The 72,089-nt window shown below is 41.3% G+C and overlaps 1 protein-coding gene and 1 long non-coding RNA gene across 2 annotated transcripts; both read right to left on the reverse strand.

Moving 5' to 3' along the window:
- Positions 1-13,292: 13,292 nt before the first annotated feature.
- LOC137028421 (uncharacterized) lies at positions 13,293-39,594 on the reverse strand. Its single transcript, XM_067397181.1, has 3 exons — positions 39,561-39,594; positions 14,572-15,193; positions 13,293-14,517 (listed from the first exon to the last, which is right to left on the reverse strand). The coding sequence occupies exons 1-3, from the start codon at positions 39,592-39,594 to the stop codon at positions 13,293-13,295; spliced, it is 1,881 nt and encodes a 626-aa protein (XP_067253282.1).
- A 6,885-nt stretch (positions 39,595-46,479) lies between these two features.
- On the reverse strand, positions 46,480-49,246 carry LOC137028979 (uncharacterized). The gene is made up of 4 exons (XR_010896239.1): positions 48,670-49,246; positions 47,975-48,033; positions 47,783-47,845; positions 46,480-47,699 (listed from the first exon to the last, which is right to left on the reverse strand). It is a non-coding gene; the product is annotated as an uncharacterized lncRNA (long non-coding RNA).
- Positions 49,247-72,089: the final 22,843 nt, after the last annotated feature.

The raw sequence follows: 72,089 nt of genomic DNA on the forward strand, positions 1-72,089 counted from the left end.
GTACACGCATTTGCCATAAATGCAATGGATACGTAAAATCTCTGGTGTACTTTTGGTCCGCTACATTGCATGCATTTGAAAATTAAATTGTTAAGGTATTTGTACCAAAGTAAAAACAAATGGAAATTGGTTACCTTCGTGGCAGTCCTGCAGTAAATCCGAGTCTCCCACAGCAGCAGATACTACTCCAGAGAGTAAAGTGTCACCTATAATAGAAGCAACTCTCTGCTCAAAGGGTGTAAGTTCATCGACCCCTTTACCACCGCCTGTTCTGCCCACACTTTGTCGGTGCGCAGCAGTTCTCCGTTTAACGTCCACCTTTATATCAGACCATTTCTTTTTAAGATCATTTACAGTGCGACTTTCAGATCCCACCGCATTGACGGCATCAGCCAAACTCTCCCACTCATATTTTTTCCCTTTGTTAGTAATTCCGGAGGACAAAGTTCCAAATAAAATATTTTTTCTCGTTTCTACCTCTGATAGTAGCACCTCCAATTCACTTTCTGTAAAGTTTCGTTTCTTGCCGCTTGCTTTAGCCATTTCTTACTACTTTCTTTTGCCCAAGTGGACTCATTAACATATTTAAATAGATTTAATTAAGGGAGGAGACTGGGTGGGGTGTTGTGCTCGTGCATGTGCGCTCAATTTTACGTTAATTGGGATGTACAAAGAGAATATGTGTGGGATTTTTCGTACGCAGAGATTCATACATCTGGGTTTTTTTGTGCGTACGCACATTTTCAGCTTTGTCCGTACGCAATGTTTTAGAATGAATTCAACGCAAGTCTTTGTACATGAGGCCCCTGGTCTTTGTCTAGATGCTCTCGCTGGCTCTCAGGGTTCACTGAGGATGAAGAAATCACAGCAACATCAGGTCAGATGAGGCAGTAAGGGCAGGAGGAGTGATGGAGAGTCTCATCCATGACACTGAACCATTCCCAGGATCTGCTGTGTCTCTCCATCCTCAGTGCTCACACCAGTCTGAGGACATTCACATCCTACAAAAATACACAAACATAATACAAAAGCAGTAATTTTAGCAGCACAATGTCATCTGATTTCTGTATTAGAAGTAACAAAATGATCTTACTTTATGTTTTTTTTAAGGTTTTCCTTTTTTTTTTTTTTTTTTTTTTTCACAAACGCAGGTCCTGCTCCACAAAAGCTCTGCAGAAAACATACAGACATCAAGAATCAGAAAAGTGCTGTAATAACTCTGTTTGAAATTACAATAATTAAAATAAACTACAACTTAAGATTTAAATAGACTTTGTATTCATTTCTGTCCCTGTAAAATCAGACAAGATTCAAGTTTCCTCTGAGATTTATGTAGTCAAATCTATATTTAAATGTTGAGGTAACTGTTGATGTGTTAAGTAACATTTTATCCAACACAAATGTTCCTCAATTTTTCAACAGAACTAATGGACAAATAATATAGATTACTTATATTCAGTTACTTTATGGAAATTTATTTACATTACTTTCATTCATCTATTGCAAACTGTGCTGACAACAGTGAATTGTACTAAGTTACACAATAGCATGTACATCATTCAGATGTCTACTTCATATCTAGGGCCTAACAGACATATGAAATTCATATGGACGATTTTCCTACAAGATATTAAATAGTCATTTAGTAATCGTATTTAGATTTACATACTGGAGCTCCCCTGTTAGCTATACATAATAAAACATGTTTAACAGCAAAATCACAATCACAATAATACTATACCATACTATACCATACTATACTATACCTTTAGTTTCAACAATTTGCTCTACTGTAATTCAACAAATGTGAATTTAAAACAAGGAACCGTGTTTTTGGTTTGTAATACTCACATTTGAAAACACCCGCGTCTACCTTTTCAGCCCTCCTCCTCCTCCTCCCCCTCCTCCTCCTCCTCCTCCTCCTCCTCCTCCTTCTTCTTTCGGGTTTAATGGCGGTTGGCAACTTCCTCCTCCTTCTTCTTCTTCTTCTTGCTTTATGGCGGATTGCAGACATTTAAGTGCATTACCGCCACCTATCGCACAAAACGTATCCTCTTCTTCTTCTTTATGATCCTCTCCCGTGGCCTCCTGGGATAGGAAAGTATCTATCGGATGAGCTCTCAAAAATCTAGGCGGAAGTAGTAGGCCATCCGGGAACTTCTCGACTACTTATTTATGATTACTTTGGTTTCTGGCATACTTATTCGCTCGCCTACTGCTTTTCCCCTATTATAGCGTTGGTAAGTAGGCGGTTTCGGACGCACTTTAAGTAGGCGCACGGCCGAATCTCACGAGAATTATTACGTCACCCAGGTAATTTTCGCCTACTCTTTTTGCTTCTGGCATACTTATTCGCTCGCCTACTGCTTTTCCCCTACTAAATAGTAGAGAAGTAGGCGGTTTCGGACGCAGCCACTGATATCTTACGAGTTTCAAATCAATCAGAGACAACCCTCTCTTTACTAAAAATTGTATTCTCATGTGTTTAGTTGTTCATCAACTACCAATTCTATACTCGTAATTAGACAAAGGCTTCAGAGCCATTTGTGGATCTGGTCTCCTCCCCTTTCCTTTCTTCTCATTTCCTTTTCCTCACGTCTTTCCTGTGCTCTCCTGCTTTCTTCCATCCTATTCTTCACTTTTGTAGGGATCAAGCTTGGACGAACCATCAATCAATTCTAAAGAAAGAGAAACACAATCTTTCCAAAGAAACAATTCATTAGGTTTTTGATTTTAATCAAACCCTTTTGTGTTCTCCATACTCCCTGCATTTGTAAACGCAATTTAAATTTTGACATTTCCTCCAAGAACATTTAACAGAGACAAGTGTTGAGCAACCGTTGCCTTCACAGCATCCCTGGTAAGCGGTTCAACTGAAGGTGTGTGGTGTCAATCCTGTCAAACTAAGAAAAGAGTTATCAGCATTATTATTGTATTATTGTCCTTGCGAACATAAACAATAATATGTATTTTCTTTTCTTTTAATTTTAGAAAATATTTATAGGAAATAAATATTTCTCTAAATTGAAAAAAAAATCTCTCTTTTTTCCTTACTCAGTCGAGTGACAAAGTCCTCACATCACGAGTTGAAAACAGTTTTTCATTGATAGAAAATATTTATAGGAAATATTTTGTCTATTGAAATTTGTTTTAACTTTTTCTCTTTCTCTTTCCCTTACTCAGTTGAGTGACAAAGCCTTCTCCTCACTAGCCTTCCTGTCTACACACTGAGACCAACACGTAGCCACACTTCACTAGTGGTGTACATTCACTGAAACGACACTTAGCTATTCCACCACATAGGCTTACACCCCACACAGATCTGTGTCAGTCTCTTCTCCCCAGCGTGCCAGCATGTTGCAGACGGAAAACCCCACTGCCCAAGATGTGGACGCTTGGCTCAGCGGCATTACAAACTGCCTCATGCCAAAGACAATTGAACTGTTATTATTTTTAATAATAATCATAATTCTGAGAAGATTCCCGACACATGATTCCAGCCAGAACCAAGACCACACTGAACTAAGCAAGATAACCAATTCTCTAAGCATTTCCTTAACAGCCCAGCTGAAACTAAGCGACAAGCACATCACCCACCTACAGGAGGAGCTGACACGTGCCCAGAGCCGCATAGACAAGCTGGAAGTGAAAGTCCAGGACGACTTCAAGCGTCAGACCACTGAGTTCCTGAGAGAGCTAATGCACATCCAACGCTGCACAGACCAGCACAAGGTGAAAGCTCAAGACAAACTTGCAGAGCAAGAAACAAAGGAACAAGTTGACAAGCTGCAAGAAGCCCTTGCAGTTGCGGAACGTGACAAGCAGGAATTAAAGACTGTCCAATGTCACCTGGTAAACCAACTAGAAAATGCCAATTCTGACATTAAAGATAAGAACTTCAAAATCAATGCTCTGGAAGACCATTTGAAATGGTACAGCACTGAAATGGACCATCTAAACCAACAATTAGACGATGCCAACGGCAAGCTCTACATGGTCAGAAATTAACTTAAACATGTTCACACCCAGAAACCAGAGTCAAGAAGGGAGGGGCCTCCCTCAGCATCACCACTGCTGAGCACAACAGAGTCCCCCATCCAAGAACTGCCATGCAACGGAAGAAGTGAGTGGCCACCACCCACAACATCACCAGCTTTCACTACAGAATTCTTCCCTGTCAACCAAAGAGAGCTAATCCATGCAGACCCCAAAGTTGCACACGAGATGACCCTTAAAGACCTTAACAAGCTGGCTAAGAACATCACACAGTTCAACCCGAACTCCATGGAGAACCACAACATCCAGACTTACCTCAGAGATATTGACTTCTACCTAGAGGTGAGACCCAATGTGACTGACAGAGACAGGTTGTATCTCCTCAGGTCCACATCCAGCCCCGAGGTACGAAGCTTCTTAGACCGACAACCTGTTCACGTTAAGCACAACTACCAGCTATTACGTGAGTCACTGATCAAAGAATTTACAGGCCCAGAGTCTGGACATGGACTATTAGTCGCCTTGGAAACCAAACAAGGTCGACAAGAGACTCCCCAAGCTTACTACAACCGTTTCCGACAAGCCTACTTAGGTGCACATCACGAACCTGAACTTGAAGAGGATGTGAACTTCAAAACCCTCTTCCTGAGAAACCTGCACCCTGGACTAAGTCACCATCTTGGCGTCATGGCCTGCCCAAACACAATGTCAATCCAACAGCTACGTGACTTGACACACAAGGCCAACATCAAACAGAAGATGAACTCAAAGAAAGGTTTGAAAACAGCCACAATTTCAAACTCCGGCAGCAAAGACCCAAGCCGTGCACTGCAAGACGGCCAGTGGAATGACAATGCCACAGCCTGTCATAAAGGACACGGAGAACGTGACCCCCATGCCACTGACAGCTTCCACACCGACAGCTGGAAAATGCCATGGGACCAGCCACACTTCTCAAGAAACCCACCAGAAAGAAACATCTGGGACCCAAACTGGACAGCCCAAGTCTACCAACCAACACATTCAAATGCATCCACTGTGGGTAAGCGACGGCGGAACCCACCTCTGCATCACTCAGTTAAACACATGTAGGGACTTTCAGAATTAATATTTAACACTTCATCAATTATTCGTCCAGCGAAAATTGAGGTTAGAGTATTTTACCAATTCTGGATAAAATATTATTCTGTGGCCAACAGTAACAATATTTTATTATGATTATTGTTATTATTGTAATTATATTATAAGCAAGAGGTAACTTTTAGGATCTTTTGAGTTTAAGGCAGTAATTTGATACACAACACAAACTCGTATGTGAAAATCAAAAACAAGATTTATTGACTACTTCTAATGTTTACAGGAAACTAAGGCTAAACACACACACACATACACATACATACATGCACACACATTCGCGGAGTTGATGAGTTATGAAAAGTCCCAAGTTCAGTGCTAACTTAACTTATAACCGGAAGAAAATCACAAAAGCAGAGCTTTGGCTTGATTCTTTAGGTTTAAAGGAGTTTCACCAGTTTCCAGCAAGAGAGAGAGAAGTTTGCTTGTACCTGCGTTTGCTCTGACAGCTGAGGTAATCGGGTTGTTCCGTGACTCGTGTACAGCGGAGTCCCGCGTTCTGGATTGGCTGTCTTTCAGGTGACGTCTTCTCGGGAAAGCCCTGTGGGTTGCGCGGAAGCTTTGAAGGATGCTGCTGGCTGGTGAAGCTGTTCTGATCTGAGCGTCTGGCTTGAGCGGCTCTCTTCTTGGGAGACTTTGGTCAGATATTTGCAGAGGGTTTTGGAATCTGGATGTAACGGCTGTTGATCAGCGGCGTGGCTCGTAGTTGAAATCGACGACTGTTAGATGGAAAATCAGCCCCGGTCAATCAGTTCTCAATGACCCATGCGACTTTTCCGCCGTGGTCAAAGTAGCGGTGCTTCGGCTACTTCTGACCGATTTCTGACTTCCAGCTTATTTCATATTTCTCCACTGCCTGACTTGTTCGGACAGCGTAGTTTTAAAGGAGCAATTCTGGCTCCATCCTTCAGATGCGATCCTCCAATGAGACGTTGCTACGGAGATTAGACACGCCTCGTCTATTGTCTATTGATCACATCGCGTGATATCTGCAGGACATTCTCTTGTTTTATTAACAACTTTATAAAGTTTCTTAATATTTTCCTGATACTGAATTTCAATGTTTCATTCACACAGAATTACAGAGAATTATAAATTCTGCATTTAGAGCTCAAACACGACACACTTCTTCCACACATATTACTAGACTGACCTAATTAAAACAATGATTATAAGAGAAAGATGCATACAGGACTACAAACATATAAAGCATTGACTCCAACATATTAGTAATCACATCATAGCAAATGTTATTCTGGATATAGTTAATACTTTAAGTAATCGACAATTGTCCCTTTTGAGATTCAAGATTGAGTTCTTCAGCATAGTTTAACTTTGACCGGAGTCATGGGTGACGGGGTCACGATGGACGGCCACACAAGGGAGGTATTGATAGGACAGATTTGTCTTTAAATCCGTTGATGGGTGTTTTCCTGTTCCGTCCGATAATACAAGAGGGTTTTGTGAGAGAATCAATAGATTTAATGTGATCAGATCCACGTGATGGGTTCTGATTAGTTTATTGCTGATGAGCAAAGAAGTCCTTTAGACAGAGTCCTTTGTTAAAAGAAGTCACGTCATCACTCCTGTAAAAGCTAGGTTTTTCCTGTCAGGAAATGGATCTTTTGGACCAAATGAAGCTTTGTTCAATCATGCCTCTGGCTGATAAAGCCATTTGGTAACGTCTGTCGAACGAGTCCCTACAGAGTCCCCCTTTTGCTTGGCGAGGTTCCTGGTGCGAACGTCGGCAGGCACTGGAAATAGAGGCAGAGAGAGAACAGACCAACACAAGGCACAAACAACGTCTCCATCACTGACTGAATTCTGGTGAAGGACTTGGGTATCTTGGAATAAACGGGTTAGGAACACTTCAACTAACATAGGGGTGTGTTGTTTAAGACCAGTTGTAATTGGGTGGTTTTGATTGATCTAATTGTCAGTGGTTCGACGAGGAGGTAGAGGCATGATCTCAATCAGGTTGGTTGAGTTCTCGAATTCAGGTTCAGGTTCTTGGACGGTTTTATCACGTCGGAAGATGCGCGGGACGCCCGACGTACATCTATCAAAAGACTCTTGCACGGCGTTCACTCGCTTGTGCAGGAGGAAGGCCAGTGTCAAGGTCACAATATATCATACAATAGTAGAGAAGCAAAGCGCTGTGTCAGCAGCAGACCAAGACCGAATGAACGACACGCCAGCGGGCGGAAGGCGAGCTATAGCTTCTAAGGCTGTGTCGACAGGAGTCAGATCAATAAGTTGCGTTCCTTCCTCCCTGATCCTCTCTTCCGATTCTGGATCGAGGACGAAGGAATGCTGTTTGTGGAGGGCCCTCGGTATTATCAAATACGAATGGTTTACTCGGGCAAAGGTAATGAATGTCTTTAATGAGTGTAAACATTTTAGGTTTGGAGCTAGATACAACTGTTTGTTGTTATTGTGGTACGCCACGACCTCAGGAGTGTGTACTTTGACATAGGTGTTCCCTTGCCAAAATCAAACATTCACAACGTCTTTGAGCCGGTAACTATTATTCGAATCGATAATGGGCAAGCTGAGGAGGAAGACTAATGATAGTGAAGGAGGAAAAAGGGAAAGCATGAGGAGAGAGAGAAAAGAAAACACAAAGAGGCACAAGGACACTGAGTTTACTAGAGCAAAGTGAGTGTCACATGTGTGAAGCAACTCCTTTCTACTAGAGGTTGTTCCTAGCAGTGCTGTGGAGGAGCATGTGTAAGTGTTGCGTAAAACAAAACCAGAAAAATAAAAGTAAAAACTTTCCCTAAAATGACAAAGTCATTAGTGTGGTGTAGAGTAGGGATTGTCGGTCTGTGTCAGTGGGTTTGAACCTCCCCCTTTTCCTGTCGGTTGGAACCTTGGTGACTCTTTATCTGGTTTCGATGGACCCATCGGAGGACGGGCTCATTGCGGCCTTGTCTGATTTTGATTCGGTAGGCGACAGGTGAGAGCTTGTCCACGATTTCATGTGGTCCTGTCCAGTGAGGTAGGAATTTCTTTGACAGGCGATGGGAAGCTTTCTGCCTTGGCTGGGCGAAGCTGTAGTACCACACTTTGTCTCCGACATTGAGTTCTTGGTAAGAAGCCTTTTTGTCGTAGTAGGCTTTACGACCTTCCGCGCTTCTTTGGAGGTTTTGTTGTGCGAAGGCGAAAGTCGCTCTCAGGTGCTGATGCAACTCTTCCAGATACTGGTGAGTGGTGTAGTCGGTGACAAGGTTCATGTCACCAGGTTGGTACAGCAGGTGTAGTGGTAGTGTCATTTGTCGCCCTGTCATCATTTCGAATGGGGCTACTCCGGTAGACCGGTGAGGAGTGGCCCTGATGGCCATCAGTACCAGAGGGAGCTTGATATCCCAATCCTTTTGGTTGGCGGACACATACTTCTTCAACATGCTTGCCACTGTCTTGTTGGCCCGCTCGACCTGCCCTGAGGAAATTGGATGATGGCTTATGTGAAGCTTGGCCTGTATGCCCAGGAGTTTCCATACATCCTGCATAACCTCAGCGGTGAAGTGGGTTCCTCGGTCAGAGTTGACTCTTAGAGGCAGTCCAAATCTTGAGAAGATGTGGTTCATTAACAGGCAGGCTGTTGTTTCTGCTGTATCGTTGGGAGCTGGGAGGCACTCTACCCACTTTGTGAATTCGCAAACCACGGTGAGGAAGTATTTGTTACCCCGTGTTGACCGTGGCAGGGGTCCTACCCAATCTATTTGGAGGTCTGACAATGGGAAGGTCATTCCTTTCCGTTGTAGTGGTGCTCTGTGGTTTGGGTTTGCCGGTTGGAACTGGCAACACACCAGGCATCCTTTTACGTATTCCGTCACATCTTGCTTCATGCCAGGCCAATATGCTACTTGTTTGAGCGTTTCATAGGTGGCCTTGGCACCATGGTGTCCAGCGCATGGTGCATCGTGGGCGTGTGTCAGCATCATCCCCCTTTGGCTCTGAGGAACTACAAGCTTTGGCGCAGTTAGGGGCTCAGGGACATATGTGAGAACGCCGTCCTTGAGATGCAGCATGTGCTTGATTGAGTGAAGGTGGCGGAGATCAGAGGACTTGGATAGGTCGGAGGTGGAAATGGGATGAGTTATCGGGTCGGAAATGTGAGCGGCAATGGTTTGCAGCATGGGATCCGATGCTTGGAGGGTGAGGAGATCATCAGCAGCGAACTGAGGTGAGAGGTCAACATGGGAGGAGGCGGGGGGTTGTGCGCCAATGGCGTGCTGGCGGCGGGTTATGGCTGCAACTGAAGGGTTGGGTGGGAGGGATGGGAAGTTCCAAGGCTCTCCATGTGATGCACCTGCTTTGGCAAGGGCATCGGTTTGGTCATTGAGATCTTTGTCTTGCCCTGGTTGGCGTGAATGACCACGGACCTTTTTCCAGTAGATGATCATGTCATGTGTGGTGACAATGGTATCGCATGCTTGGAAAAGTTCCTGATGTTTGACAGGCTTGTTGTCAGCTGTCTTGAATCCATTCTGTTTCCATCCAGCGAGATGGCATGTGAAACTTAGACGGGCATAGTTCGAGTCAGTACATATTAGGAGTTCTTTGATGTTATGGGAGGCGGCCAGTTGTAGGGTGATGAGGATGGCTGCTATTTCTGCATATTGTGATGAGTGAGAGCCTAACTTGAACTGTTGTGGTGGGCAAGGGTCATTGTTGAGCCAGACCACGCCTGCTCCCGCTTTCAAGTTGCCCTGTTGATTGTAGGAACAACCATCGACATATGCTGTTGGCATGCCTTCACACACATTCTCCTCGAAGTACCTATAGTTTGTCAGTTGCGGTGGTGCCGGTTCTTTGGCTTCTGCTGAGGTATTCAGCGTGTCTGTTGAACAGCTCTGACAGGCTGCTAGCCCGTCTCCCAGTGAGGATTTGTGGTTTTGGGCATATCTTGCCTCGACGTCTCGTCCTTGGAGCGTCATTAACCATGTAGCTATGCGGGCGTTGGTTACCACGCCATCCCTGATTCGTTGGCTGTTGAGGAAGGTCACTGGTTGGTGACATGTTTCAATGATAACCTTCTGAGCTCCAATGTAGTTGGAGAAACGCTGAATGGCCCATACAGTGCAAAGCAAGGCTTTTTCGCAGTCTGAGTATTTGCATTCTGGGGGAAGCAAGGTTTTGCTGGCATAAGCGACCACCCGTTTGTCTTTGTCGTGGAGCTGGTACAGACCTGCACTGAGGCAATGATTGGAGAATCCAGCTTCCAGATAGAACTCTTTTCCTGGGTCGGGGTAGGCCAGGCATGGGGCGGAGCACAGGCGTTGTTTGAGCTTGCTCATGGCTGTGTCCTGGGCTTCCGACCAAATAAAGGGTTTGTCCTTCTTCAGGAGGGAAGTCAGTGGTCGTGCAATGTCAGCATAATTCTCGATGAACTGTCGTGAGTAGTTGCACACTCCCAGAAAGCTTCGTAGCTCACAGATGTTAGTGGGCGTCTTTATGTTTTGTATTGCTTGTGTACGGCTGGACTGCGGTTCAATGCCGCCTCGTCCGACGAGCAAGCCAACATAATTTACCTTGGTTTTACACCATTGTCCTTTGTGGAGGGCAATTTTCGCTCCTGCTGTTGTCAGCTGGTTCAGGACATGGTCGATTTCTTTGAGGTGGTCTGCCACATTGTTGCTTTTCATAAGGATATCATCAACATAAATGAGGTTGCCTCTGGCTCTGGCGTCGGGGCAAGCTTTGTTCAGAAAGATGTTGAATTCAGCTGGGGAGTTGGCATAGCCGAAGGGGCACCTTGTGAAGGTGAATTGTTGATTGCCAAAGGTGAATGCCAATTTGTGTTGGTCATCAGGGTGGACAGGGATTGTCCAAAATCCTGAGGCGACGTCCAGTGTTGATAGGATCGTGGAGCCTTTGATTTTGGGAATCTCTTGGTCCAATTGAGTCATAGGCCATCGCGATAAGGGAACTTGCTGGTTTAATTTGCGATAGTCAATGGTGGGCCGCCATTTGCCATTGGGCTTTAGGACTGGCCATATCGGGGCGGAGTAGGTGCTGTTGCAGGGTCGGATGACCCCCTTTTGCAGCATGGAGTCAATGATATCTTGCACTGATTCGTATGATGCTATTGGAATCTTGTACTGCCGCACAAATGTCGGTGGTGCATTTGGGTGAGTTGGGATGCGCACCATGTGGATATCAGTCAGGCCACAGTCCAGGGAATCCTTTGCGAAGGAGTCCTTGTATTTGCACAGAACTTCTTTAAGTCCTTGGCGATCCATTTCACTGTGGAGGGCATCCGCCTCGCTCAGGATTTGTTGGACTTGTGCATTGAACCCGGCGTAGGGTTCTTCTGAGTCATTTAAGGGACTGTGGGCCTTGACGGTCAGTTCTACAGGTGACCCTGTTGCAGTCTGTGTTGACACAGCATAGACAGCGAGGTGAGTGTCATCTGTAAGTTCTGATCGGCAGACACTTTCTTTAGGCACCGGCAGAATAGAAGTGATGGCGATGATCTCATGGGGCTTTGTAAAAGTTACAGTGTTGTGACATTCGTCTGAAATTAGTTCAACTGGTATGTGGCCAATGACAGGAACTGTCAGTTCAAAGTCATGGAATGCCTGGTTGATGAGCCATCCCAGGTGACTGGCTTTCGGCACATTGAGGTCTTTGGCCGTACAGTTGTTGAACAACACATACACAGCACGAGATGACACTTCTATGAGAGGTGTGGCTTCCAAGGTCAGTCCTAGTTTTAGGCAGGTCCTGGAAGGTTGGAAGAAGCCTAGCTTACTGTTAAGGGTCTGGCCAGGTCGCATGTTGAGGCGGACACTGACACTCTTGCTGTAAGCGGGGATTGTGGCTTCTTGCTCGTTGATCATGGCACATGCGTCTGGTATTGTTTGACCAGATCGAAGATTCTTGAGGTTGACTGAAGATGTCAATTGGTGTGACAAGGGAGCCCATATGACGTCGTTCACGGTGTCAACGCAGGCGTTGAGACGGACCATGATGTCTGCTCCTATGTAGATGTCATGAGGCAGGTTGGGGACAACCAGGAAGTAGTGACTCAAGAGTCTGTTGTTCCATCGTATGTCTACGGCACAGACGATCTTGGAGGTAGCCATGGTTGTTGACCATGGATTGAGAGGGAAGCGGCTATGCTTCGAGACGTGTGGTATGCTCTGATTCGTCTGCTTCAATGTTCTGAAGAGCTTCAGGCTGATAGCTGAGTTTTCAGCCCACAGGGCTAATGCTGCATCAGGCACTGATATGTCTTGGACATTTATGGCAGTCATGATTCGGAGGGAACCTGAGTCTGAGTCAGACGCTTGCAGTGAGCAGAGGAATGGGTCTTGGTTCCTGTTGCTTGAAGTGGAACTTGCTCTTGGTTTTGAACTTGCATCGTCAGTCAGTAGATGGGGGGAGGTGTCTGTGACTTGACACTGCGATTCGTTGGAGTTTACTGACTGGAGAGGCAGAGGCTCACGGACTTGCGTCCATATCTTCAGGTGCTTGAAGTCTATTAAGGGTTCAAAGCGGTTAAGCAGGTCTTTCCCAATGAGGAGAGGATATGTGTTGAGTGGTGAGACGTATACTGGGTGAACAAGGTTCATTGGTCCCACTGTTAGGTGAATTGGGGCCACATGTTTTAGTTGTAGGCCTGTGTGGGAATATGCTTGGAGGTTCAGCTCACACCTTTGAAGTTTAAAGGTTCCATTAGACCTCTTTGTTCTGCTTTGGACTTCTTCAAGGAGTTCTGTTGACATTAGGGTGATGTCGGCTCCAGTGTCAAGGAGGGCTTCGACCTTGATGTGTTGTTCGATGATAACGGAGAGGTAAAACTTTCTTGCTATACCTTTCTCAATGAGATCACCCAGGAGTCGGGGGACTGGAGTTTGGGATGATAGAGGTAGGATGTCAGCATTTATTTCGTTTTCTTCGGAGGAGTGGCAGACGACCAAGACAGCACTTTCAGGAACTGGAGTGGTTTCCACAGCAGGTGTTTGTTGGATGCTGCTGTGATCTGACCCATCAGGTGTTGGATCAGTTTCTGACTGTTTTGCAGGATGTTCAGGTGGGACTTCTTGTCCGTTTGAAGTTATGGTGCTTGTGGTTCTCTGAGAGAGAGATGAGGTGCTGTTCTCTGGGGTGTGTTGAGTCAGGTGGTCGCTGCCATCTCGTCCGGCCGCTCGTCAGGATGAATCTGGTTTCTGTTTCTCTTCCCACTTCCGGTCTTCCTCCTTTCGTTGGAAGAACTCTTTCATCATCATTTTCATCAGCTCTTGAGAGTCGAAACAAGGTGAAGTCTTTTGTTCTGGTATGGATTCATTTTGAGCTCGGTTAGCTTGGAATCTTTGTGAGTTTTTTCGTCGATTCCTTGGGCTGGTTGCTCCAGGGTGTGTTTGTCGTTTTCCCTTGGAGCCTTTTCCTCTGGGGTTTCCAAATGAGCTTGGCTGATTCCAAGTTTTCTCCCAATGATTCTCATGAGGTCTTGATTGGTTCCATGAATTTTCCCAGTGACGTCCAGGTGAGCGTTGTCGTCCACGTGGTCCATCCCAGCGGTTGTCTCTCTGTTTAGGTCGAGTACCAGTGTGGGAGTCCCGCTCTCGGTTGGACGAGGATGCATTCCACTCTTTGGGTGTCGGCTTGGCAAGGTCTTGACGCTGGGTGTCCTCTAGGGCCAGCCCTTGACTCTGAGTGTTGAAGTCAAGAACTGCAGTGGTTTTGGTGCCCTTTTCTAAGGCCATCTTCTGTTTGCAGTAGGCTTTGTGCGCCAAGTCTCTTAACTGTTGAGCACTCATTGTGCGTGGACAGGCAAGGACGCCAAGATGGTGGCTCACCCCAGGATGGAGGTTTCTCAGGAAGAGAGTTTTGAAGTTCAATTCCTCCTCCATATTCTGTTCGTTGTGAGACCCGAAGTACGCTAGCCTGAGTCGGCTATAGAAGACTTGAGGAGATTCATGACGACCTTGTTTTGTTTCCAGGGCAGCCACTAGTCCTTGTTCTGACTCAGGGTCGGCAAACTCTTTAATGAGAGCTTCTCGGAGCAGGTGGTAGTCAGTCTTTGTGTGGGCAGGCTGCCGGTCCAGGAAGCTGCGCACTTCAGAGCTGGATGTGGCTCTGAGCAAATAAAGTCTATCTTTGTCAGTGACATTGGGTCTCATCTCCAGATGGAAGTCAATATCTTGCAGATAACTCTGAACATTTGGACTACCTGGCACATTTGGAGTGAATTTGCCAATGTTTCTAGCAAGCTTGTCAAGGTCTCTGAGGTCCAAGCCATGAGATGATCTGTGGCTGGCTGGAGCAAATTCTTTTAGTTTAGTGGGGAGATAGGATTCTTCGGAGGGAGCTGGTGACTGTTTTGGCACTGCCCCCTTCTGATCATGTGCCAGTCCAGGAACAGGGGAGCCGGTCCTGCTTGGCAAAGGTGAAGTTGGTGTCCGACGTGTTCTTGACGGCTCACAGCGCAATTCATATGCATGCTTGAGTTCCTCTTTAATACTGTCGGACTCTTCTTTGATGTAGTCAAGCTGACATGTTAGGCGGCTGACCTCATTTCTTGACTCATTCAGGTGAGTTTCGAGAGCTTTAATTCGGCTGTTCTTGTCTCTGAAGTCAGCCTTTGCTTTTTCCAGTAGCTGTTCTGCGTACTGTAGCTTGTCGGAGAGATCAGCGTAGTCTGCTCTGCCTCGTTCCATTTCTTGCGTAGTAGCTGCTAGGGTCTCTTTTAGCCTGTTGATCTCCTCTTTTGTGTTTTGTTCCACTTCATCAGGCCCTTCTTGTTGTTCCTGAGCCTCCAGCTCCAGCTGTTCGATGCGTCGTTGTGCACGTGTCAGCTCCTGCTGGCGATGGGCGGCTTGCCTGTCGCTCAGTTTGAGGGTGGCGATGAGTGTGTGGCTTAAGGAGCCGGTGATCTTGGCTAGTTCTTTGTGACTGTAGCTCTGGCTTGGGTCTTGTTTCATGAGGCTTGCTATGTTGTCATCCAGCTGGTCCTGTGTCTGATGCTTTAGTGTTTCAGCGGCTTTAGGTAGGATGCTGTCTGTTACAACACTTAGCCAGGTCTCCAGATCCTCCCAGTGTCCAGCAGGGTCTGTTTTGTGCCGCGAGGGAGATCAAACCCGAAACTGACACAGACCTTGAAGAAAAACAAAACAAAACACAACAAAACAAAACAAACAAGCAGGGCAAATCAAAGGTGTAAGGGTGCAATGTCAAGTGTGGGCTAATGGGAATGAGTAATGAGTGTGTAAATGTGCAGGTAAGACTGGTTCTCGACTGTGGTCCTCTCGTGGATGTGCTTCTAACTCGGAGTCTCTGCGAAAAGAATCAGTAAGCACACACAGATAGCACAGCTCGAGAACAGCAGAAGAAAAGAAGAGCACGAAACAAACAGAATAGCATTTAGCAAAGAGCCGAATAATAATTGGGGTGCTTCCAGTTTTCCTATAAAATGAAGTTTCTGTCTTTAACACTGTTTGCAGTATGAGTTTTGTGAAATTTTAATTTAGGAGAATGGTTCTAGACAGGGGTTTTGAAAAGGATTTCAAAGTACCAGGACTGTGATTGTTATTAAAATTCCCTTCGGGGCGAAAGAAAAAAAAAAAAATAACAATGACAGTATTGGTTTCTCAGCTAGTAGGATTGACAACCATGCACCACAAAGCGTTTCTAGATGCGTGATCGGGGTTTATGGACGCCTACCAGTCTCCTTGTGGACCTGCTTGAGCCTAGGCTGGGTAGGATAACAGGGAAGGTAAAGTGAGTGTCATACTATTTTAAAAGAAGTGTTCCGTTTCCCAAATATTTGTTAAATATTTCTAAAACACTCTGCTTTTATGACTTTCACAGGTACAAATCCAAAAACCAGCAGCAGTAGTCAAACCAGAAGGGGACAACTGAGAGAGAGAGAGAGAGAGAGTGAAGTTTTGCTCCCAAAATTTGGAAAAATTACAGGGTTGACAGAGTGGTGGCGCTAGGGAGTCGCTACACCTAGGGGGTTGGCTTACTGCTCTAGCAGGACAAGTTAACTGACCCAAGTATTGAGGAAGACCCCAAAATTTTCTTTAAATAAATGAATTAAATCAAAGACTGAGGGAGTGAAAGTCTGAGACTAAACTTATTTTAAATGAATTTTTGAATTTAAATTTGGAAGTTGTGAATTAAACTTGTAATGGGTTCAGCATTAAACATTGAGAGCAGTTATAATCAAACTAATCAATCAAGTATCATCTGAATTAGGGAAGCCCAAATCGTAATTAATGACTAATGAAATTAAAATTTCAAAGCAATAATGACTAGTTAATGATTAAAATTGCCAGATGTTTGTAAGCAACTACCATTAAATTAATCCACAAATATCCATACCATATGAAAGCTAAACTGAAATTGATTATGAACTTGATTTTCAATTAAAATTGAAATTGAATTAGAATTCCCAATCAAAAATTCATAATCCCTGATGTCATTAAAATCAATAAGAGCAGTTACAAATAACAGGAAATGTCATTAAAAGTAATCAGGACGATTGCTAATTATAAAACAAAACCGTGTTTAACTGACAAGAGTAAATTTAGGAGAGAGACCACTCTTCAACAAATGAGATTAACAAAACAGGTTTTTTAATTTAGCATTTGTCACATTCTCTCAAATGGGAGGAGATGAGAAAAAATAAGATGTGTAAGTTAGAGAGAGAGAAAGAGGTGAAAGCACTAGAGTGAATTAAAGTTCAGTAACAAAGAAGTCATTCCAACATTGCAACATTGCATTCAGACCACAAACTGCTATGCTAGCCACTAGCTCTTTAGCAATGCTACTAGCTTTAAATAGACTGTAATGCAACCGCGCTAGTTTTAGCTAGCTCAGCTTATGCTAGGCTTTGTTTACACACAGTCAAATATGGCGCTGGCAGTCTGCGCATGCGCACTTAAAGGTTGTCCCGGAAAAGGTTTCTTAGGGCTTCCGGGTTACAGCTGTCACTGTCGTGGTGACTAACGCACAACAAAGAATACACTCGTTCTATACTCTTTGCACACAGATAACAAACAACAAAAGCACAATAATTATTGAACTGACAGCGCAGTTCATTCACAATGAACCATTCAGCTTCTCGCGTTTCAGAGCTGAACAACCCCCCTCAAGTTAGAGTGAGGCACATTAATCCACAGATTTTTCTGCAATTAATAATTAACGTTACTGAGATCTCGGCGATCTGAATCATTCGTGTCAGTTTCTGGACACGCAACAACATGCAGGATTTACTGCAACAAACACTTGATCAAGAATTTTCAAAATAATCCCATTCAAATCAAACTCAGACACGCATAGTGTTTAGAGTATTAATATCTCATCTCACGAATGAGCGGATATAGGCGGCACATTAGGTAGCTACTCTCTAATGTAACCATGCAGGGATTTTAGCTTAGTTGAAATAACATTGGAACACGCAATATTATCCACTAGCTACAAGGCCTAAAGAACAAAAGCAAGGAACACGCTTACTCTGTCCTGGTGCGCTCTCAGGCGACTTTCCTTTTGTCTTGGCAGACAATCTTAGATTCCTTTACTGCAGTTTTAACAACAACAACAAAACGTACAGACAAACAACTCGAGTTCAGATTTCATTCATTCACAGCGCCTTATGTGCAATCATTGTAATGACAATCAAAAACCTCGTTTCTGTTTCTAATCTATTTTCCGGATCAATAGAAAGATACAATCACACAAGTTACTTGTTTTGTGTACAAATTAGATTAAACTGCACGAATTATCTCCACCATTAATACTGTAGGGACTTAGCCTATTTATTAGCTCAATTTAATTGTTACAGGGAATAAGAATTGAATCAACTGTAAATGATTCACTGTAAATGATTCAGAATTAATATTTAACACTTCATCAATTATTCGTCCAGCGAAAATTGAGGTTAGAGTATTTTACCAATTCTGGATAAAATATTATTCTGTGGCCAACAGTAACAATATTTTATTATGATTATTGTTATTATTGTAATTATATTATAAGCAAGAGGTAACTTTTAGGATCTTTTGAGTTTAAGGCAGTAATTTGATACACAACACAAACTCGTATGTGAAAATCAAAAACAAGATTTATTGACTACTTCTAATGTTTACAGGAAACTAAGGCTAAACACACACACACATACACATACATACATGCACACACATTCGCGGAGTTGATGAGTTATGAAAAGTCCCAAGTTCAGTGCTAACTTAACTTATAACCGGAAGAAAATCACAAAAGCAGAGCTTTGGCTTGATTCTTTAGGTTTAAAGGAGTTTCACCAGTTTCCAGCAAGAGAGAGAGAAGTTTGCTTGTACCTGCGTTTGCTCTGACAGCTGAGGTAATCGGGTTGTTCCGTGACTCGTGTACAGCGGAGTCCCGCGTTCTGGATTGGCTGTCTTTCAGGTGACGTCTTCTCGGGAAAGCCCTGTGGGTTGCGCGGAAGCTTTGAAGGATGCTGCTGGCTGGTGAAGCTGTTCTGATCTGAGCGTCTGGCTTGAGCGGCTCTCTTCTTGGGAGACTTTGGTCAGATATTTGCAGAGGGTTTTGGAATCTGGATGTAACGGCTGTTGATCAGCGGCGTGGCTCGTAGTTGAAATCGACGACTGTTAGATGGAAAATCAGCCCCGGTCAATCAGTTCTCAATGACCCATGCGACTTTTCCGCCGTGGTCAAAGTAGCGGTGCTTCGGCTACTTCTGACCGATTTCTGACTTCCAGCTTATTTCATATTTCTCCACTGCCTGACTTGTTCGGACAGCGTAGTTTTAAAGGAGCAATTCTGGCTCCATCCTTCAGATGCGATCCTCCAATGAGACGTTGCTACGGAGATTAGACACGCCTCGTCTATTGTCTATTGATCACATCGCGTGATATCTGCAGGACATTCTCTTGTTTTATTAACAACTTTATAAAGTTTCTTAATATTTTCCTGATACTGAATTTCAATGTTTCATTCACACAGAATTACAGAGAATTATAAATTCTGCATTTAGAGCTCAAACACGACACACTTCTTCCACACATATTACTAGACTGACCTAATTAAAACAATGATTATAAGAGAAAGATGCATACAGGACTACAAACATATAAAGCATTGACTCCAACATATTAGTAATCACATCATAGCAAATGTTATTCTGGATATAGTTAATACTTTAAGTAATCGACAATTGTCCCTTTTGAGATTCAAGATTGAGTTCTTCAGCATAGTTTAACTTTGACCGGAGTCATGGGTGACGGGGTCACGATGGACGGCCACACAAGGGAGGTATTGATAGGACAGATTTGTCTTTAAATCCATTGATGGGTGTTTTCCTGTTCCGTCCGATAATACAAGAGGGTTTTGTGAGAGAATCAATAGATTTAATGTGATCAGATCCACGTGATGGGTTCTGATTAGTTTAAGAGTCCTTTGTTAAAAGAAGTCACGTCATCACTCCTGTAAAAGCTAGGTTTTTCCTGTCAGGAAATGGATCTTTTGGACCAAATGAAGCTTTGTTCAATCATGCCTCTGGCTGATAAAGCCATTTGGTAACGTCTGTCGAACGAGTCCCTACACACAGCACTGAGAACAAGAACGCCCAAAAACAAGACAGTTCCACCTCAGAAGACATGGAACAACTGATGAGACAAATTACAGCGTTCTTTGCAAACAACATAAACAGCGACGATCACAAGAATCAGTCACCCTTGTTATGACTAGAGACGGAACGGAAGGTCAGTGATCATCTGATCCACCTTCCAAATGGAGATGACTGCCACCTGTTCTACAACAGCACAGAACGAAGCGGTCTCTTGCAGCCAAACACCGCTGAAAACTCAGTAGTACCAGAGAACACAATTCTGGTTACTCATCACCCACCAATAAACCCAACGAGTTCCCATCTCAAGAACCATGCTTGTGCAACAGTAACAACAGTAAGCACAGAAGGTCAGACAGTCTGTCACAACCAGAAGGCATTACAAAAGGAATGCAACGTAGGAGACAAAGTTTTGCACCACAGCTCAACACAGCCATGTCAAATTTCCTCCTACCTTCTGCCAAAGAACTTCCTGCCTCACTGGACTGACTCCCATCAAATTAGGGATGATCTCTCGTCCTAAGTCCAAGATGCAAAGAGCCAATCTTCATCTAAGCCCTTCAAGAAAAGGGGGGAGCTAGACAGACTGAACCAGATCTGACCATACATACACTGCACTACATTACTTTACACTACACTACATTAACATACTCACCAACATGCTCTTCCTACAGACAGATATTAGTTTCAGAACCTAGCTCAACATCGACTTAGCTACATTCACCATAAGAAACATACAACCATCTGCACAACAAGTAGAACACCTTTCATTAAGCTGATACATGACACCTTAGATGCACGCAGTAGTGTTAGCCATACCAGGAAACACTTAACTGTTTTATTCTGTTTTGTTTTCCTCTTCCTCTCTTTCCCTTCTTCTTTATAAGGTAAAATACCTGTCTGCCCCATAAGGGTCAAGGTCATGACATTAGGATTGACGCACCACGCCTAAGGTCTGAAAGCCATTTGGAAATTCGAAGGTGAGCCCGAGAGAGCTCCATGATGGGTCACATAATTTTTACCACAAATGATGTCACCAGAACAACCTAGAACAAGTTAGAAGAGATGGAAACTAACAATTTAATCACACAATTTGTTCCAAGCATTAACATAATGAGACAATTTAGAATAACACTCCTAAAATTCAAACTTAATCCATTAGTACTCAGATAATCTAATGCCCTGCACCAGTATAGTGATCAATCATGGAGGTGTTGTTTTGTTGTTGCTTTGTGTGTGTCTGCTTCTGTCCATTTTTCTACAGTGTCCGCCGATGTCTTCATCTCAACACATCGCCGAACCAAGGGGGGATATGTAGGAACTGTGGACGAACCAGACAAATGAATCATTCAGATGATTCTTTCAAAACATAATTCTAATTCAGAATTGAGGTTCCGGCTCCGGCCCGTCTGCAGATAAAGCCAGGCTGATTACTTTTACGACACATGCTTCCTGATAGCAGAAGCGACATACCAAAGGGTCACCCAAGAAGACAGAGAGACAATCCAGACCCTTTTGTTTCCTTACTTCACAGGAAAGCCAAAGAGACTGTTGAACAAATAAATCTGCTTCAAAATTGTTCCAACAATTTTAACGGACTTATCAAACATCTTTTAACTACATACATTTTGCATTATGTGTCCACAAGTACTACCTGTAAACAGTTAGGCTTTAGAACACTCACAATTCATGTAAATGTGTTAACTCTTGACTGAATGACTGAAAGTATGCCTTATTTGGACTTAATTTGATTCTTTCTCCCTTTCCTATATCCTGACTTGAATGAAATCTGTTTAAAATGTATTGTATCCCATTTAATAGAAATTATGTTAAAATGGCACTCTCTGCTGAAGCAGAAACAGGATGTAACACTTATGTTTTATTGGGGGCAGAGGAAGGCCCTCTTGAAATAGGACAATGTCTGATTGGCCAGGACTCCTCAGAGGGGTGACAAACAAGTTTAAACGATCATATTGCAAGATGGTAAACGGAGAGAAGTTGGTTAGTAAACGAGAAAGGAGTTGGTTCTGTTCTGGGAAAAGAAGCCAAGACAAGTACCAAGTAAATGGAGTGACAAGAAGAACAGACCAGCCGCTCATTCAAGCCATCCAACCTTCACTCACTTTTCTTTTCTTTACTTAATTTTCCTTTACCGCTGAAAGTCTTGTGTCCTAAGTTTCGCCGCAAAGTTCAACCAACGACTTTTGCCGCTTCAACTCCAGCGACAAAGAGACTTCCTTCATTGTTCCACACGGACCTGACCTGGACCAATCATCGACTTGGGAAACCCCTCTCTGCACGACGAGGGAAATTCACCTTAGTCAATGCAAGCAAGTACCTCCAGATGAAAACTGAACTGGTGCATTTAAATGAATGATTCATGGTTCGTTCTGGTCTTTGAAATGCATTGATAGGAATTCGGTTAATCAGATCTCTCTCTCTCTCTCTCTCTCTCTCTCTCTCTCTCTCTCTCTCTTTCAAGACTCTTTCTCTCTCATTTCCTTCTTACTGAAACACGTATGAATGTGTGTGTGTATGTGCGTGCCTTTGTGTTAGATTAGTTTGTGTTAGAATAAATAAAATCTCTTGTAGATTTTAAAAGGAAAGTGTCTTGTATTATGTGCTTTATGATTTAATGTCTTAAACTGTGATCAAGTTACCGTGCTCTAATCAGTGTTTTCACGATTGTTGGATATTTATATCCGTTACAAGAGCTTATTACGGCTCGAGCAAATGAACGCTGGACGAATCAGTTGCTCAGTCGTAATCTAAACAACTCTTTATAATTCCCTAAATATTTCATTTGAGCTAATTTTACTTCCTAGGGTGTTTTCCCTACAGTGACTTCAAAAGGAGCACACTTGCACATTTGTGCATGTGTATTTGTGCTAGTGTGCATTTTAATAGTGGAATTCTGTCTGTAAACCATAACTTCTTGTCTATGCCTTTCTGATCTGTCGAGTTTGGTCTCTCCGTAAAGCTCCGGACACGAGCTATTCACTGAGACATGTCACACAGCTGACAAATGCATTTTTCTATGTGTTTAATGATACTGTGAAGAACACACTCCATTTGGAGATCTGATCTGATAGTCATAAATCATGCAGATTAAGTCGTGAGATCAAACAAAGAAAAAACTTGCCCGCCAACTTTGCATCAGTGTCATTGGCCATTCCACCTCAAGGAGGTGTGTCGGCCTATCTGTCATAAAAAGGAACACCAAGATTCTCCAGGGTGTTCTCTCCCGATTGTCTCACGAGCATCTCGTGCACGTTTTTCCCGGACATCTCCGGTGACCACGCGCTGCCATCGCGCTCAGCTTCGGGACTGCCATCTTCCAGCGAAACTCACTCTCAAGTCCTCAGTTCAAACCTTCCGCGGAACGGAGGAAGCCAACGAACTGCACCAGCGCTAACCTGAAATTCGACACACACAACCAATGCAAGTATACTGCCGTTTCTCAATCTTAGATGATGAAACTGATTTCCGTGCTGGCTTAGGACTGGTTGTGAGTTTGCTACTTGCCTTCTCTCTTTCCTTTTCTTCACTTCCACTCTTGTGTATATATATGTGTATACTTCTGTATATATTCTAGACGTATAATCTCTGTAGTAGTAGCTGCATATATTAAACACTTAATTCATGCTCAATTGTTCTGTTTGTTCTTTCAGCTGAAAACCAACTCACTTTAACGTTTTTCGATCGCTTTATGCTTTGATGTTATAATAACAAGTTATTTTCATGGCCAGATAATAACTCTGTTTATAATATTCTGTGAGGGACTTAGTTTGCTGGACAAACGAACAGTTTCTCTAAATAATTATTAAACCAGAACTAATCATATATGTAATTGATTATAATTCGTTGTAATTGATTCAAAATATATGTTTAATTCCCCGTTGGGTCGATATATGAATCATAATTTATTCATAACCTTATGAATTATTATATTCATATTTCATCCATAAATTGATTAATAACCGCTACACAATCGGCACACAGCATCGAGTTCTTCTAAGTTGTCAGGTATACTAAGGCGACGAAACTCCTCGGGGAGATTATTTATAAAGCAATCTTTAGTGGTAGATGTGATGGTTCTACAATATTTATGGCTGGGTGGTGGTTTTGTAGCCTTGGCTAATTGTATTATACACGAGACTAAATAATGATCTGATATAACATCGCTCTGCTGTAGAATTTCAACAGCATCAATATCAATTCCATGCGACAGTATTAGATCTAGGGTATGATTACGACAATGAGTGGGTCCTGAAACGTGTTGTCTAACTCCAATAGAGTTTAAAATGTCTGCAAATGCCAATCCAAATGCGTCTTCATTATTATCTACATGGATATTAAAATCACCAACAACAAGGACTTTATCCGCAGCCAGTACTAACTCTGATAGAAAATCAGCAAATTCTTTGATAAAGTCAGTATGGTGCCCTGGTGGCCTGTATACAGTAGCCAGCACAAATGTCAACTTACATAATGTTACATAAAGCACCATCACTTCAAAGGAATTATATTTGAAATTCTTTTGAATTGTTCTGAATATATTACTATAAATTACAGCAACACCTCCCCCTTTGCCTTTCTGTCGAGGATTGTGTCGATAATCATAACCTTGAGGACTAGATTCATTTAAAATAATGTAATCGTCTGGTTTTAGCCAGGTTTCTGTCAAACACAGCAAGTCTAGTTTATTGTCTGTGATAATTTCATTTACAATAAGTGCTTTTGAAGAAATCTAAATCTAATATTCCGTAACCCAAGCTTTATCATTTGTTTATCTGATTTATCTGTGATTTAAATTTTTTGAACATCAATTAAATTTTTACCCTTAAAAGGTTTCGGAAGTTTTTTGTATTTACTAGTTCAAGGTACAGACACAGTCTCTATGTGATAATATCTAGGTGAACGAATTTTATATGTGCTGTGAATTATTTGAGTTCTGTGACGTGAGGCGGCTAGCAGATGGTCGGTTTAGCCAGTTTGTCTGCGTCCTGATCTGGGCCCTGGTTTGTCATGTTTCAGCTCTAAGACTATTTAGGAAATTTCTAGATAGAAGAGCAGCACCATCCCGGGAGGGATGAATACCATCTCTTTTCAACAGATCAGGTCTGCCCCAAAAGCTTTTCCAATTGTCTATGAAACCTATATTATTCTGCGCACACCACTTAGACAGCCAGCCATTGAGTGATGATAACCTGCTAACTATCTCATCACTCCGATGAACAGGAAGAGAGCCAGAACAAATTACTTCTGCAGACATTGAATTTGCGAGTTCACACACCTCTTTAATGTTAATTTTAGTGATCTCCGACTGGCGAAGTCGAACATCATTTGTGCCGACGTGGATAATGATTTTAGAATATTTACGTTTAGCATTAGCCAGCACTTTTAAATTTGCTTTGATGTCAGGTGCTCTGGCCCCCGGCAAACATGTGACTATGGTGGCTGGTGTCTCTATTTTCACGTTCCGTGTAATAGAATCGCCAATAACTAGGGCACTTTCAACAGGATTCTCAGTGGGTGCGTCACTGAGTGGGAAGAACCTGTTTGATGTTCTAATCGGAACGGAAGAGTGGTGTTTGTTCTTGCCATTATGCCGCCTCACAGTCACCCAGTTAGCCTGCTGCGTGGCTTCTACAACCGGAACCGAATGTGCAGTGTTTACTAGGCTAGTCGCATCCAAAGCAGTATCTAAGGCCCTTTCATTCTCACTATCCTCAATTAAAGTTTGGATGCGTGTCTCTAATTCTGAGATTCCCTCTGTCAGCCTGACAATATCGCTGCATTTATCACATGTGTAAGTCTCACTGCTGACAGAAAGAGCTAAGCTGTACATGTTGCATTTAATGCACATGATAATCGTCGGACATGACTGACCGTGTGTTTGATGAACGCCGTCCGAAAAACTGCAACGCACACAGGACTCGCTGGCAGGATGTCTCGGTCGCTTGCCGGTGCCTGGGGCAAGGGTGATGTGCGGGACGCTGTACCTCGCGGTGGATCGATGAATGCCGGGCAGCAACGTCTCCACAGCTTCCCGATCTGGCGAGGACAGATCAGAATAACATACATCGGATAAATCCGCCATTAAATCGACAAGGAAGGTTGGTTTAGAGGAAAAAAGAAAGTAGACGGTAGCTAGCAGGCTAGCGGGCTATGGCTAACACTAGGTGATTATTATGCTGGTGGATTGCTAGTAATAAATCGTTCCGTTTAGTAATACTATGCAATAGGTTAAGTAATCTAGTGAAAAATAAGAAAGTTATATTATGTGAATAGGAATAAAGAGAAGGATTTCGGTTAAACTCCACGAAGCTCCGAGCGTAGGTCAGACAGCAGGCAGGCAGCAGCGTTGAGCAGCGTCCACAAACCTGCCGAAAGTCACAGTCGTCCGGAGCCGAGTTAGTGATTTACAAAACAAAGTTCATCAGGTTAAAAGCGTTCTGAAAACTCCAAAGTTTATTGACTCTGAACGGATCCATCCAGACGTTACAGATGGTACTGCCTACGTGGTTCGTGAGATTCTGGATTCCCGGCGCCGTGGTGGTCTATTGGAATACCTGGTCGATTGGGAAGGCTATGGCCCCGAGGAACGCTCATGGGTCCCCAAGAATGATATCCTTGATCCTAATCTGTTACAGACTTTCCACACCACCTGAACAGACCTGTCCCACGCCCTAGAGGACGACCACCACGACGTCGGGGTCCTCGGCCCTCAGGAGCCGGCCGTGGGAGGGGGGGTACTGTCACAGACACATCAGGTACCACCTCACTTCCTTTCCCCCGCACTCAATCACCAGCCTACTAATCACTGCCACCTGAAGTTCTCCGCCATCTGTCTCCAGCACCAGTCTCCATCTGCACCTGAAATACAACGAAAGGACAGTATTACCTTCTCATTTACATCCAAGAACTGCTTAATCATCACTCCCTTACCTGTTGCTCTGCTGATCACTTCAATAAACATCCATTACTGCTTTTATATCTGCCTCCGGTGTCTCTATCATAACAAATCCAAAGTACCATTATAATTACTGCTATAATTATTAACGTCCCTGTAACAATTGGTTTGCTTAAAAAAGTATTTTTCCATCTTTTTGTTACTCTGGAGCATCTCTCCCTGTTAGACTCACTTTTGTCCATTTCCTGCAAAATATAACATAAAATTGAGGTCCCCTTTCAGCTCCCTTTTGTTTCTTCCTAATTGTCAATTGGCATTTCTTTTTTTTTTTTTTTTTTTTCACCAACTGTTTTCTTCTATTGCTGTTAGTCCGAAAAGGTCTGTTGGTTTTATATGTTAGAAGATTTTTCCTAATTAGGCATCATTCCCCTCCAAAAATCATGCTAACATATAAAGTTGTACAAAGCAATATTCCCCTCCATGTAGGGGTCAACCTTACATGGTACATCCTTATCGGTGTTAGATCGCCAAGTCTGAGTTATCACCTCCTTTTAATTGCTCTGCCATAAATAAGTCTCTGCTGTATGTCTTATCATATCTCTGCGTTTTCCACTGAAGACATATTTCAATGCATATTCTGTGTTCCATCCAGAGACAAAACGTCTTGGGTTACGAGTGTAACCCTTGTTCCCTCAGTAAGGGAATGAGACGCTACGTCAGTGACGTGATGGGAATCCTCTGCATTTTTGTGTTCGTGAAGCACTATTGTATCTAACCAATAAGAAAACGTGACGTCAGAGGCGGGTGACGTCGCGGACCGGAACCTATAAAGCATGCCCACAAACGAAGAATGCTAGCTTCTGTGATATGTCTGAAGTAAGCGCTCCAGGCATGCTGGAGGTACGGCAACGTGACGTAGCGTCTCATTCCCTTACTCAGGGAACAAGGGTTACACTCGTAACCCAAGACGTTCCCTTTCGTGGGAACTATCGACGCTACGTCAGTGACGTGATGGGAACGCTGTCCCAACTACGCTGTGCCTCCGAGTGCGATCTTGTAACACCAAAGCACCCGGAGTTCTACTCACATTAAGATTATAAAATCTGATGAAGGTCTGCTGGGATGACCATCCAGCAGCGCCACAAATATCAACCAAGGAAACTCCTGACATATGAGCTCTTGAAGCAACCATACCTCTAGTTGACTGTGCCCTGACATCCAAAGGACACGGGTGCCCTAGGATTTTATAAGTCAATGTGATGGCCTCAACCACCCATTTATTCATCCTCTGCTTGGACGCTGGGCCCCCTCGACTCGGGGACCCGTAACATACAAATAATTGGTCTGATTTTCTCCAGAGGGCAGCTCTGTGAACATATGCATCCAATGCCCTCACAGGGCACAGCAGATTAAGTTTTTCCTGATCCGGTTTAGTGAACAGAGGGGGATAAAAAGCCTCCAAAACAATAGGACCTGGGACCCTAGTGGGGACCTTAGGTATGTAACCAGGTCTTGTATGTAGAAAAGCCTTAACCATGCCTGGTGCAAACTCTAAACATGATGGTAAAACCGAAAGAGCTTGAAGGTCACCTATTCTTTTCAAGGATGAAATGGCCAGTAAAAACACAGTCTTCAATGTGAGCATTTTATCTGACACATCTTCCAAAGGTTCAAAGGGTGCCTCAGCCAACCCTTGTAACACAATGGCTAAGTCCCAGGTCTGAGATTTTGGGCGTACTGAAGGCCTCAACCTCAGTGTGCCACGAAGGAAGCGAACAACTAAGGGGTCTCGACCTACCAAGACACCACCCATAGGAATATGATAGGCCGAAATAGCAGCAACATACACTTTTAATGTGGAATGAGTTAAGCCTTCTGAAAACTTTTCTTGAAGGAAATGAAGCACACAGTGATGGAGTATTTTATCCATCCAATAGAAAACAATTGTAGAATTTGTTTGCTTATTATAAAGGCTAGAAGTGTTGTGAGGCCCTCTTGGCCTTTGTAACTGCAAGGGTCAGACAAGTTTACTTGACCACTAAGAATATTTTGTTTGTAATTTTCCACTAGACAACAGGTGGCTGTGAAATGAACAAGAACATTGTCAAGGGTGTCACGTGAAGGCCTCTTGCCTCTGGGAGTGTTCACTGTTTTGATACAATGTTTCATTTGGCCAATGGGAAAAGGGTTGACCATCAAATTGGCAGAAGGCCATGAGAGATTAAGGCAAAAGATGTACAGTAGCTGGAAACTGGTCACCCTTACTAAGAAAATTATCTTACATAAGCAACACCTGCAATTAAGTAGGTGTGAGGGGAGAACACATGTAAGTGAGAATATGGGAAAATGTAAGAGCGAATATTACCAGCCAATGATATTAATTTGGTGTATTTTAAGAGATAAGAAAAAGCCAATGATATTAATTTGTTGTGTTTTTAAGAGATAAGAAAAATTTATAAAACTGAGCCCCAGCTAAGGGAGCCTCAGATGCGGAGCTGGCATCTCACTTTGTTGCTTGACAATAAAGTTAAATACTTCTGAGACCTGGAACTTCGACTTTGTGAGTTTTTCTGAGACCTGAAAACTCAGACTCTGCAAGTTTTTCTTCGAGACCAGATCTGAAGGGACAAAGAGACATCGAATTTGCCACGACATAATTGGCGAGCCTTGAGCCAGGAGCCAGGAAGAGGTCGAGGTGGAACTGCGGTGGGTGTGCTGGCATGAGGCTTCACAAAACAAAGGCGCTATACAAATAAGGTAAGCAATTTTGCTTATATTTGTTTTGTGTGGCCCCTTGTGAGCTAATGCCTGCGTGGTGACTGCCTAAGACTTCACCAAAACGAACCAAATTTAAAATGAAATGAATAAAAATTTAAATTGAAATGACTAAAATTTAAAATGAAATGAATAAAAATTTTAATTAAAATGACTAAAATTTAAAATAATTGATTGAACTGATTAAAATGAAAAGAGAAGTAACTTCCAGGTCCCAGGGGTAGCGCATGCGTGTGTCTAAGTGTAGTTTGTCTTTATACGCACGAAGTGCGTTTTTTGTTAGCCTGTGTGGGGCTCAAATGTCTGCCTGTGTGGGGCTTACATAAAATTGCCTGTGCGGGGCATAAATTAGCTTATGTGGGGCTCAGCCTGTGTGGGGCTCAAATGTCTGCCTGTGTGGGGCTTACATAAAATTGCCTGTGTGGGGCTCAGCCTGTGTGGGGCTTACATGTCTGCCTGAGTGGGGCTTACATAAAATTGCCTGTGTGGGGCATAAAATATTTATTTATATGCAAGAAGTGCGTTTTTTGTCTGCCTGAGTGGGGCACATAAATGTTATATGTCTGTATGTGAAATATGTCTGTCTGTAAGGGTGAAAAGCGCTGAAGTGTGTGATCACGCTTGTCTGTGTGATAGCCAGAGCGGACGGGAAGACCTGGAGCTGAGCGGGGGCTCCGAGCTGGCTGCCAGATAGACAAGAACTGTTAGTTGTAAATAAAGAAGGCCTTGAGAAGAGAGGGCGATTTGATTTAAAAAAAAGTGACTGAGATGTATAATATTGTGTATAATGCAGAATTAGGTAGAAAGTAAAATAGAATTGCTTGGGTTGTTTCTAATTGCTTTTTGTTGCTTGATGTAAAATTGATAAAAGTGTATGAGTGTGTTGTTTAAAAACATATGTAAATATTCCTGTTGGTTTTGTGAAATGGAAAAGACAAGTTTTTCAATGGACACTGAAATCCAACATAATAAAGGGAATGTAAAATATTGTTAAAAGAACTGTTGAAAAAAAAACTAAGAACATTCACAGAAATTGGCTCTGTGGTTTGGTTGGACACTGACCAAACACAGCCCTTAAAAAGTCAAAACAATTAAGAAAAAAGGTATTAGAGAAAACTTTATTTTTTCCATTTTGGCAAAAATTGTTACATATAAAATTTTTATTGATTGGTCTAAAATTGATAAAAGCATATGAGAAGTGTTGTTCGGAAGCATATGTGAATATTCCTGCAGGTTTTGTGAAATGGAAAAACAAGATTGTTAATGGACACTAAAATTCCAAATTATAAATGTGATTAAAAAATGTAAAAGAATTATAAGAACTGATGAAAACATTCCCAGAAATTGGCTCTGTCGTTTGGTTGGACACTGACCAAACACAGCCCTTGATAAGTCAAAACAATAACGGAAAAGGTAACAGAGAAAAACTGTTTTTCCATTTTAGCAAAAATTGATGTATAATAAATTTTTATTGCTTGGTGTAAAGTTGGCAAAAGCGTATGAGAATGTTGTTTAAAAATATATGTGAATATTCCTGTTGATTTTGTAAAATGGAAAACCGAGTTTTTAATGGACACTTAAATCCAACATAATAAAAGGGAATGTAAAATATTATAAAAGAACTTTTGAAAAAACTACAAACATTCCCAGAAACTGGCTCTGTCGTTTATCTGGACACTTTCCAGACTGTAAGCGCTGCGATCCAGACAGAAACACAGTCCTTAATAAGTCAAAACAAGTAAGCAAAAGTTCATAGAGAAAACTCAGTTTCTCCATTTTTTGCAAAAGCTGGTGTACAGTAATTTTCAAAGTGTGCTGCGTGAGTGAAAACCCAGGTGTGTGATTGTTTTAAAAAGTGTGTGATTGAGCCTGCATTGTAAAAACTAGAGAGTGAAGATAGGGGAGGAGCTGCCTCTGACAGAGAGAGGAGAAAACTAGAGTGAAGCTAAAGGTGGAGCTGCCTCTGACAGAGAGAGGAGGAAACTAGACTGAAGCTAAAGGCGGAGCTGCCTTTGATAGAGAGAGGAGGAAACTAGACTGAAGCTGAAGGCGGGGCTGCGAGAGGAGAGAAGTGAGAGTGTACAGGGAGGAAGACAGAGGGAAAACGTTCACCCTTTCTGGTTGTGACTATTTTATAAACCAGAAAGTGGGGAACAAATTCCAACATAAACTTTGAACAACATTTTGATTATTGAACAACATTATTCCCACCAGTGGACCTGAAATAGAGGAACTGCCTGTTTAAAATAACTAAGAAAGACTAATCAAATATCTTAATATTGTCTGATCTTCATGGTGATAACTAGTTAAGAATATATGCAAGCTGAGATTAGAGAGGCATATAGCCTACTAAAAAAGTGTGAAACATATAGTCATAATTTATATTATAATAGCATCAACACCTAGAGATGCCAAGGTCTAGACATCAATTACACAGAGATACTATAGGATAGCCTCCAAAAAATAGGGAAAAAAGGACAAAAAGCTTAAAAACATAAGGCAAGCTAAGGAAACATTTGATGTGGTTGTGTGCAGAAAAGCTAAATCATTGATAAAAAATCATTAAAATTAGGGAGATAATACAAATGGAGATATAATGACAAAAAGGAAAGGGAGCAGAGAGATCGCTTCCCCATGGACTGCCTTATGGCCCTTCAGAGAAAAAGATGTCTGACATAACAGGAAGAGTAGAAGAAAGAGGTAGGGCTATACGATATTGAAGAAAAAAAAATGTAATATGCAATTCGATATTGATTTAGGGGTCAAAGATGAAAAAGGGATTTCAAGCATCAAAACAATAAGTATAATACAACTTTGAATTGTCGTTGTTGTTTTCCAATACATCAGAATGGCTCTGTTTAATTCATAGTTAGAGGTATAATGCAAACCATAGAGGGTTAATTTGTTTGTTTCTTCTGAGCAAAAATTATTAAATTAGTTTTTACCATGATTTACAGAAAACACACAAATGTCATTCAGTGTAGCAATCTTGTCAGGGATATTTAAAACAAAAAATCTATTTATGCCATATTAAAGACTAATTACTTTTACCCCAAATGCTAATTACTTGTAATTTACATTTTAAACATTGCCACTATCCTAGGATTTGCCCATTTATCAGCAAGAATGTTTTACTCATTTAAAATGCAATAAAATTTAGTATGCTCGATTATTCTTTTATATATTTTAATACGTACAGGTTATAGTATGTTGTTTAAATTTTTATATAAATATAAGTGTTACACTTAATGACAATGGAACATTATTTCACCCACATTTTGACATTTTATTTTTCTGAAACCTTAAAAGTAGACATTTCACTTGCATTTAATGTGGTTTTTAGATATATTAAATCACTTTTGTAAATTTCTGTTGAAGTGGACTAAATGTCTTTGACCCTTAAAGGCACAGTATGTAGTATTTTTGTCATAAGATGAAGAAGCGTATGAGGTAACACAGCGCTGTTTATCATATTAAATGTATTTGAGTTGATGCAGAGTGTTCACTTGTTGCACACTGCAGTAAGCTAGATTGATATTAGAATATCATTAAAAACTAATATGACATAACCTACTATGCTCATATGAATACTCAGCAAGTGTCATGATCACCGTCTGTTCCTGTCAGTTCCCGGACTACATCTCCCATCATCCTCTCTGCCACTCACCTGCACACACTTAACACTAATCACTAATCACCACACCCAGCTGCTGCTCATTATCAGGACTATAAAGGACTTCCACTCACACCACCTCACCGCGAAGTATTGTTTAACTGTTGTTGCAATTCCGAGCGTTTCCCTGTATTCCCTGTCTGCCTGTTTCTTGTTGCCGTTACTGCCTGTTTCCTGTTTTTTGACCCATTGCTGCCTGTCCTGATCTTTGCCTGTCCCTTGACTACGATTCTGCCTGTTCCTCACTGTTCCTGTTTGTTCCTGTTTTGACCCTGCCTGTACGACCACTCTACTTTAATAAACGCTGCACTTGGATCTCCAGCCTGAGCCTCCCCTTCGTAACAGAATACTTCGCCACTACCAAGATCCAGCAGCTACCGTGAGTGTTCCTGTCTCAACAATTATGAATCCATCCGCCCAGTTGATCGGTCTCCGTCAAGGAGACAGATCCATTGAAGATTATGTTTTGGACTTTATTGAACTGGCTCCGTTAACATGCTTTGATGAGTTATGTCTTATGACATTCTTTCGCGGGGGACTGTCTGAACCGCTCAGCTCTATTATGCCAATACATGAGCCAAATGGGACTTTAGAACAGTATATAGAGCTGGCGTTGCTACTGAGTGGATCTCCGTTTACTGTGGGTGTCGCAGAGGAACGCGATTCCTCGTCTGGGTGTGTGATGGCCGCCGCGCCAGATGACACTCACCAAATGGTGGCCGCAACAATGAGTCACGTCTCCGCTGATCGCCCAGAGCAACGTCACGTCTCCGCGCCCAGAGCAACGTCACGCCTTCGCTGATCGCCCAGAGCAACGTCACGCCTTCGCTGATCGCCCAGAGCAACGTCACGCCTTCGCTGATCGCCCAGAGCAACGTCACGCCTTCGCTGATCGCCCAGAGCAACGTCACGCCTTCGCTGATCGCCCAGAGCAACGTCACGCCTTCGCTGATCGCCCAGAGCAACGTCACGCCTTCGCTGATCGCCCAGAGCAACGTCACGCCTTCGCTGATCGCCCAGAGCAACGTCACGCCTTCGCTGATCGCCCAGAGCAAAGTCACGTCGCCGCTGATCGCCCAGAGCAAAGTCACGTCGCCGCTGATCGCCCAGAGCAAAGTCACGTCGCCGCTGATCGCCCAGAGCAAAGTCACGTCGCCGCTGATCGCCCAGAGCAAAGTCACGTCGCCGCTGATCGCCCAGAGCAAAGTCACGTCGCCGCTGATCGCCCAGAGCAAAGTCACGTCGCCGCTGATCGCCCAGAGTCACGTCAGGTCTCTAGATCAGTCCGGGAGCGGAGAGTGTTGCGTTCCAGTGTGACCGATCCACCGTTGATTTCAGTCCGAGCAGCTGGCATCCCCAAGTCTCCGTCGGCCGCTTCGCTCTCAAGCCCGGTGGCCGCTTCGCTCTCAAGCCCGGTGGCCGCTTCGCTCTCAAACCCGGTGGCCGCTTCGCACTCAAGCCAGCCGGCCGCTTCGCACTCAAGCCAGCCGGCCGCTTCGCACTCAAGCCCGCCGACCGCTTCGCACTCAAGCCCGCCGGCCGCTTCGCACTCAAGCCCGCCGGCCGCTTCGCACTCAAGCCCGCCGGCCGCTTCGCACTCAAGCCCGCCGGCCGCTTCGCACTCAAGCCCGCCGGCCGCTTCGCACTCAAGCCCGCCGGCCGCTTCGCACTCAAGCCCGCCGGCCGCTTCGCACTCAAGCCAGCCGGTTGCTAAGCTCTCAAGCTCGCCGGTTTCAACGCTCTCAAGCTCGCCGGTTTCAACGCTCTCAAGCTCGCCGGTTTCAACGCTCTCAAGCTCGCCGGTTTCAGCGCTCTCAAGCTCGCCGGTTTCAGCGCTCTCAAGCTCGCCGGTTTCAGCGCTCTCAAGCTCGCCGGTTTCAGCGCTCTCAAGCTCGCCGGTTTCAGCGCTCTCAAGCTCGCCGGTTTCAGCGCTCTCAAGCTCGCCGGTTTCAGCGCTCTCAAGCTCGCCGGTTTCAACGCTCTCAAGCTCGCCGGTTTCAACGCTCTCAAGCTCGCCGGTTTCAACGCTCTCAAGCTCGCCGGTTGCTATGGACTCTTGTTCGCCTATTGCAGTGGACTTAAGCACCCTGGACGCGATGGACGAAATGGCTGCTTTGCCAGTGCCCACGGGCAAGATGGCCGCCCCTGCGGTGCTCAAGGATGCAGGGGTTGTTCCAGCCATTGAGTCCGCTCCAGCCAGTGAGTCCGCTCCAGCACAGCCTGCTCTCCTGGTCTGTCCTGTCTTGGCCCAGAGGGCTGTGCTCACTTTTTATGTCTTGGCTGTCCTACGTGCGTTGAGGAACTCGAGCTCTATTGCCGTCCCGGAGCAGCCCGAGCCCGCTGCCGTCCCGGAGCAGCCCGAGCCCGCTGCCGTCCCGGAGCAGCCCGAGCCCGCTGCCGTCCCGGAGCAGCCCGAGCCCGCTGCCGTCCCGGAGCAGCCCGAGCCCGCTGCCGTCCCGGAGCAGCCCGAGCCCGCTGCCGTCCCGGAGCAGCCCGAGCCCGCTGCCGTCCCGGAGCAGCCCGAGCCCGCTGCCGTCCCGGAGCAGCCCGAGCCCGCTGCCGTCCCGGAGCAGCCCGAGCCCGCTGCCGTCTCGGAGCTGTCTGCTCTCCCTGATACGGCCATGGAGGCCGTCACCGAACTGCCCGCTCTCCTTGATAAGGCCACAGAGCAGCCTTGGTCGGCCCTGCCACCACCGCCTGGACCATTTGCTCTACCGCTGCCGCTCAGGCCATCTGCCCTGCTGGCGCCACCCGAGCTCCTTGCCCATGAACCCGCCAATGCCTCCCTTGATTTCCCCAAGAACTTTTTGGGGGGGGGCAGTATACCTAGGGGTGGGGAGCTTGTGGGTGGGGACCCTGCTCAACCATGGCCTTTAAGGGCCTCTGAACTACTATGGCCATTCATGGACTGTAGGCCACTAGGGCCATGTATGGACTCTGTCCTGCCGTGGCCGTCCAAGCCACCTGACCTGCCGTGGCTGTCCGAATCACCTGACCTGCCGTGGCCGCCCGAGCCACCTGACCTGCTGTGGCTGTCCGAACCACCTCACCTCTCTGCCACTCACCTGCACACACTTAACACTAATCACTAATCACCACACCCAGCTGCTGCTCATTATCAGGACTATAAAGGACTTCCACTCACACCACCTCACCGCGAAGTATTGTTTAACTGTTGTTGCAATTCCGAGCGTTTCCCTGTATTCCCTGTCTGCCTGTTTCTTGTTGCCGTTACTGCCTGTTTCCTGTTTTTTGACCCATTGCTGCCTGTCCTGATCTTTGCCTGTCCCTTGACTACGATTCTGCCTGTTCCTCACTGTTCCTGTTTGTTCCTGTTTTGACCCTGCCTGTACGACCACTCTACTTTAATAAACTCTGCACTTGGATCTCCAGCCTGAGCCTCCCCTTCGTAACAGAAAGACAGATATTTAGACTTAGACTGTGGAGGGCCATGAGGGAGAACAGGAGTTGGCATTGCATGCTGTCCAAGAGGCGGCTTTTCTGTGCATACTTTTCGGGGGGTGCCAGATGATGCGAGTACCGCAATGGGTTGTTTTCTGAGGTTTATTGCGTATCACCTGTTTATTGTGTTTTCTGAGATTTAATAACTCTATTTTAATGTCAAGCTATTAACATATAAGTAACAGTCGTGTGCCCAGTCTATTTCTCTGCTATGTGCATTGGCCTAAAACTTTGACCTTTTACAACTTTTTTGAAGTAGCCTATTAAAATCATTCAGATATCACAAGCTGAAATGTAGGGTAAAGAAGAAAGAGAGATAAGCACATCAAGTTACAGGAAGAAGTTAGCAGATGCACATAGAACACATGAGAATGAAATGAAAGCCATGAGGGAGTCAAGAAAAGAGATACCAAGGCCGTACAAAGAAAACCTAAAGAAAAGAGAGACATCTAATTAAAGTCTGTCCGATATAACGGAGTTAGATTGAGACATAGAAAGGACTGATAAATGAATAAAGAAAGGGAAGTAGGCCCTGAGAAAAGAGCTTGCAAAATTGCAGGTTAAAATACAACACAAGACCACCAAAGAGTTAAGTAAATGATTGTGAGCTAATGTATATTGGTTAGGAGATTTAAGGAAAAGATGTAGAGAAAACAATTATCAAATGAGTACATAAGGGTAACTCAAACTATATTTCATTCAATTTACAATGTTTGGGAACTCTCCAAGACAGGGATTTCTTTTTTTTTTTTTTTTTTTTTTTTTTTTTTTTTCGGTTGGCCTGGTTGAGTTTCGGTGAGTTGAATTTGAATTTTGCCAGTTGTGGTAGTGGTCTCTTGTCAATATGTTGAGCTAACATAAAGGTTTGGTTTGCCAGGCCGTATTGTTGGTATGGTTGGGTGTTTTGAACAGTGGTGAAAATTTTATCTTTCTTGCTGTCCAAAAGGTGAACAATGTCAGACTTTTGTGTTTTAGAATCGTTTAGCCAACACTGATTTTTCTCTTTGGCTTGATGGATTGACTGTGGACAGTTGGAGGTGTTCGGTGAGGGTAAATTTTTGATTTTGGAATGAGAACTCGAAAAGAAGAGGCTAAATGAAACAAAAGGGGCAGAAGATCCTGTTAATTCTATAATATAACAAAAGGCCCACAAGGAGCAGGAATGCAGGTGAAAAAAGTTAAGTTTTGAATTCCTAATTCAATTCCACATGACACTTTGTATGTAGAGGATGCCACTTAAAATATTTAGGTACAATGATGAAACGAGCATTAAAAAAAGTAAATGGGAAGCCATAGACAAACCTCTTTAAAAAAACTGTATTCAAAAACAGCTGCAGTACTAAGAGAAATGGAAAACAAGTACATATGTAGGATTGTAGAAAAAAGCTAAACTAGTTTGAATTAAAAGTAGGACAACTGAACAATTACTAAGAAAACTCCAACAAAAATGGATAAGTAACCCTGAAAGAAAATGATATTGCATAAATGTTAGTTGACCGGTCCATAGGGAATTAAATTAATAAGCAGGCCTGCTGACAGGGATTGATCTGGAAGATTGCACAAACTGGTGGCCACCAAAAACATTGGAGTTTTCTCCTTAGTATAAGTGGTTTGTGCAGTTCCCTGAGGAAATCCAAATAACTGACAAAAAGGATTATAGAAATAATTGGAATAAACCTTTAAAAAATAGAGATGCTAGATGTGGGTTTTACAACTGTATTACTGACACTGACATGTCATATGAAGACACCTGAAATTTGTATCTTGTTATCCCTGGGAGACAGTTTAAAATTTGATCCATTGCAGAGATTCTAAGATTTTTGGATTGCGTTAATTAAAATAACCTTGTTGTACATTGTGTTGAATAAGCAAGATTGAGTGACCAAGCTAAACAGACATTTTTAACAGACATGATTATACAGATTATACAACAATTAGACTTATTGGTTTAACCCTAAAAGGTTTTTGAGAATAGGTATCAATAATAAGAGTTATTAAAATACTATGATATATATGTGACTGAAAATAAGGCTACTCAGAAGACTAAAATGCTGCTATTTTCTGTATTCTGTAAAGAAGAAAAATGCTTGCTGTTTTCTGCAAAAAAGAACTTGCTTTATTAAAATGGCATGGGGAAACTGCTGTTATCAACCAGATGAGACTTTGTAGAATTTATTAATCTATTATTTGTTCCAGAGCAAGTCGAATTGTGCTATGTTAAATTTGATAATAATAAACTACGTTATGTTACATCATTATATATAGCATATTGGCTTCAACTAGACGGGACATATCAGACGAAGACTCTTCTCCGCTCTTCAAATACGTAAAACATTAAACTTTATAAACATAGGGTTTTTTGAGTAAAGAAAACGCTTTACAATTTTTTTTTCAAACATCAGATCTTTATTTACCTTGGCATTGCATAGAGATGTCCAAACTGCGTGTGCACTTCATTCACGAGGGGAGGCGGATTAATGTAATGAGGTTTGATTGACAGTTTGAGGATCCAATGGAGTTAAGAGGTTTTGTCACAAGCTCTTTAAAATCCTTTTCATTCGTTAAATATTTGTAAAACCCACATACAAGCGTAAATGTTTTTTGTTTTTGTTTTTTGTAAATAACTAGTGCTTTGTTTGACTGAACTGTACAATTGTGCTTATTTGTTGTTTAATAAATATTAAATAGCCTTCCGCTCCAGTCTCAGCCGCCGAGCCCTCCGCTCCAGTCTCAGCCGCCGAATCAGCTGCTCCACGCGCCGCCAAGCCCGCTCCATGCTCCTCCACCCACATTTCCATGATGTCTCTGGGACTCCTTGTTGCTATCCTAAACCTCCCCAAGTATTTTTTTTTGGGGGGGGCCAAGTACCCGTGGGTGGGGGACATGTGGGGAATACACATGGGGGTGGGCTACGAACACCGCCGTGGCTGCCCACTGCACCTGACCCTCCGTGGCTGCCCACTGCACCTGACCCGCCGTGGCTGCCCACTACACCTGACCCTCCGTGGCTGCCCACTGCACCTGACCCGCCGTGGCTGCCCACTGCACCTGACCCGCCATGGCTCATGGACCCGCCCTGGAGACCTCCACTCCTACCCATGCCAGGACGCCCACCCCCCCTCCCCGGTGTTACATCTACGGCGCGAGGTCGCGCCTACCGGGAGGGGGAGGTACTGTTACAGTTCCCTCGTCTCCAAGACTCCATTTCCCATGATCCTCCTGTTTCTACACCTGCACTCACTTCCCTCGTCAGCTCCTCATCATCACCCATCACCATCACCTGGACTTCCTCGTTTGCACTCCCTATATATATATGGACTCACTCCCTTCACTTCTTGTCTGTTCTTAAATGTTATATTGTAGTGTTTGGTTGTGTGTTATGCTCCTGCTTTCATTAAATACCCATTAATTGTGGATGTCCGTATACGACTCGTCTATTGCAACCAGCACCCGTAACAGTATTAATGTAATAAATAAATGAACTTATAACTTTATAACTAAACTCGGCCTCATGTGGCATTGATTTAAGTCGTTGAGCCTGAACAGACCACGGAGAAATCTTCTGTCTTCTGCAGTTCTAATAATTTCGCCTGTATATCATGTTCTTCTATACTCCTTTTGGGGGTTTCAAAGTGTAACTGTCTGGTTAAACCTCCCCTCCTCCAGGAGTTAACGGTCTTTCTTTATCTCTTTGTGTTTGATCCCTTTCTTCGCTTTCCCAGTCCTCAGAGGTGTCTGAGTCTAAGCGTGCTATTGCCTGCTGACCTCTCACTGTCTCCAGCTCTCTTTTTAATTTCTTTACTTCTGATTTTAATGTTTTAACTACTTTTTCCATTTCTTACAATTTTCCTATTATATTCATATCCTTCTTGAAATATTTTCTGTTTTCCTGATTTTGACCATCCCACTTGTTTAGCTATGGTTCTAGCAGGTGGTGATTTGCTTGCTGTTTTTACTTGTTCATATGTTAAATCTCTACCAGAGATTATTTGTCTATCCCATCTCCTTATCAGATCTCTACCTCTCTGTGTTACAATAGAGACACGGAGGCAGACGTAAAAGCAACACAGGTAGGTTTATTGTAGAAAACAGCAGAGCAAATGGTTATGGGGAGATGATAAAGTAGTTCTTGAGTGATGAAGAGAGAGTGATACTGTCCTTATGGTGTTTTCCAGATGCAGATGGAGATGGGCTTTGGAGGATGATGGCAGAGACACTCACACACACAGGCAGGTAGGCACACGAGGAGAACAGGAGATGTGGCAGCAGCTCCAATAGCTGCTGATGGCTTGGATATCCAACGCATCCTTTACGCACACTCAAAGTTCTCTCTTAGTTGATCTTTTGATTACTTTATTAAATATAATGCAAATGGTTAAATTAAACAATGATAATGATAAAGGACATCCAACATGAGGCCTCCACTGCCTGTGTGTGTGTGTGTGTGTGTGTGTGTGTGTGTGTGTGTGTGTGTGTGTGTGTGTGTGTGTGTGTGTGTGTGTGTGTGCTTTTGTTTATATTACATTGTGGGGACCAAATGTCCCCATGATGTAATATAAACCTGAGTTCACCTACATCGTGGGGACCAGCCAGCGGTCCCCACAATGTAAATGGGTTTATAAATCATATAGAATGAGTTTTTGTGAAAAAGTAAAAGTTTGCACAGTTTCCTGTGAGGGTTAGGTTTAGGGGTAGGGGCAGGGTAGGGGGATAGAATGTACAGTTTGTTCAGTGTAAAATGCATTGAAGTCTATGGAAAGTCCCCACAATTCACAAAAACAAACATGTGTGTGTGTGTGTGTGTGTGTGTGTGTGTGTGTGTGTGTGTGTGTGTGTGTGTGTGTGTGTGTGTGTGTGTGTGTGTGTGTGTGTGTGTGTGTGTGTGTGTGTGCTTTTGTTTATATTACATTGTGGGGACCAAATGTCCCCATGATGTAATATAAACCTGAGTTCACCTACATCGTGGGGACCAGCCAGCGGTCCCCACAATGTAAATGGGTTTATAAATCATATAGAATGAGTTTTTGTGAAAAAGTAAAAGTTTGCACAGTTTCCTGTGAGGGTTAGGTTTAGGGGTAGGGGCAGGGTAGGGGGATAGAATGTACAGTTTGTTCAGTGTAAAATGCATTGAAGTCTATGGAAAGTCCCCACAATTCACAAAAACAAACATGTGTGTGTGTGTGTGTGTGTGTGTGTGTGTGTGTGTGTGTGTGTGTGTGTGTGTGTGTGTGTGTGTGTGTGTGTGTGTGTGTGTGTGTGTGTGTGTGTGTGTGTGCGTTGGTGCGGCCGGATTATGAGGACAAAATGCATGAATACGTACCGACTCTATGAGGACATACCGTAACTATGAGGACAGTGCTGATGTCCTCATAAGTCGAGCAGTGCAGAAAGGCTTATAAGGTTGTTCCTAACCACCTCCCGCGTTTTCTCAATATGTCCTTATAAACACGTTGTACCCGTTTTTCTGTGTGTATGTGTGTATGCTCAGTGTGTATAATCTCCCCCTATTGAAAATGTGGTGCTACTGCGGTTTCATACACATTTCATACACCTAGACCCGCCCAAGCGCGCGATTCATTGGTGGAACACTGGAATCCTCGTCAGTGATTGGCTGGATTTGACATCGTGACCGTCAGCTCGCCCCGCCTCTGATCTTCAATCGTCTTGATGCGAGGTGTGACGGAGAGATTAATAACAATAATAATTAAGATTAATTAGCAGAATTCCAGCGAAATTTGCGAGATATAACGGGAGATTTTCACTTGATCATGTCAAAGGTAAGTGTATTTACTTATAAAAGTAAGTTACATAGCTCAGTGTGTTATGAGTCAGACAGTTTTAACTAGTTACCTTTAAACATGGCAGCTAATCGGGCTAACATCAGTTAAAGGTACTAGCCTATTAGCGGCTAAAATGGCGTCTTTGGCGTTTTTTAAGGTACAAACAAAATTATTTTGTGGTTCATAGACACATAATGACGTATTAGTTTTTCTTATCAAAAGTAACAAACCCCAAAGTGACTGTAATGGGAGGTGAGCTACAGTGTTATTTTCATTCACCATCTGATAACAGCAAAGACTAATCGATTCTGGGGATTGATAGTTTCTAATAAAAAATGAGAATCGAGAAATCATTATTTTTTTTACTCAGGTCTAACGTTAATGAATTTGCAGTAATATGATAGAGACATATTAGAAATATATAACATAAACATACCTTAAGCAAAATGACTGACTGTATTATCGAATATTATTTATAATATATATATATATATATATATATATATATATATATATATATATATATATTATATTCGGTAATACAATCAGTTATTTTGCTTAAGGTATGTTTATGTTATATATTTCTAATATGTCTATCATAATAGACTGTAAATTCAGTTTATATATATTAGGCTTAGCTACAGTCTGACAGTAACATACTTTATATAAAGAATTCTTATAATAAAAACATATACTCATCATGTTACCTGGAATGTTTTTAGTCAACATGGTGAGAAAGAAGAGAATAAAACCTGAGCAGGATGCAATATTGTCGGACAAAGACAAAGCCTTCATCGAGGGACGACAAATCAACACATTTAAAGGTAAGTTGTGCGTCACAAAGCACTTTGACTATGTTCAGACTGCAGGCAAATCAGATATAAATTTTTTTCTTTACCTCTGATCAGATCTTCTCAGACATATTGTCCACATTATTAAAGGGATACTTCAGGATTTAGCATTAAGCTTTGTATTAGTAGAATACCACTAGTATTTTCGAATTACCGTGCTTTCCCCCTTCATATCAGCCCGAGATGAGAGATTTATGCATTTTTATTCTGTAAAAAAGCCTCAGATGACGCAAAAATCGTCATTTTGCGTCATCTGAGGCTTTTTTGGCCAGAGGCTTAAAACTACAGCCAGTAATAGCAGGTAGTTCCGCATTTTTTCACCACGCCCATAACATATGCGCGTTTGAGGTTACTCACGGACATAGATCAAAGATTTAATCAAAAGTGGGTGTCAATTATATTTTTAAGCTTACAGTAATAATTAACATTATTTTGTTATAGTCTGCACTACATCAGTGGTTCATCTCGCAAATTTATCGGTCTCTGCAGTCATCTCAACCAATACAGCAACAGGCTTTTGTGGTAACGTTAGCATAAATAGATAAATAAACTCAGTTTTACAGAACAGTGGCTTTACTTTGATAACAGTCAACTTATATGCAACTTATATGTAATTGTCTATCTAACGTTACTTTGCTAAGTTTGCAGTTTTACTGCTACCTACAACACTACATATAGGCTACTGTGTTATCAGAAATAGAGTCTAGTATCAGCGAGTCTTACCTCTAGGCGAATACGCTTAGGCCGTGTGTCCACCAGAGCGTTTTTAGCTAGCTGAAAATGCTAGGCGCTCTGCTTAAAATGCGTTTTTTTCCGTTGAGACGCTTTGTTGCTATGATACGGAATATCCACGGCATTTTTGTGTTTCCATTTGCTCAAATAGCAAAAGAAAAACTCCCCAAAGGTGTTTTCACAGCTTTCAAAAAGAGGAAAAAAATAAAGAGGGTCTATTTCTTTGTTCTGCTGGACATAAAGGAAGATATTTGGAAGAATGTAACCACACAGTTTTGGGGCACTATTGACTTCCATAGTATTTTTCATATAGAAGTGGTGCCCCGAAAGTCTGTGGTTACATTCTTCAAAATATCTTTGTGTTCAGCAAAACAAAGATGACAGACTTTTCATTTTTGGGTGAACTAATCCTTTAACAACCCAAAGGCAGATCACTTGAGTGCAGCTGATGTTGTTTTGAAATGATCAAGAATATTTCAGTAAACAAATAAGCTATCCTTTGGATCCTCTGATCTTATTTCCTTTCCTTGCATTCCCTCACATCCTTCAGAGGTGACAATGAGAAGTGCACTGTATTGCTGGCAGTCTGAACATGGTCACACATTTTGCCCTAGGGTCAGCCTATTATTTACATAAAGGTTGAAGAAACAAAAAAAACTTATAAAATTATATTTTTTATTTCAAAATTAATACTTGAAATTCTGTATAGGTTACAGAGAATAGGGTAACCAAACTCAACTAGTATTTCATTGGTAACCAATGCTTGAAATATTTTGTCACTTGCTGCACCTCATATTACATTACAAAGTTTTACAGGATTTAACCCTTTAAAAAGATAAGATGGTTAGTTGTGTAATAAATAGGTGCACTTGGGTTCATGTTTTATTATTATTATTATTTTTATTATTATTTGTCCTTTTAGGGAGAGGTGTGCTTGCTCTTGAGCACATTGAATCATCCACCTTTGTTGTTGAAGACCGTGGGATTCTCTCTCAAAGTAAACATGTTGAAGATGTTGAAGGCAACTACTTGTTTGACTTCACATGGAATGGAACACGTAATTGGTAAGCTGGCCATTTTTTTCAACGATAATTATGATTAATATTATTGTTTCTATTATTATTACTGTAGCAGCTTTGCTAGGGTTCTTATAACAATAGGAACTTATAAGTTAGTGATAATCAATAACATGGTTATTGTTTAGCAGGCTGATTCCTAAGTGGGGTTATATATTTAGCCTACCATCTCACCTTTTAAATTCTCAGGAAGGGAAGTTAACTGTCACAATGTGTATTTTTTAATATAGGTTAAATAGGCCAAGGTTACCCTAACCCCAAAAATATATATTGTTCAGTTAGGAATGTTTTAAGTTTCTTACTGCATTATTTTTCTCACAGCATAGATGCTACTAAAGTGGACTGTTCACTTGGGCGACTGCTGAATGATGATCACAGAAATCCAAATTGCAAAGTCAAGACAATAATTGTTGACGGAAGACCACACCTGTGCCTATTTAGTATAAGAGATATCTTTCCAGATGAGGAGGTCACATACAACTATGGGGATTCCTCGTGGCCTTGGCGTTTAAGGGTGAGTTTCTTGAAGACTTTATTTATTTGAAAGTCAACCATGTTTCACTCTGTTCTGCATTTCATGAATTTGTTAAAAAAAAAAAGATTCTGCATGGCTGTTTTGTGCACGACAGCCATTAAAGTGACAGTAGATACTTAGACTTTGGTTAATACTATCTGGCAAACATCCTTGCCTCAGTTTTGTACCTGTCTTTCTCACAATTACAGGAATTGTGTGACGAGCCATCAGTGACTGTGACTGAATGCCGTGTGAATCCTTCCTCATCAGTGAGTGAGAAAGTAAGTGATCGTATGTTCCTTAATTGTTTACTTCTCTTTGACAATGTTCAAGGATTACGTCACTTTGAAATTAAAATTACCCCAAGCTTTACTCACCCTCAAGACATCCTAGGTGTATATGACTTTCTGATGAACATAATAGCAGAAATATTAATAAATACCCTGACACATCCAAGCTTTATAATGGCAGTGATAGGGTTCAGTGACTATGAACTGAACAAAGTGCTTTCATCCACATCCATCCATCATTAATATATGCTCCACACCGATCCGGAGTGTTAATAAAAGCCTTCTGAATCAAAACAATGCGTTTTGCATAAAATAAATATCCATATTTAACAAGTTATGAAGTCAAATATCGAACTTCCGCTAGACCACCTTCCATGTACAAGTTATGAAGAAAGTGTAAACTGGCATTGCGTCAATTACACTTTCTGCGTACGTTGAATACGGAAGGCGGTCTGGCGGAAGCTCGATATTCGACTTTATAACTTGTTTAAATATGGGTGTCTTTTTACACAAATGCATCACTTCGCTTTAGAAGGCCTTTAATAACACTCTGGAGCCATGTGGAGTACAGGTTTATGATGGATGGATGTGGATGGAAGCACTTTGTTCAGTTCATACTCATTGAACCCTATCACTGCCATTATAAAGCTCAGATGTGTCAGGATATTTAGTAATATTTCTCTTGTTTCTGATTGTCTTTGTCAGAAACAAGAAAGCCATATACACTGGAAGCCCGTACAAGTTGATTGAACCTAAAAAATTTATGGAAACTCGTTGCCCTAAAAAATTGATTTTCTCTTGTTGAACAAACAAGACATTTTACGTTTAATGGGTTTCATTCATGAAACATTCGTAAATATACGAGTAAATATGTGAGTGATTTGCGCGTAAAGAGACCTTCCCGAAAACTCTTCTCCTGATTCACAAATACTTCGTAAACGTCAGAAGTGATAGTGAAATGTGTGTGTGAGTTAATGAATTCCATTCAGTCATAAATGGGACGCGCGTGCACGCTCATTCTCAATTACCATAAATCCCGCCCATTAAATCCGACTGACGGGCATCATATTATGACACCAAATTAAGGATTTTGGCCATTTTATAGGAAACAATTTCCATAACAATTAAGGGGCCATTAGTTTGCCTAGCCTTATTGAAATCAATTAATTATTTGATTAAAGTGCTCCGTTTGCAGATGCTATTATTGGCTCTCACAAAAAAGTAAAAAGAAAAAATGTATGTAATTACTAGATATATTTTTTTTCAAAATGCTATGTAAATATGTACTTTTATTAAGGTGAATTAAAATGCAGCCTTATTAATGAGCAAAACATTCAGATGTTAAACGCACTATTTACGCGTGACTGGGAGCAGGTGTAGATTTCTTTCGTACCAACTAACATTTGGAAAATACGAACATTTTAATGAATCCGAAAATTTACGCCAGAACCACTTTACACACGATTTACACAAAAATTCGTTCTGCTCGTGTTTCATGAATGAGACCCAATGTACTTAACATTACAATAGTATTGCAATAAAAAGTTTTAGTTCATTTAACTAATATCTGTTAAAATAGCTCAAATTTATTGATTTAGGTCACTTAAAATATTAAATTGCACACATTTTATTGCATTCATTTTAAGACTTTAATTTTAATATAGCTTTTTAATTTCAGTTATTTTGAAGAATTCTTACTTTTTAAGTTAACTCCACTATAAACAAGAACAAAGAATACACCAAACAGTGATTTATTTGAATCCACAATTTATTTAAATTCAGTTTCTAGAGAATAACAAGAAACCATCACAAAATTCTGCTCCAAGATGATTCCGACAGTAGATGGATGGAGGTAGAAGGGCAGTGGATGCTGTGTCATATCTTCACTTTCTAGGCTGTATGCTGTCCTCATCATCAGAAGCCTAAACATGAATAAAGAGATTACTCAGAATATTCACATGCATAATTTCAAAATGATGCTGACACTTCAGCTTAATTTACACACATTTGTCTTTTGCACAAAATCTCTCAAATCACTCTCTTCTTCCCAACCAGCCTGCTGGTACACCTAAAGCAGAAGAACAAAGTTTGTTAATGTAAGGAAATTGTCAAAACTGAACAAATGTCGAATTTGAATATCTATTTTTCATGTGTATGAATAAACACACAAAATATGAACATAGGCATTTCACTTTACCTGACAGAGCTGGTCAAGACTGAAGCATCTTAGCTTTGATTGGATCTGCTTGGAATCTGCTGAGTGACAAAAAATCCACATTATTTCATTAATTTTTACCAGCAGACAATGTAAACTATATTTAACACAAAAAAAAGCATATCACAGGATGAAATCCTACTGAAACTTAAACACAGATAGCTAGCTTGGCTAACAGCACACAGGTGAGCACAATGTTGCATTTATTTTGTAGATAACTTAGCTTTGTATACGATCATGATTTTGGATTCACGATACTTTTGCAAAACGCAGCTGTGGTGTTTTGCCTGTTGGTGCTTGACCTGCCAAGAGCAGGCTGACATCATCAGTGCAGTGTCATTCACGTTTAATACGAACATTGTGCTTACAAATATCGACAAATAACAAGAATGCATTAATTATTAAAAAGAGATGAACACTTGATATAACACATTCGTGCATTCACTATAATCTTAACTTTACCATAATGGCAAGCGATGATTTCCACTGATTAAGTTACAAATAATGCGATCTGTGAAGAGACCGTGGCGGAAGACTTAACTAGCATGTAAGTTAATGCAGCCAAACTAGCTAACTGCTGTCCCTTGAGATCAATATTGATATGTATCTCATTTACATTCTGAAACGAATTAATAAGAGCTTGTTTCAGAGTAAAAACTAAAAGTTCTTCAACTTACCAGCAAACGTTGACAGAAACACACGCTACATTCCAGCTTGGCGTCATTTCAAACTGCCCAATGAAATTCTTCCTTGTGTTGCATTCCTGTTCGTTGCCATTGACAACAGACTTGAATTAGCACAGTTAAGTTGATTGAACTAAAACATTCCAGTAGAATGAGAGAATACATGCAAATCGTGCACAAAACCCAAAACAATTGTGTAATGAAGAGAAAATTAAAAAGTTTATGTTTAGTTTATTTAATTAGTTTGGGTTAAATCAACTTCAGGGATTACAGTGTACACCTAGGATGGCTTGAGGGTGAGTAAAGGTTTGGCTAATTTTCATTTCAAAGTTAATCTAATCTTTAAGTGTAGGACAGTTGGGCATCATACTAGGCTGTTTTATGTGGACCGTTGTCTTAAAGACGTTGTTGTGACGTCTCAACTTTGAGTAAAATGTGCCTTTCTCTGTTTACTCATTTTCATCACTTGTGTATTGGGGGATGGGCATGACTCTGACCTGAAATGTAAGGACAGTCCTCCTCTATGGGGACCGTCGTGTTAGGGTTAGGGTTTGATGAAAAGATATGTTGCTTTGGGTATGTTTCAGACATTGACCTTTATAATGTAAATTGTATTACTTTATAGACAAGATCCTCATGTATACATGTTTTACGTCTGCTTTGTGCACGACAGCCATTAAAGTGACAGTAGATACTTAGACTTTGGTTAATACTATCTGGCAAACATCCTTGCCTCAGTTTTGTACCTGTCTTTCTCACAATTACAGGAATTGTGTGACGAGACATCAGTGACTGTGACTGAATGCCGTGTGAATCCTTCCTCATCAGTGAGTGAGAAAGTAAGTGATCGTATGTTCCTTAATTGTTTACTTCTCTTTGACACTGACAGTGTTAAGTGGAGGACAGTTGGGCATCATACTAGGCTGTTTTATGTGGACCGTTGTCTTAAAGACGTTGTTGTGATGTCTCAACTTTGAATAAAATGTGATTTTCTCTATTTACTCATTTTCATCACTTGTGTATTGGGGGATGGGCATGACTCTGAACTGAAATGTAAGGACAGTCCTCCCCTATGGGGACCGTTGTGTTAGGGTTAGGGTTAGGGTTTGATGAAAAGATATGTTGCTTTGGATATGTGTCAGCTTTATTTTATTGTGGATAAGGTTTAAACCCAATATGCACACTTTTCAGTCAGGACATGCTTTCAATACAGCAACAACTGCAGTGTCTTTCAGTCAAAAAGAAGTAAACAGTTAAGGTCCGTTTACACCAACAATGATAACTACATTAGCATCCACACCAACAGAAGGTATCTTTCTGTTTACTGTAAGCACATGCTTGTCTGCTGCTTAAATACTCGAGCTTGGTATAGCAGAATTAATTCTGATTGGCTGTCAATGTTTTTAGCGTTTAATCTGGATATCTTTTTGAAAGTGATTCTAACAATATTGTTTCACTGTACCGTTATTGTTTAAGCTCTTATGAAGATGCTGCTACTCTTAAATATTGAAAGATTTTTTTTAACTATAACTTTATAGTTATTGTCCTTGGTGTGAACAGGCCCTTTTTAGTTGCTAAAATTCACCCTGTCCTGAGTTAGCGGTGAGGGTTTTGCGTTTGGAGAGATTTTCTTGTATAAAATTTGCCTTTTAAGGGACTTTTTTTGGAAGAAAACAACGAATAACATCTACATTCATATTCATTTGTTAAATGTTATGCATCAGAATTGAAACATTTTATGATAATGGTATACAATTGCTCTGATTTCAGATGACCTGTAAAGACAAGTCAAAGACCGTTGCGAAGAAAGGAGATTCAGCTTTGACTGGAGATGAAATGGTACACTGACCTTTATAATATAAATTGTATTACTGTATAGACAGGATCCTCATGTATACATGTTTTACGTCTGCTTTGTGCACGACAGCCATTAAATTGACAGTAGATACTTAGACTTTGGTTAATACTATCTGGCAAACATCCTTGCCTCAGTTTTGTACCTGTCTTTCTCACAATTACAGGAATTGTGTGACGAGCCATCAGTGACTGTGACTGAATGCAGTGTGAATCCTTCCTCATCAGTGAGTGAGAAAGTAAGTGATCGTATGTTCCTTAATTGTTTACTTCTCTTTGACACTGACAGTGTTAAGTGGAGGACAGTTGGGCATCATACTAGGCTGTTTTATGTGGACCGTTGTCTTAAAGACGTTGTTGTGACGTCTCAACTTTGAGTAAAATGTGCCTTTCTCTGTTTACTCATTTTCATCACTTGTGTATTGGGGGATGGGCATGACTCTGACCTGAAATGTAAGGACAGTCCTCCTCTATGGGGACCGTCGTGTTAGGGTTAGGGTTTGATGAAAAGATATGTTGCTTTGGGTATGTGTCAGACATTGACCTTTATAATGTAAATTGTATTACTGTATAGACAAGATCCTCATGTATACATGTTTTACATCTGCTTTGTGCACGACAGCCATTAAAGTGACAGTAGATACTTAGACTTTGGTTGATACTATCTGGCAAACATCCTTGCCTCAGTTTTGTACCTGTCTTTCTCACAATTACAGGAATTGTGTGACGAGACATCAGTGACTGTGACTGAATGCAGTGTGAATCCTTCCTCATCAGTGAGTGAGAAAGTAAGTGATCGTACGTTCCTTAATTGTTTACTTCTCTTTGACAATGTTCAAGGATTACGTCACTTTGAAATTAAAATTACCCCAAGCTTTACTTACCCTCAAGCCATCCTAGGTGTATATGACTTTCTGATGAACATAATAGCAGAAATATTAATAACTACCCTGACACATCCTAGCTTTATAATGGCAGTGATAGGGTTCAGTGACTATGAACTGAACAAAGTGCTTTCATCCACATCCATCCATCATTAATATATGCTCCACACCGATCCGGACTGTTAATAAAAGCCTTCTGAATCAAAACAATGCGTTTTGCATAAAATAAATATCCATATTTAACAAGTTATGAAGTCAAATATCGAACTTCCGCTAGACCACCTTCCATGTACAAGTTATGAAGAAAGTGTAAACTGGCATCGCGTCAATTACACTTTCTGCGTACGTTGAATACGGAAGGCGGTCTGGCGGAAGCTCGATATTCGACTTTATAACTTTTACAATTACAGGAATTGGGTGACGAGACATCAGTGACTGTGACTGAATGCCGTGTGAATCCTTCCTCATCAGTGAGTGAGAAAGTAAGTGATCGTATGTTCCTTAATTGTTTACTTCTCTTTGACACTGACAGTGTTAAGTGGAGGACAGTTGGGCATCATACTAGGCTGTTTTATGTGGACCGTTGTCTTAAAGACGTTGTTGTGACGTCTCAACTTTGAGTAAAATGTGCCTTTCTCTGTTCACTCATTTTCATCACTTGTGTAATGGGGGATGGGCATGACTCTGACCTGAAATGTAAGGACAGTCCTCCTCTATGGGGACCGCCGTGTTAGGGTTAGGGTTTGATGAAAAGATATGTTGCTTTGGGTATGTGTCAGCTTTATTTTAGTGTGGATAAGGTTAAGACACAATATGCACACTTTCTAACAGCATACAAAACAGCATACAATTGCTCTGATTTCAGATGACCTGTAAAGACAGTGTCACTTCTCTTTGACACTGACACACTTGTGTATTGGGGGATGGGCATGACTCTGTCCTGAAATGTAAGGACAGTCCTCCTCTATTATCGTTCCAAAAACAGCTTGATTAAAAAAGGATACTGGTAAATAACTATATATTTTTTATTTATTTGTTTGTTTGCCTATACTTTATGGTGCTAACTCAATTAGCTGGATTTGATCGATGACGATTTGGCACAATCTTGGATTGTTCGGTTCTTCGACACTTATTCTGGAGTTGCTGTCATAGCAACAGGTCCGTAAGCATAAGCCTGCTCGGGAGCAGGCTTATGTCTTGTAAACAGGATTAGATTGCATCTTTTTAAGCGGCACAGATACTTAAAATCTGTTCCATCCAATGCTATTTTATTTAAAGAGTTCTGAACTGAACCAGGAACTAAATTAATAACTTATTTGAAAATAATATAATAATATTGTGTAGTCTATAATACTATTGACACAACCAGTTTTTCTCATTGAGATTTATTTGTGATAATAATTACTTTTATTGGAGTCTTACACACATGCTGTACAGTTAATCTGAGCCGTGCATTATTTTGATTGGTGACATATTATGGGAGTGGCTTGAAACAGAAAACTTGATCTTGACCCATAAGAAACTTTAATTAATGCTGTCATGTAGGGCTGGATGATTAATCGAAAAGTAATCAAAACTGAAATTCAGAACCTCTAACCGACGTAATTTTCCCATGTCGGTTATTTCGTTTTTTTTAATCCTGTTAATACTTCCCCCTTAAAAACACACTACCGCGTGTGTAGCCATGTGACTCTGCCCCGTCCAGTCAGTGGCATAAAAGCAAAACACGGAGGTGAACACCGGTTCAACACATACACCGCGTTCCAAATCATTATGCAAGTGACATATCAGTTAGATTTCAGCAGAATAAACATTCAGATTTTAGTTTTTCTAAGAAAATGTTTGTTTGTTTATTTATCCATATCTTTTTAGATAACTGGTATCAATGTCAGACAAAATAATTTGCCAGATCTATGGAAACCCTACTTAGAGGTTGTTCCACATTATTAAGCAAGTCACAGTTCTCATGCAATATGGGAGGAAGAAAGATCTTTCTGAAGAAGAAAAGCATGAAATGGTCCAGTGGTCCAATGTTTTCATGCCTTTTGCACAACATTGGACCATTTCATGCTTTTCATCTTCAGAAAGATCTTTCTTCCTCCCATATTGCATGAGAACTGTGACTTACAACCTCTAAGTAGGGTTTTCATAGATCTGGCAAATTATTTTGTCTGAGATTGATACCAGTTATCTAAAAAGACATGGATAAATAAACAAACAAACATTTTCTTAGAAAAACTAAAATCTGAATGTTTATTGTACTGAAATCTTACTGATATGTCACTTGCGCGCCATCGCTACACTGCGTTCCAAATTATTATGCGAGTGGTGAGCCTTGCATCTTCACTAAACTTTGTCAGTTGTAGTTGTTTTATGGTTTGGACATTTAAGCGATTAGATGATCGGATGTGTATTATATCAAGCTAACATGCTCACGCAGCTGCATTGTGGCACGAACATTCATACAAACAGTAGCTGTGAAGATCGCGCACAGAGAGGAACGCAGAAACTAGTTGTCAGCGCTGTCCTGTGATTTATCACAAAAGTAGCTTAGAAATTCAAAACTTATTATAGCATATATTTTTCTACTTTTGAAGGAACTATTTACAACCTACAACTTCACAATTAATAGAGACAGTACAATTAATCACACGTATACTGGTACTGTGCTAATTTATCTTTATGATTTACAACGAGCAGAAATCTGTAAGAAATGTACAAATGTATAATCATATTTACAGTACAAACCTTGTCAGTGAACTATGAGGGGGAAAAAAACCCCAGAAACAAAATAATCATTCATTAATCGTAATCGAGGTAAAATGTTCAATTAATGAAGGTTTTGATTTTAGGCCGTAATCGTCAAGCCCTAATAACACTTAAGCAAAACATGGTCAGGTCAAAGTGTCTGAATAATTTTTGGTTCCAAATTTTTATCAATTTTACTGGTAGTCCACTGTATGAATAATATTTTGGTATAATATGTCACAGTTTACTTTAGCTATCTTCATTTACATAAATGAACTATAGTGTCCTGCACCCACTAGTAAAAATATATCAAAAGTTATCCGCTTGTTAAGTCGTGACGTAAGGAACGCCGTTTCCGGGTCCAATCCTTGACTCGTTTCACTTGAGAATGCCATCGGCGGCCGTTTTTGAGCGCTATTTATTCATATTAAACATCAATCATTTTAAAAAGTTAAAACATTTTAAATACTTACAGTCTACACAACAGTCTCCGTGCTCACAGCATCACAGACATTAATATTTTAAATATTTATAAAAGATGAATCATTGTCTGGCCATCTAGAATTTTGGTACGGAGATAAAGGTTATGATTATATATTTTTTTTAGTATTACACCACATCGTGTGTGTATATTAGCACCATTTGTTGTTTTCTTATGGTATGAAATAGAGCGTTAGGACCCGGAAGCGCTGCTGTGTGACGTCAGACTTAACAACCGAATATCTAGAGTCTGAATAATTTTTGGTTTGACTGTATTTACATACTGTATATGTATATATGTATATTTTTATTTGTTTTGCAGAGACCAAATCGAGGAACACTGAAAAGGCCATGGAGCCCAAATGAAGTGAATGCTGTCATGAAACATTATTCCATATTTCAAAGGGACACCTTGCAACAAAAACCGATTGTGAGCAGTGCAAGACTGCAGAGGACCCTGAGAGAAAGAACAGTCCAAAATATAAGGGGCTTCGTGAGGAACCGAGGTATGATGTTGAAAAAAAAAGTTCTTAGAGAGTTCCTAGAGAGATCATTTTGGCCTTACATTAATGTGTGTGGCTTTTGTTCTGCAAAATTGTCTAAAATGTTGTTGGACCACTGAATTTATAAGCAGAAGAGTCTGAATCAGGTCTATATTTTGTGCTGAAGACATCCTTTTATTTACTTTTGTTAAAACATTGTTTTTATAGAAATGTACAAATTATTGCATTTTTATTGGAAGGCAGTATAATTTGTTTTTTCCACTGGCACTGTGTTGCTGAGTGAATTTTGTGGCCCATACCCTGTTGCACTTTGGTCCCATAAACATACTTATTTTATATCTTAGTTGTTGAGCCTTTTTTACCATTTGTTAATTTTTATTAATTGCCTTTTCAGTTTCTTTTGAGTTTTATTGCTTCATCTTATTGACCTTTAACTAGTCTTAAGTCTGAAGTGTAAAACTTGCTGATCTTTGATCACTAAATTTTCTTCAACCAGGTTAATTTAACCTGTGTATTGCACCACATGTATGCTTGTTGGCTGACATACTGTAGCAACAGCACATTGTAGCACTATTTCCTTAGGTATGCATATTAATTTTGCAGGTTCAGTGGCAGCAAAAAGATGCACAATAATTTGTGAATTCACTCTTCAATGTAGAAGAGCTGATTTGATTTAGTATGGTTAACTAATACTAGTACTCCTGCTATGTATGGAGTAAATGGAGTGATGTCCAGTTAAACCCAGATTGTCCTCATAATGAAGGGTTAGTTATGGTTGTGTGTGTTTGTGTGTGAAGTCCAGTTAAACCCAAACTGTCCTCATAATGAAGGGTTAGTTATGGTTGTGTGTGTGTGTTTGTGTGTGTGAAGTCCAGTTAAACCCAGATTGTCCTCATAATGAAGGGTTAGTTATGGTTGTGTGTGTTTGTGTGTGAAGTCCAGTTAAACCCAAACTGTCCTCATAATGAAGGGTTAGTTATGGTTGTGTGTGTTTGTGTGTGAAGTCCAGTTAAACCCAAACTGTCCTCATAATGAAGGGTTAGTTATGGTTGTGTGTGTATGTAAACAATGTCCAGTTAAACCCAGATTGTCCTCATAATGAAGGGTTAGTTATGGTTGTGTGTGTTTGTGAGTGATGTCCAGTTAAACCCAAACTGTCCTCATAATGAAGGGTTAGTTATGGTTGTGTGTGTGTGTGTGTATGTAAACAATGTCCAGTTAAACCCAATTGGTCAACAATTTTCATTTAGATACTAATCAATTCTTTAACAATTATAACTCTCTTTTCACAATAACATGAAACACCATCAAATGCCTATATTCTGCTTTATTCAAAACAATTTTTATACAAAACTACTTAAAATCTAATGAATAAATTAAGACATTGACATTCAAGGTTCAATTATGAAAACTACTTATGTATCTTACAATAAAACCATCATCTCAAACTGTTCAGTAACATATTTAATCTACATTTTTGAAAAAAAATGTATGCATAAATGTGTGCTCTCACTGGGAAGTGACTGCTCTAGTCAGTGATGGTTAACTAGTAAACTATCCTTTTTTTTTATTTCTTAATTTTTATAGTTAATTTACTTTCATATTTCACTTCCCCTCTTCTCTCTTTGCTCTTCCCTCACATCACACCTGTTAAAGCTCACATTACAAACTCAGGGTTATTTTTTAAAATATTTAATAAGATTAAGCCAGGTTAAGCAATTGCTGATAATTTCTTGCTTTGTTTTGTTTTCTTATTTTGTTTTTCTGTTTACTGGTATTGAAACGTACTTAAGTGATGTGGTACACTCAAGGGTAAAGTTAAACAAGTATGATGCTCATGTTTAATGATGCACTGTAGGTGACTGTCCAGATAAACCAGGGTAGTCCTCATAAGTCATAATTAAATCAGGACACGCCCACTCCCGCCCCGTCCTCACAGTGCTGTAGAATGTCAGGTCTTCATATTTCCAAACTGCTTCACTAGAATTAAATTCTGAGCAGTCAGCGTTTTACCCCATGCCATAAGGAGCAGTTTAATGTTTCTTATTAATTTCTATGACAATGGGAAAGGTGGGTCCCCATAAACCACAATGGAACTTATTTGGAAAAAAAGTCCTTATAAACCACCCGTACCAGTATAGGTGTGTGGGGGTGTGTGGGGGTGTGTGGGGGTGTGTGGGGGTGTGTGGGGGTGTGTGTGTGTGTGTGTGTGTGTGTGTGTGTGTGTGTGTGTGTGTGTGTGTGTGTGTGTGTGTGTGTGTGTGGGGGTGTGTGTGGGGGTGTGTGTGGGGGTGTGTGTGGGGGTGTGTGGGGGTGTGTGGGTGTGGGTGTGTGTGTGGGTGTGTGTGTGTGTGTGTGTGTGTGTGTGTGTGTGTGTGTGTGTGTGTGTGTGTGTGTGTGTGTGAGTGTGTGAGAAGGATGCGTTGGATATCCAAGCCATCAGCAGCTATTGGAGCTGCTGCCACAAAGTAAAAAAACTGCATGCGTTCCCCTCCACCAAGCCAATTTCCTCTATGTGTAAAACACCTGTTTAAACACCTTCTGTGCCCACACTGCCCCCACCTGGTGACAGCCCGCAATACACGTACAACACTGGCTCCTACAGGAGACGAAGGACATGGAGGAGACGACTGGAACAGGTAAGTATGGCCTTTGGAGTCCTTAAGGTAAGCATACAGAGGTATGTAGTGCAAACGAGACTGGACAGTGAATGTGTGTGAGTGTGGTGGTTAAATGCTGGAGGTGATTGCTGTGCAGATGAGCTTCAGGTGGCGGTGATCAGTAGGCTGGTGATTGAGTGCGTGGGTAAGGGAGTGAGGTGGAACCTGACGTGTCTGTGACACTCTGTTTTGTACTGTGATTTTTATATTTTGTTCCTTTAATTTCTACTTCTGGCCAATCATTTTGTATTTGTTTTGTTACTTTCCTTAATTCTAATGTGCCTCCTTTCTTATGTTTTAATCTTGTGTCTTTTTGTATTTGTAATTCTGTTTGACTATTCTCACTACTAATACTAGATAGTGATGAATAAGAGCTTTCACTATTCGGCTCATTCTCTGAGCTATCCTCATCACTGTCCTTCTCTGTTTCGAGTAGTACTTCTTGTCTCATAAATTCAGAATCTTTTTTAGCAGATTTCCTTTCTTTCTTTTTTAGTTCATTATAGATTTGTTTAAATTCTTCCCTATCTTTATTACTTATTAATAAATTTAATTTTAAGGGTTCAATTTCTGAATTACAGCAGTTACTGAATGTCCATACTGTTCTGTCCCAAATAAGGTTAAATGAATTATTTTAACTTGTCTACTTATTGCACTTTGTATCAAAGATGACATTATTGTTTTAACTTCTGTCTCAGAGCGTTTAATACTACATAATTTTACTCTACAATCTGTCATCTCATTACATGCTACAAAATCCCAGTGCGGTGATCCAGTAGTAAATCTTACTGAAGCAGGAGACTGCATTTCTAATTGATTACGTAACTGATTAATCTCCTGCTGTGCCTGTGTTCCTAACAAGTTAAGAATAGCATCTGCAGTCCCTACTCCTTTCTTATTTTTTTCATTAAAGGGCACCTATTATGCAAAATTCACTTTTACATGGTGTTTGACCATAAATGTGTGTTGGCAGTGTGTGAGCAAAACCACCCTAGAATGAGAAAAATCCACCCAGTGTTTTTTTTTTTACAATCTCAATAATTCATAAGCACTGTCTCAGAACGCCCTGTTCTAAGATTGCTCTCACTGTGACGTAGAATTGCACTAAGCCCCACCCACGTGGTTCTGTTGTGGGATGTAATAATGAACATAGTAGTTTTCACTTACTTCCGACATCAGAGCCACTGAAAACGCAGTGGATGGATTTTATTTACGAAGGAAAGGCGCCACTCAAAATTCCAAAATACGTTTATGTTTGCGCGAATAAATTTTTTGACTGACTGTTTTGAGAATGAGGGTCAATTCAAAGCAGGTCTTGCTTCAAAGCTAATCCTCAAGTGTGGATCGTTGCCCGCTGTCCGCGATCCAATGTCACCTCCAGAAGAAGTAAGTGTATTTAATGTTTTTTGAGCAAATAGTCATTTCAGTCGATGTCAGCCAATTCAATAACAAATGCGTCTAAAGTTGTTGTCGTCGTCGTAGAATGTCTGTGTATATAATTTAAACCTTGTTTGTATAGTGTGTATCTAACGTACTTAGCAATCGTTATCACAGTATTTGTGTTTGTAGTTTCAAGAAATTGCGCGAACATTATCACAGTGTGTGTGTGTGTGTTGCACATCCATAATTGCAAAGGGGACGCGATTAAAACTCTATAAGTACATAAATGTATCAAATAACCATTCAGAGACGTCCTACTCCATTCTCAATTGTGTTTCTTCTGCCGGAGTCTCTTCATCATCTGGGTCTGATTCCGGTTCAAACATGTACGGCTCAATGCCATACAAAACAGCGGGTCTCTCACTCTCAGCCATTGTTTATTGCCATAGGTATGCAAGTTACACCCTCATCCAAAGGCAGGGCGGGGATATGCAGCTCATTTATATTTAAGGTGGTGGTGGTGGTTCACACCACAACAGCTCTTTTTAAAACAGGCCCCAAAAATGACATTTTCAAATGGTTATAATAAATTAACTGTGGGGTATTTTGTGCTGAAACTTCACAAATACATTCTGGGGACACCCAAGACCAATATTACATATTGTAAAAAGGGGCATAATAGGTGCCCTTTAATGTTCACAACTACAATACCGCCTCTTGTTTCTTCAAACAAACCTTTATACATAATTATTTCAATTTGTCCTATTTTTAATCTTTGTTTCTGTATTTCATATTCGATTTCTTGTTCAGAATCTTTTGATTCTTGTTTTGCAAGCTCTCGCTCACCTCGCAGTGTTGGAAGTATTTCTTCAATCTTCTCGAAGTTAATTACTTCTATGTATTTTATTATTTTTCTTACATCTGTTTGTTCTTCCTGCATTTTAACTAATGGTTTGTAATCGTTATTATATATTATTAATGTTCCTAAATTTTTTACTCTTGCTAATATATCTTCTGTTTCCTCAGTTTTACTGTCACAGACACGTCAGGTTCCAACTCCCTGCAATACCCACGCACTCAATCACCGGAGTACTAATCACCGCAACCTGCACGTCATCATCACAGCCATCACCAGCACTATATCTGCCACACTCACACACACAGTCATTGTTCGGTCTCGTACGTATCACAGACTTATGTATACTTACCTCAAGGACTCCTATCTGCTACTTACCTGCTTCCAACGTCTTCAGTGTCTTCAGTGTCTTTAGTCTTCCTCCTGTGTGCTTCTCCGTGTTTGTGAGTGTTTCCCGTCTTCAGTCATCTGGAACATCTTCAAAGAACTCCATCTACAAACAACAAAGGACAGTATCATTCTCCTATCATCTCATCAAACTCTCCAATTACTATTTACTCACCTGATCTCTGCTGATATCAATAAAACTGCCATACTTGCTTTTACATCTGCCTTCTGTTACTGTCTGTATTGTAACAGAAGACCGGACCCAACAAAACGACAGGATATCAGCATGAGCCAGCCAGACCCGTTCCAGGAGCTCGTAGACACGTTGCGCCTAGCACTCACTCCACCACAACCATCGTCACCGTCACCAGCACCTGTCGCCGCTTCCTCGTTCACTTCTTCGCTTCACTCTCCAACCATGCACGCCAGTCCCATGGCCAGGCCGGCGCCCTACTCAGGATCGGCGGGGGATTGCAGCAGATTCCTCCTATGTGAGCTGGCCCTGGAGATGCAATCGCAACTCTTCCCTACTGACACCGCTAAGATCGCCTTCATCATCTCACAACTGCAATGTAAAGCTCTCCGCTGGGTGGACACACTCTGGATTCAGAAAGGCTCCGTGGTGAAATCCTATTCAGCCTTCGTCTCTCATTTCCGCGAAGTCTTTGGAAAACCCCTCTCGGATTCATCAGTTGGTGAGAAACTTTATAATTTGAAGCAAGGATCTAACTCAGTGAGTGATTATGCCTTGCAGTTCCGTACTCTGGCTTCCAGCAGCGGGTGGAATGAACAAGCCCTCATCACCTCTTTCCGCCAGGGGTTAGAGGACACCATCAGCCTCGAACGCTTCATCCAACTCGCCATCCGCGTAGGCACTCGTATGCAGTCGTGTCTCGAAGAACACCAGGGCCAGCCACTTCCACACTCCCTCCTCCGTCAGTCCGAACCTGTCAGCTCCCCAGAACCAGCCAGCGAACCCATGCAATTGGACAACTCTCGCCTCTCCCCTACCGAACTTAAACGAAGGCTGACCCTGAATTTATGCCTCTACTGTGGTTCTCCTGGGCATGAGCTCTCCGCATGCCCAATCCGCCCTCCAAGACCTCTGGTAAGTGCCATCATTCCCTCCATAAAAAAGATGAAACCACTCTCCACTGTTGTAAACCTTATTGCTGTACATGTATCTGTTCCAGTTGTCGCGCTCCTCAATTCAGGGTCAGCTGGGAACTTCATCTCCGGTGCCCTCTGCCGTCAACTCAAGCTCAAAACCTTGCCCTAGCCATCCATCTACCAAGTCCATTCCATCACCGGAAAGCCCCTGAGCCGCAAAAAGATCAGTCGTTGTGTGGGACCGCTGCAACTCCGTGTCGGGATCCTACACGTCGAGGATATTCATCTGCTGGTTCTGGAGGAATCCACCGCTGACGTGGTTCTAGGGCGCCCGTGGCTCGAGTAACACAGCCCCACCATCTCCTGGCGCACGGGTGAGATCCTGAAGTGGGGCGAACACTGTTTTTCCAACTGCTTCTCCAGTTTCCTGTTCCTTCTTCTGCACGTCCAAAAGAAATCACTGTCTGCGCAACCTCCATCGAGAGCCCCATCGAGAAGCGATCCATTGACATCCCTTCCTGTTACGCCCCCTTCAGCAACGTATTCTGCCCACAACGAGCCTCCAAACTACCTCCACACCGGCCATGGGACTGTGCCATCGACCTGCTACCGGGTGAGCCAGTGCCACGGGGAAGGATCTACCCCCTTTCAGCACGGAGGAGAAGGCCATGGAGGAATATATTGAAGAGGCCCTTAATCAAGGTTACATCCGCCCGTCTACTTCCCCTGCTGCTTCCAGCTTCTTCTTTGTGTCTAAAAAGGACGGAGGCTTGCGGCCCTGTATAGATTACCAGTCTCTCAACAAAATCACCATCAAATTTCGCTATCCACTTCCCCTCGTCCCAGCGGCCCTGGAACATCTCCATGGTGCCACTGTGTTCACTAAGCTGGACCTCCGCAGCGCATATAATCTCATCCGGATACGCGAGGAGGACAAGTGGAAGACCGCCTTTGTCACACCCGCCGGCCACTACGAATACCTGGTCATGCCCTATGGATTAGTCAATGCCCCCTCTGTATTCCAGAATTTTATTCATGAGGTGCTCCGGGAGTTTCTCCACAAGTTCGTGTTGGTGTATATCGACGACATCCTCATTTACTCCCGGAGCATGGCCGAATATCGTCACCACGTTGCGGAGGTCCTCAAGCGCTTATGGCAGTTCCAACTGTTTCTCAAGGTGGAAAAATGCTCCTTCCACCAGTCATCTGTTCACTTCTTGGGATACTTCATCGATCACAGTGGCATCCGGATGGATGAGGGGAAGGTAGATGCCATCAGATCCTGGCCCACACCTACAACCATAAAAGAACTCCAACGCTTCCTAGGCTTCGCCAATTTCTACCGCCGATTCATCAAAGGCTACAGTTCCATCGTCTGTCCATTAACCAACCTCCTTCGTCATCAGCCCAAGTCTCTGTCCTGGTCCGAAGATGCCACACAAGCCTTCGAAGCCCTCAAGCACGCCTTCACCACCGCTCCCCTCCTCGTCCTCCCTAACCCTGACCTTCCTTTCGTTGTGGAAGTGGACGCGTCCACCACAGGAGTGGGAGCGGTCCTCTCCCAGCAGCAGGGGCAGCCAAATAGACTCCATCCATGCGCCTTCTTCTCCCGTAAGCTCAACCCGGCGGAGGTCACCTACGACATCGGTGACCGTGAGCTCCTGGCCGTCAAGCTCGCGTTGGAGGAATGGAGGCATTGGTTGGAGGGAGCCAAACACCCTTTCCAAGTGCTAACCGACCATAAAAACCTAGAGTATCTCAAGGCTGCTAAAAGACTGAACCCTCATCAAGCTCACTGGGCTATGTTCTTCTCAAGATTTGACTTCACTATCTCCTATCGTCCTGGCTCCAAAAATCTCAAGGCTGATGCCTTATCCCGTGTCCATGCTCCTGACGAGAAAAATGAAACTCCAGAACCCATTCTTCCAGAATCCCTCTTCGTGAGTCCCATCCAGTGGTCCGAGGAAACTCTGCCCTCCTCCAATGCCTCCAACCACACTCCGCCGGGTTGCCTGCAAGGACTCCAATACATCACCCATACACAACGCACTCCACTAATCCACGCAGCTCACTCATCATTTGGCACTGGTCACCTGTAGGTCAATGAGACCCTCTTGCTATTGAAAGAGCGCTTCTGGTGGCCCAACTTGGCCAGGGATGACAGAAGGTACGTGCAGGGCTGCAGGGAGTGCGCCATCTCCAAGAGCCTTCGTCATCTGACGGCTGGCAAGCTCAATCCTCTGCCCGTTCCTGAGCGACCATGGTCACACCTGGGAGTGGATTTCATAACGGATCTCCCACCTTCAGACGGTCACACCTGCATCCTCGTGGTGGTGGATCGATTCTCCAAAGCCTGCCGACTCATTCCTCTTCAAGGTCTACCTACCGCTCTAACCACAGCAGAACTAATGTTCAACCACATCTTTTGTTACTATGGAATCCCCGAGGACATCGTATCTGACAGAGGGCCCCAGGTTCATCTCCCGAGTCCGGAAAGCCTTCCTGTCCCTCCTGGGTGTGACCGTAAGTCTGTCTTCCGGATACCACCCTCAGTCGAATGGGCAGACGGAACGGAAGATCCAGGAGATCGGCCACTTCCTGCGTACCTTCTGCCATGGCCACCAGGACGCCTGGAACCAGTACCTGGGTTGGGCCGAGTACGCCCAGAACTCCCTCCGTCAACCTTCCACCGGATTAACACCCTTTCAATGCGTACTCGGTTACCAACCCAAACTGTTCCCCTGGGACGGGGAACCCTCCGACGTTCCGGCTGTCGACTACTGGTTCCGGGAGAGCGAGAGGGTATGGGACTCAGCCCAACATCAGCCGCAGAGGGCCCTGCGCAGACATCCCACAGAACCTGACGTGGCAGCCGCCGAGCCCCCCCTTACACGTCTTCTGGAGGATGGAGCTGCATACGAGGTTCGTGAAATTCTGGACTCCCGGCACCGTGGTGGTCTCCTGGAATACCTTATCGACTGGGAGGGCTACGGGTCTACAGACACGTCATCTGGATCATCTTCAAAGAACTCCATCTACAAACCACAAAGGACTGTATCATTCTCCTATCATCTCATCAAACTCTCCAATTACTATTTACTCACCTGATCTCTGCTGATATCAATAAAACTGCCATACTTGCTTTTACATCTGCCTCCGTGCCGTCCTTATTGTAACATTTACATTGAATATCAATGTTACTATTTCTGAATTGCTCTATTTCTTGAGCCCACTGTACTACTGCTTTAGCAGTCTCTGTTTTATTATATTCTTCTCTTTCTGATTTGTCTCTGGATGGAAGCCAAATTATAAATACATTAGGTTCTATTTTTTGAACCGCTGTTTTTTTCTGTTAAGGCTTTCTGCTCCCATTCTAAAACATGAGGATCTCCCCATGTATAAATCTGTATGTGTATTTGGGCTTTTTCTGCCATCTCACAGGGCGTCCCCCACTTGACAGCTCAGTAGCCCTTTTTATTACTTAGTCTCTATAAATCTTTGTCCTCCGACTTTTTAAGATTTTTTCCTTTTGTGCGCACTCTAACCCTTTCTGGGTTAATCAAATAATTCTCACAAGAATTATTTCTCTTTTGAGTTTTAATAGGATTTCTTCTACCTAATAAACTCTACTCAAATTTTCTGTATACTACGTGTTTTCTAAGTTGAGCAATTGGTCACTGATTCTGGCCAGTAATCAGGGATCAATCTGCCCCACGTTGGGGGCCATGTTTTATGGTGCTGAATTATCGACACCTTCTACCTTGTTTTAATTATTCTCAGGTTAAGTAAAGAAATCTCATACTCACAAAATAGGTCTGCAGAAGACTTCTCCATGATCTGTTCAGCTCAGTTTACAAATCAGAGACTTATGGCAGGCGAGCTTCTTAGTTATATAAGTAATATAGTTTTATTGATTACAAGTTAAGTACTTTACATATAAAATACTAGTAAAGTAAAATAAAAATAAAATCAAAGTCTACACTTAGGTTACAAGCTTTCGTCGGCAGGAGGTGCTAACAGCAAGTTACCTAACACCGGAGAGGCCTTTCATCAAGAAGCAGCGTCTGACCTGTTGCTTTTCTCTTAACCTTTTATAGACAACACAAACCAATGACACATAAAAAAAAAAAACTATAAATCATCAATCCTCCATACTCAATTGGTCAAATCCAAAATCAGGGGCTGTCATTAGTTCTGGAAAACACCTCAAAATTTGTCTATAAATATAGCTCGTTGTTTCTTAGTCCTTCTTCTTTGGGCCTTTCTGCGCTGCTGTCGCTGCTGTGATTTGTGTAAAATTTCATAACTTTTGTTGACCAACAAAAAATATGCTCTCTGAACGGTAGTTTTAGAAGATTTTTTGTGGATTAAATGTGCATAAAACATACATCAAATTTATATGCTAATACAGCACTACAGGCATTAAATAATAATAATAATAATAATACATTTAACTTGTATAGTGCTTTTTAAGACCATAAAGCAATGTTTCCCAACCCTGCTCCTGAAGGACTCCCAAACACTGCACACTTTCTTTGTCTCCTTAATCAAACACACCTGATTCAACTCATCAGCTCATTAACCCATAGAGAGTACTGTTGCAGCAGTCCAGTCTGGAGGTGATGAGGGCATGCATGAGATTGATGCATTGGACAGTTAGTTTATCAATATAGAATATGGGGCTATGTATGCAGTATGATGCACCGAAGTAAGCAGGAAGATAGAACATGTCTTAATTCATATGAATTGACATGCACTGGCTTTTTGCATATGGGTTATAGTTTACATAGCCCCATATTGTAGATTGAGGAACCAACTTTACAGGTGGTACATTTTGCCCTATTTACCAATGAGGGACAGCTGATTCAACCACCAAAATCATATATTTTTCTAAAAGCCTATAGCCTGTAAATGTTCTGTCAATGGTTGGAGAATTATTTAGGAACTGGAACTTTTCCCGAAAATTACTGCCCACATGCTGTCTTATGGTTCGAGGATGTCTGCTTTTCTCTTAACCTTTTATAGACAACACAAACCACTGACACATAAAAAAAAAAACCCTATAAATCATCAATCCTCCATACTCAATTGGTCAAATCCAAAATCAGGGGCTGTCATTAGTTCTGGAAAACACCTCAAAATTTGTCTATAAATATAGCTCGTTGTTTCTTAGTCCTTCTTCTTTGGGCCTTTCTGCGCTGCTGTCCCCTCTTCCTCGTCTGCAACACATCACATCAAGGTAATACCTATTTCTTATCTAATACATGCTTTTTCCTCTCTAATCTACTAACATATTACTAACAAATGCATTATACCAGCAATTGTTTTTTGTTTTGTTTTACTTAATACGTAATTAATAAATGCTTTAATAAAGGATACGATACTGTGTTTTCTCTTTCTTTTAATGATTAATAATATTACTAACAAATGCATTATACCAGCAATTGTTTTTTGTTTTGTTTTACTTAATACGTAATTAATACATGCTTTAATAAAGGATTACAATACCATGTTTCCTCTTTCTTTTAATGATTAATAAAGGGTTACAATGCGTGTCTTCTTTTTCTTTCATGATTAACACAGCCTATATATATATATACTTTTAGGCTCTTTTTTTTTTTTTATGGATGTGATCACATCCTTTCTATTGACCTGATCAAATACCTCTGTTCTTATACACAAATATCTCGTACAAAGATATCATTCTCGTACAAAATACCATTCTTGTACAAAATATTCTTGTACAAAATACCATTCTCGTACAAAATACCATTCTTGTACAAAATACCGTTCCTGTACAAAATACCATTCTTGTACAAAACAAATATCATTCACCGATATAAAGTTGGTTTGACATTGGACGTTTGACATTCGTCAGAGATTCAACTTCGAAAATACTTCAATAGATCAATAACGATTCAGTATAAGAACAAAAAACAAGTTGTGTTCGAATTGTTTGAAAAAGTAGAAGAGGACACACAATGTAGTTTATGTGTTTAATCTGCTTTGCTGTATCAGAAACCTATTCATTTTGTAATGTAAAATAGCAGATAGGGACCGTCTACAAAGTACAAAACGAAGAGGGAATACGCTCAATTTTTCCATCCATATACTTTACTCTTGGGAAAAAGGCGATCAAACTGTGTACACAAAACTTTGAAACATACACACACTCAGTCTCACCTGGTAAAAGACTGTAAATGTTACATATTGGAAATAATAAAAGTAGTGGTAATAGCAATGTTATTAAGAAAAAGAAGTTTTACATTTTGAGGAAAAACCATAATATTCAATCCCAAATTCAAATAGTGTGATCTATTACTATGTCCTAAAAGAACTGCTTTCAGTTGGTTTTACTATCATAAGTGATGCAAAAGCAATGCTATTGAGATTCAGATGTGATAATACATTTGTATAAAATACATATAGACTAATTTTTCAAATATAGATGTTGTGTGTTGTTGCTGGATCCTAGAAGAACATTTTAAGGTTGGTTTCATCCAGGAAACAATAGCATAACATGTGTTATTGAAAGCAACAATTGAGAAAAATCCCGCAAAGCCTCCTAAAGACTGAGCGTTATTACTGCCCCCTAGAGGAACATGAGGCAATTGTTCTAACTGAGTTTGACATTCAAAATGTAAATAAATTCATTTAAATTCATACAGTGTTCAATCTCAACTTCACAGGGTGTGTCCTGTTACTGGATCCAAGAAGAACATTTTGGTTTTGGTTTTATCCACGGAACTGCAGCAGAAAGCATGTTATTGAAAATAAAGATAATACATAAATGAATTAAAAATAAATACAATGCTCTGTTTCAACTTCAAAGGGCGTGTCTAGTCTCTGGTTCCTAGAAGAATAATTTGATGTTGGTTTTACTGTCAAAAGTGATGCTGAAGGCATGCTATTGAAACACAATAATTGCGAAAAATCTCACAAAGCCTCTTAAAGACTGAACGGTATTACTGCCCCCTAGAGGAGCATGATGAAGTTGTTCTGACTGAGTTTGATATTCAAAATTTAAATAAATTAATGTAAATTCATACAGTGTTCAATCTCTGCTTCACAGGGTGTGTCCTGTTACCTGGACCTAAAAGAACATTTCCATGCAGGTTTTTCTCTCATTTGTAAATCAGGGTAAATGCTATTGAATTAAATTCAAATCTTATAATAAATTCACTTAAAATACATACAGTTTTCTATGTCAACTTCAAATGTTGTGTGTTGTTGCTGGCTCCTAGAAGAACATTTTAAGGGTGGTTTCATTCACAGAACTGTAGCACAAGGCGAGCTATTGATATTCAAAGAAAGACATAAGCTCAATGAAAATAAATAAAGTGTTCTAACTCAACTTTAAATGCTGTGTGTCGTTATTGGTTTCTAGAAAAACATTTTAAGGTTGGTTTCATCCAGGAAACAATAGCATAACATGTGTTATTGAAAGCAACAATTGAGAAAAATCTTGCAAAGCCTCCTAAAGACTGAGCGTTATTACTGCCCCCTAGAGGAACATGAGGCAATTGTTCTAACTGAGTTTGACATTCAAAATTTAAATAAATTCATTTAAGTTCATACAGTGTTTAATCTCTGCTTCCCAGGGTGTGTCCTGTTACCTGGACCTAAAAGAACATTTTGGTTTTGGTTTTATCCACGGAACTGCAGCAGAAAACATGTTATTGAAAATAAAGATAATACATAAATGAATTAAAAATAAATACAATGCTCTGTTTCAACTTCAAAGGGCGTGTCTAGTCTCTGGTTCCTAGAAGAATAATTTGATGTTGGTTTTACTGTAAAAAGTGATGCTGAAGGCATGCTATTGAAACACAATAATTGCGAAAAATCTCACAAAGCCTCCTAAAGACTGAACGGTATTACTGCCCCCTAGAGGAGCATGATGAAGTTGTTCTGACTGAGTTTGATATTCAAACGATTAATAAATTTATTTCAAGATCATACAGTGTTCAATCTCTGCTTCATAGGTTGTGTCTTGTTACTTAGACCCATAACAACATTTCTAATCATATATTTATGTCATTTGTAATTCAGGTTAAATACTATTGAATTAAATTCAAGCCTGTTTAATTCATTTTAACTAAAATTAACAAAGCTTATTAGCGATTTAAAACACGTTTTAATCCAACAAAGCAAACATGCTTTACAAATAATTTAAATCAATATTTACATGGTATAACAGTAGTAAAAATATATCTCTTACAACTCACATCTATGCCCTGTGACAGAGCAATAACCAGGTGGTCACCCATACTGCAACTGGTGAAAGAGCTGTTTTCCTCATCCCAAGCGTATAGGTTTAGTTTTGTTGGTGTAACTTAATGCTTTCTAAATGTTAAATAACACTTTTACTTCAGTACAATAAATTAATTTTAGATGTAACCACATAAGATGTAAACACATTATTTTTTTGCTGTGTGAGTTATGTGTGTTTGTGTGTGAACACTGCATGTGGGGAAATATGCGATTATTTAATTGGATAATAACATTGTTTTTTTTAAAAACAAATAAACAAAAAAGTTTTCTGCTATAATTCTGTGACTAAAACCTTTTCTTTTTCTTCTTATTTTTTTATTTTTTTGAGCCAGCAACAACACACACCCTTTGGAATTTAGATGGAAAACTGTATTTTAAATTAATTTCTCAACAGGCTTGAATTTAATTCAATACCATTTATCCTGAATTACAAATGACATAAATATATGAATGAAAATGTTATTTTAGGTCCAAGTAACAAGACACAACATGTGAAGCAGAGATTGAACACTGTATGAATTTACATTAATTTATTTAAATTTTGAATGTCAAACTCATTCAGAACAACTTCATCATGCTCCTCTAGGGGGCAGTAATAACGCTCAGTCTTTAGGAGGCTTTGCGAGATTTTTCATCTTTCATCTTTGGATCAGTTGGGACTCGAACCACAGGAACCTTCTTGTTGTGAGGAGACAGTGTTTTCCACTGAGACACTTGTTCTGCCCTTAGACACATTCATAAAATTCACATACTTATAGAATAATTACTTAAAAATTATACTATATATATTTAAACTATATATATTTCAGACTTTTTTCATGTTTGTATATAAAATAAAATAAAAAACATTTACAGGTACAAAACTCTGTTTGGATAGATGCTCAAATGTACAACATACACAGTGAAATCCTCAGTGAACACTGATCTGTGTTTATATAAGTCCAATCTACACAATGTTAAAAGAAACACTGAAACAATGTTGAAGTTTATGAGATAATTAACTGATCAAATAACTGATGATTCAGCATTTGATAAAATCAACTGCAAGTAAAAGACGCTGAACCTCTCAAAATCTGATTAAACTCCACAAACAGCATTACCAGCTTCACTTATTAGTAACCAGACTGACTTTATTACTGTCACACGTATACAGAAATTATTGAGAATTAACAGATTTATTTGTTGGTGTTTGTTTCATTTGAAGTCACCATCGTGGTGGAGAGTGTTTGCTTTAGTTGGGATCTTGGTCCTTGTACTTCATCTGTTAACTTTTCATTGGCTGCTGTAGCTGTGGGACACATTTGTCACAATGTGTTGTGACAATACACATTTGTTTTGGCGAAGAAAGTCCAGATAAAGCCAAATCAACTTCTTGTTGATAACAAAATCATCACAGAGCAAAAATCTACTTTTTGGTTTTTAATTTTCTGTTTATATTTGGCATTTACGTCCACCAACCTTGTGAAACTGCATTATTGCACCAATAGCATTAAATTATCAGTTATCCTGAAGCTAGATAAAAAGCATGTGCACAAGACATTTGAGCGGGAGTAATCATGTCGTCACACACAGACATCAAGATTTTGCATGTGATTCACAACAATGGTGACAATCAAAACAAGGATGAGTTTTTTAGTTTTGATTCAAATCTTGTGCATGCTTTTTACCCACCTTCAGATCAGTTTAATTAAAAACATACCATTAGATGCTCATTTTACCATTTTTCTATAACAAGGAGTTGATAACAACTTATCCTGCTTCATCTAGGCTTTTTTTTTTTTTTTGCCACAACAAATGTGTTTTACAAACACAGTTATAACAGCCAAATAAAAGCTAACAGAAGAAGAATGAGGACCAACATCCCAACTAGCAACACTCTCCACCTTGATGGTGACTTCAAATGAAACAAACATCAACATCTAAACTTCTGTTAATTCTCAATAATAACCTCTGTAGATGTGTGACAGAAATAAAGTCAGTCTGGTTAGTAATAAGTAAAGATGGTAATGCTGTTTGTTTAATCCTCCTCTGCTTGATTTTAGCAAATGTTCAATCATCTATTATTTGATCACTTAAAGGGATAGTTCACCCAAAAATGAAAATTCTATCATCATTTACTCACCCTCAAGTTGTTCAAAATCTGTATAATTTTCTTTGTTCTGTTGAACACCAAGGAAGATATTTTGAAGAAAGTTTGTTACCAGGCCACTTTGGGGCACCATTGACTTCCATAGTAGGAAAAAAACTACTATGGAAGTCAATGGTGCCCCAAAACTGT

The sequence above is a fragment of the Chanodichthys erythropterus genome, chromosome 10, assembly GCF_024489055.1.
Source record: "Chanodichthys erythropterus isolate Z2021 chromosome 10, ASM2448905v1, whole genome shotgun sequence".
NCBI classification, from domain to species: Eukaryota; Metazoa; Chordata; class Actinopteri; order Cypriniformes; family Xenocyprididae; genus Chanodichthys; species Chanodichthys erythropterus.

Excerpts from the sequence above, each read along its gene's own strand:
- LOC137028421 (XM_067397181.1), bottom strand. The coding sequence starts at position 39,594 with ATGGCGGGTCAGGTGCAGTGGGCAGCCACGGCGG. Across the intron at positions 15,194-39,560 it reads GCAGTGGGCAGCCACGGCGG|ACCCTGCTGGACACTGGGAG; the intron begins GTCAGGTGCAGT and ends GGCACAAAACAG. Across the intron at positions 14,518-14,571 it reads CTCAAGCATGCATATGAATT|GACCGGCTCCCCTGTTCCTG; the intron begins GCGCTGTGAGCC and ends TTTGCCAAGCAG.